At 41.6% G+C, this 62,914-nt stretch overlaps 7 protein-coding genes across 11 annotated transcripts in view; 4 read left to right on the forward strand and 3 right to left on the reverse strand.

The window, feature by feature from the left end:
* LOC129112586 (paired box protein Pax-3-like) overlaps window positions 1–6,234 on the reverse strand; it is a 17,915-nt gene extending 11,681 nt beyond the window's left edge. For 3 of the 4 annotated variants that reach the window (XM_054624749.1, XM_054624765.1, XM_054624757.1), the window contains exons 1-4: window positions 6,150–6,234; window positions 5,122–5,357; window positions 4,529–4,658; window positions 4,160–4,303 (exon numbers count right to left, since the gene is read on the reverse strand). In XM_054624749.1, coding sequence (XP_054480724.1) covers window positions 4,160–4,303; window positions 4,529–4,658; window positions 5,122–5,357; window positions 6,150–6,234 — 595 coding nt within the window. Of the gene's footprint in view, window positions 1–4,153; window positions 4,304–4,528; window positions 4,659–5,121; window positions 5,358–6,149 lie in introns of all 4 variants that reach the window. The other variant, XM_054624774.1, reaches the window with a different exon arrangement.
* A 6,438-nt stretch (window positions 6,235–12,672) lies between these two features.
* LOC129089266 (E3 ubiquitin-protein ligase RNF186-like) lies at window positions 12,673–13,722 on the forward strand. Its single transcript, XM_054596664.1, has one exon. It carries the CDS (start codon window positions 12,849–12,851, stop codon window positions 13,488–13,490), a length of 642 nt encoding a protein of 213 aa, XP_054452639.1. The 5' UTR covers window positions 12,673–12,848; the 3' UTR covers window positions 13,491–13,722.
* Window positions 13,723–18,368: 4,646 nt separating this feature from the next.
* Window positions 18,369–29,800, forward strand: acsl3b (acyl-CoA synthetase long chain family member 3b). Its single transcript, XM_054625259.1, has 15 exons — window positions 18,369–18,557; window positions 21,055–21,527; window positions 22,200–22,377; window positions 22,482–22,591; window positions 22,769–22,907; window positions 23,610–23,760; window positions 23,964–24,087; window positions 24,537–24,608; window positions 24,795–24,934; window positions 25,290–25,462; window positions 25,597–25,671; window positions 25,752–25,943; window positions 26,298–26,412; window positions 26,581–26,738; window positions 26,966–29,800. Exons 2-15 carry the CDS (start codon window positions 21,177–21,179, stop codon window positions 27,121–27,123), a joined length of 2,136 nt encoding a protein of 711 aa, XP_054481234.1. The 5' UTR covers window positions 18,369–18,557; window positions 21,055–21,176; the 3' UTR covers window positions 27,124–29,800.
* A 9,376-nt stretch (window positions 29,801–39,176) lies between these two features.
* On the forward strand, window positions 39,177–40,999 carry LOC129089286 (secretogranin-2b-like). Its single transcript, XM_054596693.1, is given in 2 exon segments — window positions 39,177–39,654; window positions 39,657–40,999. Coding segments are annotated over 2 exon segments (1,821 nt in total).
* Window positions 41,000–42,075: 1,076 nt separating this feature from the next.
* On the reverse strand, window positions 42,076–46,417 carry ap1s3b (adaptor related protein complex 1 subunit sigma 3b). 2 transcript variants are annotated; one of them, XM_054624681.1, is made up of 6 exons: window positions 46,253–46,417; window positions 44,542–44,720; window positions 44,281–44,389; window positions 43,927–44,064; window positions 42,891–42,952; window positions 42,076–42,738 (listed from the first exon to the last, which is right to left on the reverse strand). In XM_054624681.1, exons 1-5 carry the CDS (start codon window positions 46,253–46,255, stop codon window positions 42,911–42,913), a joined length of 471 nt encoding a protein of 156 aa, XP_054480656.1. In that variant the 5' UTR covers window positions 46,256–46,417; the 3' UTR covers window positions 42,076–42,738; window positions 42,891–42,910. The 2 variants fall into 2 exon arrangements, with proteins under 2 accessions (XP_054480656.1, XP_054480664.1); XM_054624689.1 differs by lacking the exon at window positions 42,891–42,952 and having other exon boundaries at window positions 46,253–46,403.
* Window positions 46,418–46,613: 196 nt separating this feature from the next.
* On the forward strand, window positions 46,614–49,679 carry LOC129112523 (dehydrogenase/reductase SDR family member 12-like). The gene is made up of 10 exons (XM_054624669.1): window positions 46,614–46,880; window positions 47,267–47,400; window positions 47,477–47,559; window positions 47,639–47,734; window positions 47,846–47,927; window positions 48,013–48,074; window positions 48,206–48,310; window positions 48,533–48,623; window positions 49,233–49,370; window positions 49,486–49,679. Exons 1-10 carry the CDS (start codon window positions 46,825–46,827, stop codon window positions 49,605–49,607), a joined length of 969 nt encoding a protein of 322 aa, XP_054480644.1. The 5' UTR covers window positions 46,614–46,824; the 3' UTR covers window positions 49,608–49,679.
* Window positions 49,680–50,296: 617 nt separating this feature from the next.
* LOC129112649 (cullin-3-B-like) lies at window positions 50,297–59,338 on the reverse strand. The gene is made up of 16 exons (XM_054624845.1): window positions 59,003–59,338; window positions 56,653–56,850; window positions 56,389–56,502; window positions 54,681–54,841; window positions 54,374–54,488; window positions 54,059–54,287; window positions 53,783–53,928; window positions 53,489–53,665; window positions 53,188–53,358; window positions 52,930–53,037; window positions 52,531–52,655; window positions 52,330–52,426; window positions 52,063–52,197; window positions 51,673–51,859; window positions 51,065–51,210; window positions 50,297–50,869 (listed from the first exon to the last, which is right to left on the reverse strand). The coding sequence occupies exons 1-16, from the start codon at window positions 59,060–59,062 to the stop codon at window positions 50,738–50,740; spliced, it is 2,301 nt and encodes a 766-aa protein (XP_054480820.1). The 5' UTR covers window positions 59,063–59,338; the 3' UTR covers window positions 50,297–50,737.
* Between the last annotated feature and the right edge of the window lie 3,576 nt (window positions 59,339–62,914).

Below are 62,914 nucleotides of genomic sequence, written 5' to 3' on the forward strand. Positions count from 1 at the left end.
TAATCAAAACAGAAACAGGGCTTTGCTGGCGTGTCCATAATGTGCAATGTCCTGGACGAAAAAGGTCCACAAAAACTGAGGCTAAACAAAGTTAAGTGATTGACAACGCTGTCTGGCTTTACTCAATTAACTATCCTATTGTGCTCCTCTTTGCAGAGTCCCCTCGCCCCCGACCCTTTTCTCCTCACACTCCTTTATCCTCCCCATCACAGAGTTTTGCTTGGCTAATACTTCCAAGGAAATAGAGAGCTCTTTTTCTACTGGGGCTCCTCTCCTTGACCTTCTATTGCTCACTGCTTCTCTTTCAGTCACTTCACAGTGTCTCTGGGGTTAGTGGGGAGAATGCGGAGAGTACATCAGCGCAGAGGGGCCGGCTCAGGGCAGGACCCCGGCCCATTACTTCAAAGTTGGCCTGCATTCATTAATTGTCCTTTGAATTAATATTGGAGGATCACAATGCGGGTGCCAACAGAGAAAGAGGCTTTAATGAAGCATAGAGTCTGCATTCAGTTGCAGATCAGCCAGTGTGGATTTTGTCTCTTTTTTTTTTTTTTTTTTTTTTTTTTTTTTTTTTTTTTTTTTAGAAAGAGGGAGCTTGAGAGTAATGCCAACAGAGCATAAAAGTGTTGATATATATATATATATATTTGAGAAGGGTGACAGAGAAAAGGCTGTGAGCTATCTATCTGTCTATCTATCAAGGGAAGAAATATATATTGTGAATTTCTAAACAGTCCACAAGGCTAAACCAGCATTATTTGCACTATTAACACAGGAAAACATAAAGTGAGGCCCACATGTAAAATTCTCCATTATCCAGCCCTGAGAGGGAAATGGAGACGTGGCTATAGAAGACATTCCTCTGGTTACATTGAGGCCTTCTGTCTCCACTAAACCTCCAATCTTCAACTGAATTCACCGTGGAAATGCAAGAACCCCTAACAAAGACCCGAGTTGTAGAAATGCAAGTATCCATCTCTCTGTTTACAGTTGTGGGTTACTGCCTTGCTGCTCGGTTGGTTTTTGCTCCCTGCGTGTGAGAGAAACTTATCGGTTTGTATTCTTAGATGTCTGACGGGAATACAAGTTATGAAACTTTAAAATTGGATTAGATGGCTTGCATGTGGCAGCTGCTCATGGAAATTTGCTGCCGTCATCATTTTCCCCCTTGGAATATATTACCAACAAGTTTGAACTGCTTTAAAATATGGTAAACTCTCAAACACAAATATGATCTTTCTGCTCTCGTATTACTCCCTTAATTTCCCTCTCTCCAAATGCATGCCAAAGTCACGGGGAGCCAGTAACCCAGTTTATTTACACAAACAAAGTCCTACTCAGCTCCTTTGACAAAAGAAGCTAAATCTTTCATGTTTTGTCAGCACTTGATTCCTCCTGTCCCTCTGGCTATTTGCCTGCCCGCGGACAATGGAGGCAGGAGAATGGCAGCAGATTGTTGGAATGCACCTCAATGAAACCAATTATTACATGTTGACTGCGTTCACCATGGCAGATTGAAAGAACTGGCCTCATTCAATTTGGCACCGCAGGATTCCCTTTAAAGAAAAGTTATCCCTTTGACTGTTTGTATTTCTGAGCTTTCTTTTTCTTCTTCTTCTTCTTTCTCCCTTTCACCCCCACTGCCATAAATGGATCCTGCGAGAGTGGCTACTCCTCTTTCACAACTTTGGTTACTTTAATTAGTTAAATGAGGCTAAAGTGCTAGCAATAATAAATAGAGGAAAGGATGCTATTTATTCATTTAGTACCACTCAAGGCAAAAAAAAAAATTTATAAAAAAAATCTTGGTACTGTTGCATCATTCAGTCTTCAGATTAAATTATGTACCAGAGATATGATAAAAATCCTGCTTTATGGGCTAATGGCACAAATAATTCGTCTCAAGCTTGCAGCTCAACCAACCATGCAGTTTTAATTCTCTACACTGGAGTAAATTCAACCTCCATAACTCAACAGTTAAAGGAGTAGTAAACAACTTAGCATCAGATTTATCCCAGCGAGCATCCTTTTCCCACAATGCTCCAGCCTGCTAATGCCATGCAGACCTGGGGCTGCCCATATACTTTATCCCACAAACCTTAGCAGTCCTTTTCCCAGACAAATAAATCTAAATGAGTCAGCTTTGATCTTAGCACTTAAGGAAAGACAACAATAGTGGCCGAGGAGAAAGGGGCAGAGAGCAACAGGCCTCTCTCCACCACAACAATAGCCTCTGCAAACACCTACTTAATCAATATTTGGCCAGAAGACACTCTCTCAGTCCCCAAACCACCCTTTTCACATTCTAATGAAGAGCTATAAAAGAGAAAAACAACAACTACTTCCACAAAGAGACACAAGAATGAAATAGTGCTGCTCTGTATATCAATGGGGGAAAGTGCCTCAGAGCTGTTTGCATGTAGGATGTCACCTATTTGATGTAAAAAAAAAAAAAAAAAAAAAAAAAAAAAAGCTAATGTTTTCTTTCAAAAAATTCATACTAGGCAAAAAGTATTAATTAAAGATATTTCAAAAATTGTGTTTTTACCTCATGGTTTCTGAGGGTTTTATCAAACACACTCAGGATTTGGCTTATTAAACAAACAAAAAACACTTTAAAGAAATTGATCAACAAAGGTGCAAATGAAATGAATCTAAGCAGCTAGAATGCATCCTAACTTATTGATTGCAGTAATCGGATTATTAATTAAAGTTTTTTTTTGTTGTTTTTTTTTGCAGTAATGAGTTTGAAAAGTTAGAGAAGTCAACAGCCTGATCCTGGAGATGTGTCTCCCTGAAAGAAGGAGAGGGAAGTGCCCACAGATACTGCATGAATGTGTGCGCCCTGGGCGGAAAGGAAAGGGGCGGACTCTGTCTGAGATGAAAGTGGAGAGAAATAAAAGGTTTGGATTTAATCTAGTGGAGAGAAGGCTTTCCCTGCGCTCACTGGCTGAGGGCGTCACGCTCACTGCGCAAAGACTGTGACAAAAGCTCCGTGCGCAGAAGTAACGGCACCGGCACCGCGTTTGATTACGCTCATAGGCAAAAAGAGAAGATCACGAGTTTTTGTTTTTTTTTTTTTTTTGCCAGCTGCCAAGTGCGTTGGCTTCATGTGTATTTTTTCTTTTATCCTATCTTGGAATTGAAAAATAAAACTATATTTAAACAAATCACAACAATTGGTAGCATGGAATGAATCAGCACTTCATTCCATGCTATTTGCCAAAAAACACAACCACTGTTTGAGGATGTCTAGTCATCAATTATTAACTACAGACCGCAGTATGTCTCCAACAGCAACCTTTGCTTTTTTTTGCGGCATCCCTCTTCAGTACCCAACAGGTCGTAAAATCAACAGGTGTTTGCTTTAAGTCTGCGCTGTTTCTTCCCGTTTTCTCTCTCTCAATGAAGAACTGTTAGCAGTGGTGGGGAAAAGCCCCCCAAAAATTGGCACTTTTTTTTGAGCAGTCTATAAACCAGGACGCACCGGGCCTATTGGTGTCCCTGAATAATTCATCGCTCATTGCGGGTTCATAATGTCTTCTCCGGGCCTTTTGTCAGCGCAGTTTTTTCTCCCTTTCTTCCCCGTTTTGAAAGGCCCTGGCGTCTTTTTGTACACCACTGAGCCGCTCACTGGAGTTTGGCTTTTGTGCTCGTCAAACTGAGGTGTGAGTCTCAATGGACTCTCCCTGCTTTGTCCCCTGAAGTTCATCCTCAAGTGTCCGATTGTTTGTTAAAAAAAAAAAAAAAAAAAAAAAAAAAAAAAAAAAAAAGTTTCTCAGGCTTGGAAGTTAGACAAATGTTTGATTATCCACTTAGAAAAAACTTTTTTTTTTTTTTTGTTAAATCTCAATGGCCTAAACGCATGCGTAAACACCTGGAACTTTAATGTATTTAACATTTTTTTTTTTGTACAGGTTAACTAAAAACCGTTGGCTATGGTAAATTCCATATTTATAATTACAAATTGAATAAGTAAGTTGCCAGATATTTCTTATTGTTATCTTTATCATTATTATTAAAAGTGTTCCGTCTAAGACGACAATCAGAAAGCAGCCATCCACATTATGCTCTCCTTCATTTAGTTTGCCGCATTTCTTTGGGATTGTAAAGCATACAGCAAGATGTCCCTTTTATAAATGTAGAATGCTGCACTTACATCTGTCTCCCAGGATGCCATCGATGCTGTGTTTTGTCCGTGGTTCGTTTTCCTCCATCTCCCTCTTCACCACATCATCGTCCTCCTCTTCATCATCACCGGCTCCGCCGAATTTAGACCGCATGATGCGACTGATGGCGCTCACTTAAAAAAATAAAAAGATGAAAAAAAAAAAAATGTAGATACACCAGAAAATAAAAGATGTTCTGCATGCAAAGGAATATTAAAACGTTATTTGATTTGGCTATGTCCACAAATGTTTTATAATTAATATGATATTAAAGTTTTTTTTTTGTTGTTTTTGTTTTATAAAAGTTAAGAGGAAAAAGAGTTTTTTTATTTCTTTCAGCTCCAGAAACTATCGCCTACCTGAGGGAACGTTGTTTCTGTCGCAGACTCCATCTTTCAGTAATTTGTCCCTGATTTCCCAGCTGAACATGCCCGGGTTTTCTCTCTTATACTCTTCGATTTTCTTGTCCACTTCTGGAGAGGAGGTTTGCTTTGATGGGAGGAAGCAGAGAGGAAATGTTTGTCATTTTTTTTAGGTTAAAGGTTTCCATTACAGGCGAGACAGAAAGGCTTAATTATTTGCCACATTTTAGAGTTTGAGGCGAGATGTGATACAGTAATTCAGAAATATTGTTTAACTTAGTAGAGGATCTTAAACTTCTTCAAGTTGTAATATATCCCCCAAAAAAAAAATTCACAAAGGTCTCAGTAAACTCTGGGACTTTGTTTTATTTTTTTTATTATAGATCATTTATTCTTTGTTTCACATTGTACGCTTTTAAAATGAGTTTTTTTTTCTACAGAGTGAAAACACTGGAATTGAAATCACACATATCAAATGGCTCTTAATCTAAAATGACCATCTGAATTTCAAAATCACTTTCTTCACATTTCAGCTGCATGTGAATTCACTCAAACAGTCACCAGCCGGGGCCGGGTATCTCTCCTCTCACCTTGGGCTTGCTGCCTCCGATGGCCCCCGGCCTGATGGAGCCTGTCTCCTGGTACCGGCACAGGATTTTGGAGACGCAGCCGTGGGAGACGCGCAGCTGACGGGAGATGACACACGGCCGGACACCGTGATGCGCCATCTCCACAATTTTATGTCGGATGTGGTTGGGGAGAGGTCTGCCGTTTATGAAGACGCCACCGAGCTGGTTGACCCGACCCTGTCCCAACGGAGTGGAGACTGCACAGCCATGCATGGGATTCAGTTAGATGTGTGTTGTTTTTAAGAATTCGTAGTAATCTGCTTCTGCACTATACTTTTGCTCTGGTTTATGCTTTGAGATGCTTGTTTAAGAAAGGAGATGCACTTATGACTTCTGGTGACTAGTAGTTCTCTTGAATACCTATGTTGAATACACTTATTGTAAGTCGCTTTGGATAAAAGCGTCTGCTAAATGACTGTAATGTAATGTAATGTAAGAAACTAGTTATAGTTTAAGTGGTGAGAAACAACTTACAACCTGACCATACCTGTTGGATATCATGCGCGCGTATTTACACTTTTAAAGTGCACTCAAATATAGAAAATCATCTTAGAGGCTTTATATTAAATTATATTTTCCTAAAAATATATATATATATTTTTTTTTTTTTTTGCAAGTGGCGTGAGAAAACAAAATAATTTACTTTTTCAACAATTGTCAGTCATGTCTCTCCCAATTAATGTGATACCTTAAGACATGATAGCACTTTCAAAAAATAAATAATAGCATAATTAAATACAATTTAAATAAAAATAAAAAAAAAAGGCATATCGTGTTGTTATCGACTTAACCCAGGTTAGTTTTTATTTTGTTGTTAAACACACATTTAAGCTAAAACTTTTAAAACAAAATGATTAAATAGGGCTTTAATTATACATATTTTTACAGGTAATAAGTGCTTTAAGAGTCGAGTTTGTCAACTTTGCTGAAGTTATCGAAAAGTTGACTTTTTCTTTGATGGTGAGCAGCAACTGGTGGTGGTCTCTTACCTTCCAGAGAGTATCCTCCCCGGCCATAGTTCTGGTGAGGAGTCGGTCTCATCATTCTCGGTAAACCTCCTGCAAGCGCTGTCATGACTCCTGACTTTCGGTCAGGTAACAGTTTGAACGAAGCTTCCTTTCTTTGTCCTTTTTTTTTAAATCCCACAAAATACCCTTTTGTTTTTGGTGTAATATTTCGTCTCCTCTACAGACGCGATGCAGCCTGCTTCTCCTGGAGTAACAGGTTGCCTCGACAAAGAGAAACACCCCTCAGAGATGTTGTTGACTGGTATCCAGAGGCAGATGTTGGCCGAGGTGAGAGTTTTAAATCAAAGAGCAGGTCGCTAACAGTCCTGCGAGGATTGAGAGGATGGATGCAAGTCAAACATTTTATCTCTACTCGCTGTCCCCTCCGACTCCGCGCTGCGCCTCGCGATTGGTCAAAGACCCGGACGTCCAGGGGCCGGGGGAGCTTTGTGATTGGACAGCAGGAGACCCCCCCCTCTGTCTGGATTGACCTCACGAGGTCAGTTTGTGGTGTCACAAGCTTCTGCTGCTGCGCACGATAGTTTTCACAAAGGGCACAAGTTTGATTAAAACCAATTAAATAACTATTATATTATCATATACGAGTGTATGTCCCCTGCCTGTGCTGAAATATGAATTATTCTCCTCATTACAGACTATAGTGTAGGAAGTACCAGGACATAGTTGGGCGAACAGTGGAGGAAAGTTTAATGCTTGTACGAAGATGGACCAGTAAAGAGAGAACACATGTTTATTGTTATTTGTATTAAAAAAAAAAAAAAAAAAAAGAAAGAACTACCGTATGTTATCTATCAAAATCGATGGCAGACAAATGTTCTTATGGCCTACTGCATGTTTACATTCCCATATGCACACACACAATCTTGCATATTCATGTTTATTTTACTTAAACATATTAAGAAAAAGTATGTATTGTTATCAGCACAATGATAAATAGTAGTAGTAGTAGTACTAGCTTGTTGTTAAAGTTGTAGTTTTTTTATTAGCTTGTGTGGGGGTTTTTTTTGTTATTATTATATTATGTATGTTAAAGATGACAAATGAAATGAAATAGGCTAATTGAAAAATGTTGTTTTTTTTTGTTTGCATGGAGTTAGACTAAACAAAGGCGTTCAGGATGTTTCCCGTGAGGATCTGTTTGTAGAGAGAGGATATGTACATAGCTACTGAGCTCACTATGAAAGGCAGCAGCATCTAACTGTTCATCATCGACTTAAATGTTTCATTACTCCGCAAAAGGGAATATTATAACGATGGCCCTTATTTCTACCGTGTCGTAGATTCAAGTATGACATCCTATAGTACTTCTCCTATATACTTATTATTACTATATGCTATTGTTACTATAGGTATTAATAATCAACATTAGACTCTATAGGTATTAATAATCAACATTAGACTAAATCATCATCATCACGTCTTCAACCTGTTATTATCGAGACAGTACATATTCAGTTCCCAACAGAGTCTGTAAAAAAAAAAAAGCTTTAGTTTGTCACGTTAGTAAATGGCACTACGGATGCCATGACATATATGATGCTAACTAACTATTGTTTTATGATTCGTTGTGTATATTATATACTGAACCCTACATTTGGACAGTAAACACGTTAGAGAGAGGCGGTGTGTCGTTTGTTTGTTTTTTTCTTTAATCACCAAAAGTTTAGATGCAAGAGATTTCCCGTGCACACACACACACACACACACACACACACACACACACACACACACACACACACACACACAACAACTCGTTAGGAGAGAGATATGGAGTGCACGCGGGGGAGAGGTCGATCTATTTTTTTTTTCCACGAGTTCCACCACACCCCACGCAACAGCTCTGCACGGTCATCTAGTAGTTGTATGACTTCAACAATAGGTGCAGCTCGGACCCGTGGCTCAGCCACACGGCAGTGTAACACATCCGTGCAAAATGCTCGATTATAGACACATAGAACCACATGAGGGATCATTTGACTTTTCTGAAGCTTGTGGAGTTGTGATAATTATGATAATTAGGCGTGTTTAATAGACCGATACATTTTTTTTTTTCTTTTCCCCCAGGAATAAGATCATATAGGCGACTGGCTGAATCTGTTCAGAGGCCTCCTCCAGCTGCATACCATGAGTGACTGGTTGGTCATGACCTCTTTAAGACAAACTGATGCATCACCAGTGCTGACATTCTAGCAGCCAATTCATTGATCACCATCAGATTAGTCAATACTTGCTGCAGTATTGTCACAACAATGATCAAGAAACGATATGGTCACAACCTCACGTAAAGGATGAATGGAACTTCATGAATGCACATATAATATAATATTACAACAAAACAAAAAAAGCTAGCTGTTTGGTGCTACTGTTGTGACAGCTTTTTGTTTGCTAAAAAAGTGATAATAAACATCAAATATGTATGGGACAAAAAGGTTGTAAGATGACATTTGTTTATTTATGTTTTACTATAATTTGACCCAACATTATAGCAGCAGAGAGTCATCTTCCCGTTCCTTTCATTGCAGTAACACACAGCATGTGGCCCAATATATTTTTTATTCCTCCTGTAAGACTTCATGTAGGAAAAAAAAAATGGTGCAGTTGAGAACATGTGGAAACATTATATGTCCATAAAAGAAGGAATGGGTAGAGGGGGAGAAAGTTATCATACTAAAGTTTGACTATCATGAAAAGGATATTGGATCTACCATGTCAAATCAATTAGTGGGGTAAGCTGAGTCAGAAATGCGCTGTGGTGGTGGTGGACAAAATGCATCAAAAATAAAGAACAAAATGGCCCCCGAAAAGAAATTCTATGTTGAATTGTGCAAGGTAGACGCACAGAATAAGCCAGGGGCTTTTTAGCGGCTGTATTCCTGAAAACCGCATTTCTTTAAACAAAACCCAGAATAATTAGCTCTGTGTCCACTAAAGATAAAGTTAGTCTAACAGCCTAACAACCCATAGGCAGTTCTAATCTTGGCTATGGCCGTATAGCGATAAGGTCCTGCACCGCATCAGACTAGGGCCTATTTAGAGCACTGGGAAAAATCTCCATTCTCTCCAGAGCGACTTACAATACTGCTCAGTATTCACGATAAACACCACACCACCAGATCAAACACAGATAGACGTTTGTAGGCAATCAGATCATCACAGCGATTATCTGACCGTAAACAAGAGGGAGTAGACTTCTATACTGAGGAGCTTCGATTTCTTCTCAACATTAAAATAGTCAGTCATGCATTCCTAACTGTAAAAGGAACTGTAACTGTAGCAGAAACATTACAGCTCTAGCTTACTGTGACAAGCAGGATGACAGATACCTTTAGATGCTAACCCTAATTTGCATTATTCATTGGGTTTTTATAGAGGTTTTAGTGTGGTAGAATAACAGTCGGTTGTAAAACAGTGTGTGTTTAACCTTTGTTGGTCCTTGGAGAATCATGCCACTGCTGTGAGGGAATTTTGAATAATGTTCCATAATGTCTGTTTCTATACTGCAGTCGCCCACAAAGTTCTAACTATAGTAGAGGCTTTGACGCAGAGTACGATCACTTCTGCCAATTCTCTTTTTTGCAATATTAAACACAGACTTGGAAATAGGGCATCATACTATGTGATGCAGACAAAAAGCTGCAGTCCTTCACTGTATTTACTGAAATAAGGCCTTCATCGTTAACGCCCTTCATTTATTTATGTATTCAATCTTAATGCAACACACTGTGTTTTATGTTAATACTGGAAAGAGGTGACCAAAAAAGTGTAGATATCATGCCCTTCAAATATAATTGGACTTTATCTGATTTGAGTTTGATTGTTTATGATATATATCCTCATTTATGTTTGCTGTTTTGTCTTTATCCCCCTGCAGCAGTTCATTGACTATTTAAAAGAGCTTTGCATCACAAAGACTACAGAGCAGACATTGTGTGAAATAGGAGAAACAGATTAGAAGAATGGCCAGGCCGACATTTAGATAAGCATCTCAGAAAACGTTGCATCTGCAGAATAAGGAAGTCCACTCTGTGATTAGTAGCCTTGGGATGTTACCGCTACCAGGTTCCTCCAAAAGACGCACTGTTTTTCTCATGTGTTTGATCTTATCAAATACATATGACCCAAAACACTTTAGTGGGAACTCAAACTGAGGGCCAGTTATCATAACAAAGAGCCATAAGGTGCACCCAGATGAGAGAGAGAGAAAAGAAGAAGATAAGCGGTGAATTTGTTAACCAGGCAGCCTCAGGGCATGAAGGGTTGATATAATAGTTCGGAGAAGTGAGGAAGTAAATAGTGAGCTAATAGTTTACAGTGACATGATGAACATACAGCGATACGTCCTGAAAGATTCTTATCTGTCCTTCAAATACACTACGCCTTTACTTTAGTGTGTGTGCGTTTGTTTGTGTGTGTGTGCGTGTGTGTGTGTTTGTGTGTAAACGAAGAGAGACAGTATCTGATGTTGAAGTGACTTTTACACTTTCCCAATTAAACTTGATGCATTCCGATAAAACACAATTTAATATTTAAGACTTCAGACATATTGAGCTAAATATTTTGTAAAGAGTAAGTTTGCAACTGTGAAAAATACTGTATGAAGGGTTTTTTGGTCCTTGTTGAAAATGTTTGCAACATGTCGTTAGTCAAGTACATCTTTTCAAGGATCACACAATTGATGTACTTAAGTTCTGTTTATTAATTATGTGTCAGAAAATATAGCATAAAAAACATAATGAAATGTCAACTCTATCCTGACAGATTAAACTCTTTTCATAGCATTAAACATCTAGTACATGAAGAGTTTTGGACCTTATTTGAAAAGATTTCAGTTAAAAATGTGGCATCTTGGCTGTGTTTTTCATACAGATCTCCAGTTCTTATTCGAGACAACATTCCCATTCTACATGGCATCCTGGATTTCCAGTTTATATTTGATTAATCGTTAAAAAAAAAAAAAATATGAAATGTACAGATTTTAAATTAATTCCATGATTAAAATATGATGAAAAGGACTATGTCGGTTTCTCACTGACTCTCTTTTCCCCCTGGCGCCATTCTTTTTGAAGGAGTCCTAATGTAACAAGTGCCTTCAAAAGCATCTCCAATATGATTATTGTTGTTGTTAATAACTGTAACTCATTACAGTTCCTACAATGCTAAAACGAACTGTAATGTAATTGTGACTGTAATCCAGTTAGACACAATATGCTACAAACCCAAGCATAATCACTGTCCAAATGTGAATGCATAAATTCAGCCACAAGAGGGCACAAGACAGCTCAATTTACTGGGACAAATCCTTCAGCTATGGTCCCTCTGACACCATGAAACCCACCGATCTAATTTTTAAAGGGATATTTATCTAATCTGACAAAGTGAAATTCTTTAAAAAAAGAATACTTCTGACATTACGCTATAACAGCTGTTTTTTTCCCCCTTCTAATAGAAACCCACAATTAGTCTGTACACAACGTAATTGCAACAATATTTAGCAGAAAAGGTTTTAAAACTCAAGAGTAAATCAAGAGGAGAGGTTGTCTGACAAAAGATGTCCGATGTCTGGAAAAGGTGTCACACTTCCTGAACACGAGTTGATTTCCCTGCTCCCAATGGATTGTTTTTTTCCAGCATAGGGAATCAATTTTATAAGATCAATTCTGCTCAAACAAGAATAATTCAAAGAGCATTTTTATGGCCCACAAAGCCATATCCGGATGTAATGTGATGGGGCTTTTATTTATGGTCTGGATGCTGCATATGTTGTCAACAGTTGTGTCCAACCGTGTCATACAGGTGTTGCTTGCCTTGGAAAAAGGGGCAAACACTGTTTAGGGTATAAGCTAAGATTTGAACATGAATAAATCTTTGTGTGCTGGTCAGATAGTCTCAGATAGATTCTATTCTGTAGAATCACGTTATTAGTATTGAGGATGAGGAGTAAAGGGACTTTGAACGTGTTTGGAAGATGAGGCCTCATAGTATGAGAGGCAGAGACAAGTTTGCAAATTCCTCTCCTGCATATTTTAAAGTTAACCACTAATCACATCACATAGACTGACATCTGCAATGGTGTTTACATGTAGCTGAGGGTGTCACTGCTGATCGACTGCTCGGCGCTGTCCACTGCTTGTGGTGCTGAAAAGCAGAAGGGACCTAAAAAAAACACGGTGCTCTTTCCTGTCGTTGCAGGCGCTAAATTGTAATTATACGGTTAAATAGGGCTTTTAAATCCACTTTATCGACATGACCCACACTTCAAAAAAAAAAATAAATAAATAAAAAAATCAACCAGGTGACAGACCAGATCAGAAAATCAATTTGACCAATGTCTGTTGCCTGAATGTTTTTTGCGGTTGTCTGGGTTTAGTTACGGTACTATGGTGGTGATGAAGTCACTGTAGTCTGTCCCTGTCCACGGGTGGTGACCCCGGGGCCGGTTACGCAACAAGTCTGTAAACGCACAACCGGATGGAAACCACGACACCTGACGGGACTGACTCAAAACGGGAAATCCAGGGAGATTTTTTTTTTTTTTTTTAACTTTTCAACGTTTTATTGCCATCTGGGCATTTTCGCAATAGTCCACAGTATGCTAATCCATGTCAACAAACAGTGGGTGCAGTGAAATAACGCTGTTTGTGTGTCCCAATTAGACAGAACATGGCGGAGGCGGTCGCTGCAGACGGCGAGCACGGCTCCTCTCCGCCCGACGTGACCGACCCGGCCCCCAACGACGACTACGAGTGCAAAATATGCTTCAACTCCTTCGACCTGGACCGACGCACTCCCAAACTGCTGAGCTGTTCCCACACCTTCTGCCTCGAGTGTCTCGACGCTCTTCACTCCCGCGAGGGTCGAGGGTGGAGGCTCGGCTGCCCCGTGTGTCGCCACCGGACTCCGGTGCCGGAATACCGGGTTCATAACCTACCGGACGACCGCGCATTGACTGAATCTCTCCCGCTCGAAAAGCACGCGGCTGCGGACTCGACAGACGCGGCCGTCCCCTCGGACACTTCCCGAGAGAGCAACGCCAGCTGTCAGACATGCAAACAAGTTGTGTTCATGACCGGCTGCGTGTGCGCCATCTTTTCTTTCCTGTCCATGGTGGTGCTCTTATTTCTGGGCCTCATATTTGTGCATAACTTCAAAAACACCTCGTGGCCCGTCGGTCCTATGTGTTTGTTTGTTGCCAGTGTCCTCGCGCTGGTCTCGCTCATTCTCACTTGGTTAGTGTGCATGTTCACGTACCGACCGGAAACTGAACCGAGCAACTTCAGTTCCCTCACTTCTAATAGAATGTGATTCTCTGTGATACACTAGCTTAGCCTTGTTAGCATAATTAAAGGGAAATCTGTTCATTTGCACAGACACCCTTAGAGATGCCTTGTCGGTGTTTGTGAACATGGACGAATGACTTTAATTTGGAATAGCAGAGGCGTAAATAATAAAAGCATTGATGACTGAATTCCATATAGCTGCTGCCAGACACTTGAATATAAACAGAGCCATCGTTGACGTTATTATCTGTGCTTTTTATGACTTTAATGACCTAAATGGATGGTCGTAGGATCATCATGTCTTGAGCAAAACTTGGCTCTACAATCTACTTTATGTAGTCTATAAAACATTTATAGACTACATATATATATATATATATATATATATATATATATATATAAAATATACAAAACTTGAATGCCTTCCCATATCGTTTGCTTTTCTTTCAGAATGCACCTCTTTAATGTAACTCTATATTGGTTATATTTACTACCTTTAAATGGAATGCACTTCAGTTAAATGCAACTGTAATAATGTGCACAGGCATGTCAAATGGCTTGAAATCATTGAAAGAGCTCATTGACTTGTCTTGCTAATGGAAACATTAGCAGACAGTGACTTGAATAATAGTTTGTTAACGCAGTATCCCACCCTTCTCTCCTCCCAGACTTGTTTCCTGCACTGCAATTACACGACAGGCTTCACAAGGTGCTAAGAACGCTGTGCAAGCAGGTGTTCACGAGTTCTGTATGTACGTGTCAAGATGGGTAGGTGACTGATTTCTTATAATCTTCTTGTGCCACCAACATTACAAACAACAGGATATATTCTGCCAAAGACAGAGCCTGCTTAGACCATAACCACCTTTGTGTGATTACACTGATTCCCCGTGGTTGACCAGGTCAGCAGGGGATCCCAGGCCAATGACCCTGAGGGGACAGGAGCCTTCACAAGATGAGAGAAATAACTTTGGGGTAGGGGGCCAAAATAAGCAGTGTTGTAAAGTAGTGAGACAATGGAAGTGCAGAAGACCCCATGGGGTCTTAAATCATATGATGGGCTTAAGTTTGCTTTCCCAGTCATATAAAAAGTAAGAACATATAAACTCCACTAACGACTTGGTCCACGCCCAGATCACTCTCAAAGAAGTTCTCGGGGTTATAGGAAGGTGTGCAATAAAAGACTGGATAATTTAATTTATGTGGATTTGTTTTACACGAATTAAGCCCCAAACACATTGTCATCATTTCCTGTTTGAAAAAATCATAATGAGACTAACCCTGCTGTAAATGATGTGGGTTAATAGATCAGTTATGATACAAGAAGATGTCTTCATTATTTAACTGAATCACAATAACACAGTGGGTATTCATCTCCACTAAGTGTTGTTTTAAGAGGCGACACTGGTCCCAGGAGTTAAAATCCATCTCTTTCAGGTCTCTCAAAGGGACTCCTTCACTTGGTCATCCAGTCGGTGAGTAATGCCACTTAAATGCCCCCCGTGACAAAAACTTGAGAAAGAAAGAGGGGTGGCAGGCTTCCACTGGGAGCCACAGGCAACACTGTGTCTGGGGCAGGGGGCTTCATTTCACAGGGACTGCAGGGCTTAAAGTTAAAGACGACTTTGAAATCCGCATCCCCTGCCATCAAACTCTCCCGCTATAGCCCTCCCTCCCTCCCTCCTCCCTCCTCCCTCCAGCCGTCACTCCCTCTCCCGAAAAAAAAAATTAAAAGCTGTCGCCACAGAGCAGGAGATGAGTTGGGAGCAGATTCTCTTTGATGACAGAGAAGGATCCTTTTGTTCCCTAATCCCCACACAATCCCCTCTCCCCCCCCCCCCCTTTTCCCTATAAATCCAACTGGACGTCAAGGGGCTTCATAATTAAAAAATAAAGTAGTTGTTTTACTTTAAAAGATTGAAATGTTACAGTGATGTGTTATTGTGACACCTCTGAGTAAAAATATTCCATTTAAGTTTTTTTCAGTGTTTGGAAGTCTCTTTTACAGCCGTTGGAACTTAAAAGAAGCATATCATCAAGTAAATACCCTAACAAGTCACATGACACTGGTCAGTGGTTGTCATAGGTGGATGCTAAGGGAACGGCCATTAGCCACTGTGCATGCTTGTCGAGAAAGACGGGGTCACTCAGAGACAGACAGTTCCAGGATACATTTCCTTTCTTCCTGCGTCTTGCCTTTAAGTGTGAGCAAAGTGTGTCCTTGTGTAATTATCAGATTGGACACAGGAATTTCACAGAGGAGATGAAAGTGTTCCTTTTGCTCATAACATCTGCCCTATGATGGTTTGTGTCCTATCAAGATGACCTCAAACATAGCCCGAGGAGAGCGATTATCACCACTCTGTACAAGCACTCTGGCTCGGTTATGTGATCACATGATGGTGTGAATGGCGTGTGTTTATGAGGATGAAAAGGCATGAACTTGTGTATTTGCATGCATTTTTTTGTCAAACTGTGTATGCACAGACATATGGCCTAACAGGCATGAAAACACTCAAAAGACCAGTGAGAAGGGATCAATGTCCAGGGTCAAAGTGTCAAACATGGCTTACCTAGCCATTTTGCATTTATGGCGTAGCTCTTCAGATGTCAAAGAAGACTTTTCTCTGTCTGGAACTGTTGGATCTTCTCTCTGTCAAGTTGAAACAAAAAGCATTATGACAGAGAGCAGTGCAAAGCCCTCTTGAAAGACATTTGCAATGACCCCCCTCTGGTGTATAAAAGTGGAATTACAGAAAATGAAAAGACATTTCACCTGTTGCAATTTTTAAATAATGAATTCTATATAAAAGTCTATTTTGTTAGCTTATTGTTTTTTACTGGTTCAGTTATAAAGTAGATTTATGGGCACAAAAAAAGGAATAAAGCCAATAACATGTCCGGCGCAGTTCCATACTCACACTGAAACACATTTTATCAGACTGGCAAGAGATCTTTTGAGTTTCAGTCTTGGTCAAATATACTGGGCGACTAATGATAGCTTAGGTAGTTTTAACACCAGTCATCAGCTATTTTTGGTAGCCGCTTCTTTTTGCAGTTGGTAACCATCAAACTATGCAGAGACAAACATCTTTTTCAAATAACCGCCAGTTACTGTTACTCTATTGATCTTTTTCCAGCGGGTTCGAACCCTCTTGCTGTGAAGCGACAGTGCTAACCACTGCACCACCTTGCTGCCCTCATCCTATACTGTCAGGCCCAAATGACAGGATGGATCTGGACTGGGAAGGAAGCAAGGCCAGAAGGGAGAAGCTGAGGGAGAAGTACCAAGAGCTAGAGCCAAGGCTAAAAATAGTGGTGTGACAGACAGCTGGTAGGAAGGGAAACTTTCACCACATTGTAACTTCAACAGAAATTGAGTAACAATGTAAGTGCAAATACTCTTACAGTCCATGAATCAGTTACTGTTGTTCAAGATATATATTATATATAATTATAATATTTGATTATGGTTAATCATGACAAAGCATCTCTATGTCTCTTCAACACAGCTGTTACTGGTGCAAAACTTATTAAAAGCACTTAAAGCTATGGTGTGAGATACATTTGGGTATTACTGAATAAAGAAGAGGAAAACGCACATCACCACCACCACCGAAGTTCATTTTGCATTGGCAACGTACTACTGAGCCGTACATAAAGCTACCATTACTGTAGTTTGGAACCAAAGTGACATTACAGTGAAGTTTTACACATCTGGCACTCCTTTTTAAGACGAATAATTGTAATTGTTTGTAAATAAAAAGTGGTCTTCCAAAGAACTTTGAACACCATCTCAATGAATAGTAAATAAGTGCTATCTGACTGAATTTCTCAGATGAAAATTAAGATTATATTGGATTCTGGGGGACCTCTTATGGCAGGGCGGGATAAAATATATCATGTCAGGTGTGATGTCTGGTGGTTGCAGTAAAAACTAATCGGAGCTGAATTGTTTTATAAATAACATTTTCTGTAGTCCGTTGAAGGCCTACTGGTATTTTAAGTATGTAAATAAAAATGAACTAATTGTATTTGAAACATTTGGTATGGCTTTGATGTATTTTCATTTCTGGTAACGCTTTTTAGTAACTATTGTTATAAAAAAGAACCACATTCATTAATACAAAATAAGTAGTGAGTATTTGAGCTGAACCTATCTGGCCTTTTTCCTATTTCTTTCCCTTTATCTAACGTTTGTTTCTGGGGGGGTTTTTACGCCAACTACTGGACTGCACCTTTCTGCAGCTTCTCACGCCTGGTTTTTATCTATGAATGGTTTACCATTCATAAATAAAACGTAGGCTATAAAGGCAAGGACCATTGAGTCGGTGCGGTACTTCAGGTGTAACGGCTGCAACTTAAGTCACTATGGCTAGCTGGGCTGTAGACTAGTATATCATATAAATAAAGAGAAGTCAGAGTTTAGGTGGTTTTGGTTTTACTCTTGTAGCCAACTAACAAAATAGCTTACACTCTTAAAGCACTTTCATATCATGTGTCATACAGGAGACGCTCGTGGGAGTGTTTTTACATATTAAACTAGGCTACACTTTTCAGTTCTAGTTTTTAGTTTTTCGTCCTTTGAAAAAAAAAACTGAGTTAATACTCAAAAACGTGGAATTAACACTGAGGCAAATTGGAATACACCGCGTTCAAACCTATTCACGCTGGCAGGTCGAACAATGGTCGACACATACACATTTAAATGTACCGGCAAAAGCATCGTCTCACCCGGGGTCATTGTGCCGTAAACTGACGGCCCAGACAGATGTGAACGCTGGTAACCTCACTGACGTCCCCGCTCCCCCAAGCACGCGCCACCTCCAGTGCTCCAATCACGGACAGGGAAATGTCCTGACGTCATTTCGTAGCTTCCGGGCTGGTAGCACTGGCCCGGTGATGTTCAAATTTAGATTTTTTTTTTTACTTAATTTTACATTCATTTATCAACAGACTCGCAGTTGTTATTTACAACCAAACACATCCTGTTAATAGACTGTATCAATATAATGTCAGATGACTGGTTACAAGTGTAAAGAGACCTGATCCAATCCCCGCAACAACGCAGGCGTAGCGGCTGAGAAAAGAGGTAAGAATGTATGGCTGTGTGGACGCGCTGCAGATGTTGATCAGGGACTGCTTGTTACCGGGATGCTAAACACCCCGACACGTCGCCGTGAAGGTGCCATACCTTTGTGAACAGTTAGATGCTTGTTCCCAACTGAATTCTGACAATGTGACTGATTTCACCTCACCCACAGCGGGCCAACAACAGCTGCAGTGGTTAGCCGAAGCCCCCCAAAAATGCTAGCTAATCGCTATGCTAGCTGCTAGCGCGTCTTTTAGCAACCCGTTAGCTGCTAATCTTTATGCTGCGTCGCTGTTAGCATTGTATAGCCACAGAGAAGTATACCACGGGGTGAGGGAAAAACCACTACTGTTAGAAGAACCATCTGTTTGTTGGGGTTTGATAAACATCAGGCATAATGTATGTAATCATGTACAGGTTATCATAACCGTGCTGTGTTGTGATTGTCTCTGAGGTTGATAAGATAACGATGCACAAATCAAAACATTGTCGTATCCCGTGCTCCTCAAAGGAAAGACACAGATAAGATATTGAAAACGTAAATAACAGAGCAAGTTAAAATAGAATATAAATCCTTTTTTTAATAAAAGGCCAAGTTTTATCCGATTCAACAGTTTAATGATAAGATGGGAGAAAATGTGTGAAATGATCATAGAGGGAAAGGTTTGTTATTGAGCATCATCCTGTTGTCCCAGTTCTCATTTAAATACCAGCAATGTAAATCAAATATATTCAGTATCAAATTATAGCTGGATTAAATCATTATGGTCTTAATCTGTGGTGTTTATCTTTATGTGTGCGTGTGTCTGTTTAAAACTACTTTTATAATGATGGTGATATTTTAGTGTTGACTCTTAATCCGAATATGTGCTCGGTTATTATAACTTATGTGTCACATGAATCTTAGTGCATTATCCAATTAGCTTATTGTCGTTTTCATCATGTGGAACATTGCTGTTGGCATAGTTATTAGGAGTAGTTGTGTCTACTTCATTCAAAGTAAATTACAGAATGAATGCACCTGTTTTACAAGTGTTGAAAAGCAACAGAGTGAGTTTTCACCCCCGCAAGTTCTCTGTGCATTTTCCCTGCCCAGATAAGTACAATAGAATTTTGTCAGTTGGTTGTGGTATTTGAGTTGCTGGAAAACGGGTAATACATGTTCAAACCTCACCTGTGGGACTGTGACTGTGACTTATGCAACGTGTATTTAAGTACTTCATAGTAAAGGCAGTTGCTGTCTGCATTGTCATAAAAGACTTTACGAAAGATACAGATAATCTAATTGCTTCTCTTACCTAGAAGCACTATAGTAGTACTACTACTATACTACTACTACTAGAGCCCTTGCATCCACGTGCACACACACCAACAGATAAACATGCTGCTTTGAATAGTGAGAGGCAATTATTGATCTCCTGCTGTGTAATATTATAGTAGTAATAATGCCACAGTCCTTACCAGAGCAGCATAAAAGTGTGGTGCAGTGCAGGTGATCAGTACTGGGAAGCCTAGTTGGACACTCACTGAGGATTAACACTCTAACTGAAGTTAAATTTCTGCAAACACGTCTCTTTTTACTATAGAATCGAAGCATGTTAGAAGGAAACATATTTGTTTATCTCAATAAGAGCTTCTTGAGCGTGCAGCTTAACATGTAGTATTACTAAGTAATATTTGGATTGTGTCTGGTAGCTTGTGTTTGCATAAGGCCAGGAGCGGCCCACCTCGTCGGTCAGTGTTAGATTCTTATCAGTACTGTTACATTAGCTGGCCAGGTTATGCTGACCTCCCATGTGGCCTCTGGACCTCTCATTCTAAGAAGCAGAATGAGTCACCGCCGCTAGCTCTAGCATGCTCAGGCTCGGTGGCTACAGGGGTACACTGCAAATTACACTCCGTCCTTAAGGGGTGCACTAAGAATAGCTGAGCTCCGGGAGACGGTCAGAGTCAATTCAAAGGTTTTAGTAGAACAGCCAAACAAATGAGAGCAGTTACAAGTATGTGACATGATGGAATAGTTCATTTGCAAACATTAGTATACCTTGTGTTACGAGTTTCAAGCTTGTGGTGAGGCATAGAGAGAAGGTGTATAATTCCTGAAAATAAGACAGGCAATGTTTTCTTGGCTATGAAACAAAATGGAAATGAAAAAGCAGTAAATCTTCACATATCGGAGGCAATTCATTTTCTGTCAATCAGCTAGTTAACTAATCATCTCAGCACTATTATTAAAGGTTAATGATGTTAAGTGTCGTAGCATCATGCTTCCTCCTTTAGGGTGGGATCAGCAGGGCCAGTGGATCTGGTAAAATAGAAAGTGCTGACTGAGAGCCAGCCTAAGAATAAACAGATATGGTTTTCAGGCAAGCAGGGATTCATTTACCAGGAGGCAGTAGCATACATTTGATGCCACACAATATTTCCAAATGTGCTGATGCAACTCTTAATTCCAGACTATACTTCTAAAATTTCCTGTTGTGCCTCTCTGTTGCAGGTCTGTTACACCTTCAGCCACAGCAGCAAGTCAGTCGGAATACTCAACGAGCAGTGACGAGTGCAGCGCATCATTGGTTGTCTGGTGTGATCCATCTCCAGCGCTGACTTCATCCTCCGAAGATGAAGTTGAAGGAGGATATGAACCCTCTGCTGCTGCAGGTCTTCCGCTCTGTTGTCTGGGTCTACTCGGTCATCACCTTCATACCCTGGTACTTCTTCTCCGGAGCCAGCACCAACTTGGAACGGGCTCGCCGGATCAAGGCAATCTCGGTTAGTGGAAACCCGGCGGGCCCTTACAGGTCCATCAACAGCCAAGAGAAGCTGTCGTCATGGCTGCAACCCAGGGTGGACACCCTGGACAAAATGTTTGACTACGCCGCGAGTCGGTTCCCAAAGAGAGACTGTCTGGGCACTAGGGAGGTGCTCAGTGAGGAGGATGAGATCCAGCCCAACGGCAAGATCTTCAAGAAGGTAAGAGACACTGACCTGTTCCTGTTACTTTTGCAAACATGCAACAGTTTGTGTACCAGTTCTCGTCCTTTTTTTAATTGTTTGGTCTGTCGTCAGGGTATAAGTCGAGTCAGTGGGTGGTTCTGGTCATCACATGTAGGTGTAGAACTGTATATACAAAGCTTTAGGTGAATCTGTGGGATTACAGGAAGCCTGCTTGTGTCCGTGAGGCTGACGGAGGTGTCTGCCACTGTGCACAGTGTGAGAAATGTGGGTGGAAGAGCAGCAGTGTCACTGGTGCTTTGTCTCACGGCCGAGAGCCCCCTCATTAACACCTGCGTGGCTTCAAAAGCCCTGTAGATGGCGCCAGCTGACTGCATTTAAAGAATGATGTGCTGGTAACAACATCAGACCTCTTTCAGATTCAACAGTCAATATTGCACATTACCTAAATAAATTGTGTCACAGATAAACAGTGCTCATATTTATTCCATCGACGTGAATACCATGGGTGCAAGGTTCCTGAATTCATTTAAGCACTCTTTTCATATTTGTCATATTGACTTGCTCCAGGTTAGATGCTCTGAAGCCATCAGGCCTGTTGAATGTATGCATGTACATCAGTTCTCATGTTGTTTGGTTTAGTATTTGGAATTAATCCTGAATATTGCATGTACCCTTTGCATGTTTTAGGTAATACTAGGAAACTATAACTGGCTGTCATACGAGGAAGCCTACGAGGCAGCAAAGTGTTTCGGCAGCGGTCTGGCAGCGCTCGGCCAGAGGCCTCAGCGTAACATCGCCATCTTCTGTGAGACCAGAGCAGAGTGGGTCGTAGCAGCACAAGCTTGCTTCATGTACAATTTCCCACGTGAGTTGCAGGAAGACAAATATATATGTATATTCATACAATTTCAGACTTAAACTAAAGTACTTGAGACGACTGACCATATTAACTGGCTTTAAATTTTACAGTTGTGACCCTGTATTCCACTCTTGGACCCACGGCCATCGCGCACGGCCTGAACGAGACCGAGATCACGCACATCATCACAAGCAAAGACCTGCTTCAGAGCCGTCTCAAGGTACCTGCTTTGCTGTCATCATCTGTCTCTGTGATTTACTTGAAATTCTCTGAATCACAGTTTGCTTATTGTGTATAACATTAGGGCTTGATTATAATGCTTGGTTCTATTTGCACGATTCATTTTACCTATCGCCCGCCTTTCTCCCTCCCTCCTACACCCAACTCCATGTGCCAGGCCATAGTGTGTGACGTGCCGAGACTGCAGTACATCATCGTAGTTGACAATAAATCCACAAGCTGGCCAAACATTCCCAGAGGCATCATGGTCTACAGCATGGACGCTGTGAAGGAGATGGGATCCAAGCCTGACAATAGTGAGTATTTGAGAATCGTGATTAAAAAGGTTTTCTAATTTTGTCGGGGAAATGGAAGTGCGCTGATGGAGGCTTAATACAAAGCCGACACCCTGATGTGTAATTGGAGTGATGTGCCATGCATGACAGAGCGGTCAAATCACCACTTGCCAAACGCCCAATGTCACTTGACATTGGTTGACTGAAAATTTATGGAAACTGAAATAATGCAGTACAACTATCTCCCTATTTGATGAAGAAAACACTGGAATATTATAAAACCTAGGATACTGAAAATAGAAAAACACAATATACCGTACATGTTTTAGAAAATGAAGTTTTCTTCACAATCACGTACAAAACAAGAATTACATGGAAGTTTGAAATAATTTATGTATGCGTTAAGATTAATTGAAAGAGGTGAAAATCATTTAATGCTCAATCAATAATTTATTATAGGACCGGCAGAAAATTAAGCTTGAATAGAGAAATAGAAATAGAGAAAATAATCAATACATTAAGTGACAATGAAAACAGTCGTTAGTGGCAGCCAAACATTTTGACCGTTTCATAGCAAACAGCTGTTTGAAAAGTATCTTTTTCCATTTCTGTACTGTAGTAAGCAGAGACATCTTCATGTATTATTACAATGTATAATGTTTATATTACTATGTGATCCATTTCCTCTCTAACAATCCCCCCTCTGCTCGTCTGCCTCTGCAGTAGCTGTAGACCGCAGACAGCCAGAGTCTTCAGACCTCGCGGTCATCATGTACACCAGCGGCTCCACAGGCATCCCCAAGGGTGTCATGATCTCCCATGGCAACATCATTGCTGGCATCACTGGCATGGCTGAGCGAATCCCTAACCTCAAGTATGCCGATACCAGATCCACTTCCTCTCCTCTATTTTTCTTGTGTTCTGCAACTCTACAAATCTACAAAAGATGTTTTGCTTCTGAAGCACATACACTCTCACATCTTTCCTCCCTTTCCTCCACTCAATTACCACCACCTCACTATGTTCTCTTCTGTGTCTATTGAGGATATTAACCTGCTATTATTTCTGTGCCGGCAGTGAAACAGACACCTATATTGGCTACCTGCCGTTAGCGCACGTTTTGGAGCTCAGCGCTGAACTCGTGTGCATCTCTCACGGCTGTCGCATTGGCTACTCCTCCCCTCAGACTCTAGCTGACCAGGTTGGTACATAAAAGCACACACACACACACACACACGCCTTGTGGCCAGCATGTGTTGCATGCGGTGCCTGAATTGAACGTTGTTGCGCAGTTACGCTGGGTTCAGGGTTGTGTACCTAGACTCACCAGGAGGTGTCGGCACGGCATAAGAAGTAAAGGTACAAGGGACAAAGAAATCTGAAGTGTTGATGCCGACCCATTTCAGGCACTGTATGTCATTTCTTTTACTGAGACTTAGGTGCTCTGTATATCCAGCTGAGATGATAATTATCAATGATGTATTTTGGCTTAGTGTCCGCTAAAAAAATGTCTAACTTCACTGATTTCCTGTTTTTCTTTTTGTCACTAGTTAAATTCAGATTCCATTCATGTTGATAGGAATCTGCCTGTATTAGTGACAGTCAGAAGGTAACTGAGAGTTGACTGATTGTTTTTTTCAATTTTCACAGTCTACCAAGATAAAGAAGGGCAGTAAAGGGGACACCAGTGTGCTGAAACCTACTCTAATGGCTGCTGTACCAGTAAGTCTTGTTATCACTTCAAATACCCGTCAATCAAATTTTATAAGTACCATGGCCTCTACTTTAATAACATTATCATTAAACAACAGTTGGACCATTATATTAACACTAAATACCAGCCACAGAGCATAGAGACTTAAAATGTCAAAAGTGCTAACTAACGGTTTTCCCACCTGATGCGTTTAGGAGATCATGGATCGAATCTACAAGAATGTGATGACCAAAGTAGAGGAGATGAGCAAATTCCAGAAGACGCTCTTTGTGCTGGCTTACAACTATAAGATGGAGCAGATCTCCAAGGGCTACAGCACGCCTCTCTGTGACAGGTTAAACACATTCCTAATGATATGAGCTGAGACATTAGCAAATATTAACCTCTGTTACTACTTGGTTAAACATAACCTAGTGTGAATTCCTGTCAACACTGAGTCTCGACAAAAGGAGTAGGAAATGATTCTCTAGCATATGTGAATCACTGCATGATATTGATTTTGATGTTGTGTTTGCACAGGAGATTCTTTAGTATAAGTCGACATCTGGAAGTAGATTTGTCAACTTTGTAAAAGTCTGAATGGCTTTATTTCAGTTTTTTTGTTGGAGTTTTTGTCTGAGTCTCCGCCGCCCCTGACTCACCATCTCCTTGCTGTGTATTTTTGTTTTTGTCCACCTCCTCCCCCACAGTCTGGTGTTTAAACGGGTGCGTGCGCTCCTGGGAGGGAACACGCGGGTTCTGCTGTCTGGCGGAGCTCCGCTCTCAGCTGCCACACAACGCTTCATGAACATCTGCCTGTGCTGCCCTGTGGGCCAGGGCTACGGCCTGACGGAGACCTGTGGAGCCGGCAGCATCAGTGAGAGTAAGAGAGAGGATTTCCATGTCAAACAGTGGTTGTTGTTTGGTTTTTTTTACACCATTTCAACAATAAACAACTTGATTTGTAGTCATTACCTTAATTTATCAGGAGTTTCTGCTGGTGTTTTTGTTTTTCAGTTTGGGACTACAGCACAGGGCGGGTTGGCGCTCCACTGGTTTGCTCAGAGATCACACTGAAGGACTGGCAGGAGGGTGAGTCAATTTGCAACAAGCCAACTTTAGAGAAGGCAACAAATGCAATTGATATTCTAATCAGGTTTGCGCTCCTCTAGGTGGTTACTACAGCACAGACAAGCCCAACCCACGGGGGGAAATTTTAATCGGCGGTCCCAATGTAACGATGGGCTACTACAAAAATCAAACCAGGAACCAAGATGATTTTTTTGTGGATGAGCACGGCCAGAGATGGTTCTGTACAGGAGACATCGGAGAGGTCTACCCTGACGGATGCCTTAAGATCATCGGTACGAGATAAACAAACAAACAAGTGCAAGTGTGTGTGTGTGTGTGTGTGTGTGTGTGTGTGTGTGTGTGTGTGTGTGTGTGTGTGTGTGTGTGTGTGTGTGTGTGTGTGTGTGTGTGTGTGTGTGCGTGCGTGCGTGCGTGTGTGCGTGTGTGTGTGTGTGTGTGTGTGCGTGTGTGTGTGTGTGTGTGTGTGTGTGTGTGTGTGTGTGTGTGTGTGTGTGTGTGTGTGTGTGTGTGTGTGTGTGTGTGTGTGTGCGTGCGTGTGTGTGTGTGTGTGTGTGTGTGTGTGTGTGTGTTTCACAAGCATAAAATCGATTGTTTTTTGGATTATAACGTGTGTTCTCCCCCAACAGACCGTAAGAAGGACCTGGTGAAATTGCAGGCAGGCGAGTACGTCTCTCTAGGAAAAGTGGAGGCTGTTTTGAAGAACTGCCCACTCATAGACAACATCTGTGCCTATGCCAACAGGTACAATCCTGCACACACTCCTCTCTGAATCAGTTTCCTCCAGACTTTTAGCATCAATTTCCTATTTTTGAATGCATGCTCACCAAGAACAACAACAACAACATTCCAGCAAGTGTCTTTTCTGATTTTCTGTCTCGTTTTCTTTTCATTTTTTTGCTCATTCTTCAGTGACCAGTCGTATGTGATAAGCTTCGTGGTGCCCAACCACAAGCAGCTAATGGTGCTGGCGGAGCAGATGCAGGTGAGGGGCACATGGGAGGAGATGTGCAACAACTCCCAGATGGAGAAAGAGGTCCTACGCGTCCTTACTGAGGCTGCTTTATCAGGTAGGAACACATAGCCTGTCTGTATTCTTTGCAAATTTTGTTCATTCTGTGTTTGAGCCTTCCTCAACAAAACCAAAGTTGTGGTTCTTTCTGTCATAACTTGACAGTTCAGATTGGGTGTGATGGCGTCTGCCTTGCACCCAGACTTGCACCAGTGTTACACTGTAAATGTCACTCTAACTTGTGATTCTGCTCCCCCCCCCCCCCCCAACCAACCAACCAACCAGCAAAAATGGAGCGATTTGAGATCCCAAAGAAGATCCGTCTGAGTGCTGAACCCTGGACGCCAGAGACCGGGTTGGTCACTGACGCATTCAAACTGAAACGCAAGGAGCTCAAAACACACTACCAAGACGACATTGAGAGGATGTACGGCGGAAAATAACACACTCCAAACAACATGTATATATATGCTCGCACACATACATAAGGAGCTCAGAAGCCACTATACTTGGAGAGGAGTTATACTTTAGATACAGGTAAGACACACACATTATTACAGACACATAAGAGCGTCTCATGCACCTCCTCCTCAGCTTCACTACGACCAGCTTCGATCAAAAGCTCTTGAATCTCAGCTCAATGCTCTCAATCAAGACCAAAAGGCAGAAGGTCCCTCACAGACAAGTGAACCAGCCCGATGTGCTCGATGCGACACACTCATCGTTCCCCTTTGATGGATTTGGCCCTTTTGAGTTGCCATGACAACGGGGATGGCACACAAAGTCGGATGTCCGCATGACTCAAAAGTGAAACAAATGTCAGGCTAGGCGTTTATCTGGATCAATGTCTGCAACTCCCTCTTTATTGCTTCTCTTCCTCCTCCCCCCTTTGCTTTTCTTGGAGCCTTCCACCAGTTCAGCTTGGTTGTGGACTTGTAGTGCAGATACCTGGCAGGAAAATGATGGGGCTATCATGAGCCTGATAGAGGGATCCCTCCTGTGCTTCAAGTAACAGTAAGGCTAGAGTAAATGCAGGGATCTCTAATATCGATTAAGGATTTTTTTTTTTTATGATGTCACTACGGTTTCTTCATGTTTGGTTTGTCAGCTTTGAAACCCATTTGATGAGTATTTTTGTACGTGAGGAAATCGGTTTTGCAAAGCCATGTGAGATTTAGCATCAAGATTTTTTTTTTTTTTAATTACTTTTTCCTAATGTTGGTGGTAATGTGTGGTTGTAAAATTCTGAGGGTTTTTATTTCTTTATCATCCTGTTTTTTTTATTGCCAATTAGTTTAGGCTAATGTACTTTAATTAGCTTTGTTTACAATCTTTTTTTGTTGTTGTCATTACCTCCCCTTGTTCCGCCTGTGCCCTAAAGTTTTTACATGTTAGTGTGTGTTTACTGACTTGACTTGTAGAAGCAATTCCAGTCTTCAGTCCCCTATGACCTCGGCCTTTTGCTGCAGGTTCAAACATCAATTGTAAAAGGCATCTATTGGGACTTTTTCCATCCCTGCTCTCTGGCCCCAGCTCCATTTTTTTCCCCCACCTTCGCAGCTCCTGGATGCCTCCTAACCTGTGTCTTATTGGTTATTTTGTTGGTTCATTGACCTACCGTAGCCCTGCCACGTACTCCTCCAGTCATGACTAATGCACTGTATGGATGTCTCCAAGGGAACATCGCCCAGCTTAGAAAAAATTGTTACATTAGTAAGCCCAGTTACATTTTGGCACAAGTTATCCTTTTCTTTGCCATAGGTCCAGTTATTGTTACTTTTTTTTTTTTTTTTTTTTTTTACTTATGAATATGAACTACAAAATGAATGTGCAATATTTATACACAAATTGTAACTGAAGTATGTAGGAAGGAAACATGCATACAGCAGCCCCTCCGTAGTGTATGAATGTTTTGCTCATATGGGAAGACCTGTAGGAAACCAAGCAAAGAAGAGGGTGGTAGAGAGACACTGATGTAGCCCGGTTGAACATACTGTGCTTAACTGTAAAGTTCTGCAATAATGTAATGCTTTTTAATAAGACTGTAAAGTGGAAACTAAAATACTTGGCATTGTAAAAATTGCACGATGAGAAGTGTGCAACTGTATCAAAAACACTGCACTCCAGTCGAACAACTGAAGAAATTCTTTATAAATACAATCCCTGTTGAATTGTGGGTATATAGCATAAACTCACCAGACCTCATAGAGAGCAGATAACACTTATGTATCTTCAAATTAGTTTTTGCTGTATGACACTATATGTGCAATGTATATTAAAGGGTCAACTGCCATTTGTTACATCTCATGTATAACGTATACATTAATTACTGTATATTTTCAAATCGGTGGTGATATTCTCTTTAGGTTAACGGGCAGAAGATTACAAAGTGTTTGGTCAGTGGTCGTTTGTAAGGGCGACGTCTCTCCCACAGCTGCCCTCTTGGAATTCAAACCTTGCTTTGCTTGTTCTAAAGACATTAAGCATTAATATAAGCTACAGTCAGGTACTCTAACTACTTCTCTTATCAGATGTCTACTAGCTCAAATGTAGTAGGGTTACTTTAGCATGTAAAACAAAAATGGACAGTACTATCATAATGAGATGGGATGCCGTTCCTCCCTTCCTGTTTTTCTTTTTTATGACCGTTCTTTCTCCTGACGTTTCAGTGAAAAGTCAGTAGCTTACTGTGCTGTTTGCTGCTTTTCCTCTGCCTGTCTAGAGGCGGCTAGTTGCCTTCTAACACACATGAGCTGTCTTCAGGGGTCTTAAGAATGTGAAGCACTCCACCATGTTTTGTTGATGGCACACCATGCCGTGTCCTGCTCCACCCATTTAAACTAACGGCAAGGCAAAGACAACGGGTGGTGCAAAGACCACTCCTGTTGATTCCACTTGCGTTGTAAATAGATTGAGATGGGAGGGGATCAACGATTCAAGTTCATTCAAACTACCAATAATTGTACAGGTGTGAACATACAACACAACATCCTGTTAACATATTTAAATATCTTTGTTACTGACCAGTTTTTGGGGTCTCCTCCTTGTTTCGTGTGGTCAAGTGGCCCTGCCAGACGGGCTATTGCAAGTGTCTCCTTCCTTATTTATTTGTGATTTGGCCTTGACGATAATGTAATGAAATAAAAAAAAGTTTGTGTTGTAATTACTGCTGGTATTTGTGTGTTTTTAAAAGTGTGTTCAACACCTGAACGCAATCCGCGAGGCACAACGTGTGACTGATACGATCGGCAGCTTGATTAGAATCTTTCTGAAACCAGAGTTTCTATGGCAACGGAAGGCCAGTGTGTCTGCGCGTGTGTGTGTTTGAGTGACTGTGGTTTGTGAAAGACTTGTGTGGTGCGTGGACGAAAGCGGAACATGCAGTCCTTGGCTTCAACCTTCAATCAGAGCTAGTAGACAAAGGATTCTTTTTTTTTTTTTTATATCCTTTTAGGCCGAGTCACAGACTGTATCTTTCACAACATGTTGACTGTCAGACGTGTGAAATCGTTTCTAATCGATTCATAAGAGGCTTGCGCACCTGCTATCCTGCTGCCATACAGTATGAATCTGAGTAAGCCAGAGTCCAGCATTTGAGCAAACTGTGTGAATTTACCTAGGATGAAGATGATCAATTAAACTTGGATTTTATGCCATGTTCTTACAATAATAATAGGCTACAACTAATTATTATTATTATTATTTCTTTAATACATTTTTTGCTCAATACAATGTAGGAAAATAGTGAAAATTGACAATTGCAGTTTCCAAGAGACCAATTTGACATTTAAAATGCTTGTTTTTTCTGAGCAAGGTCCAAATCACAAAGATATTCAGTTTAATATGATGGTTTGAGGCTATGAATTATTATGAATACAATATATACAAGTTGTATAAGCTAACTGGTGAATATATAAAGCTTACAATACCGTATACATTCTGCACTTGGGCTTGTAATACAAATTACAATGTATATAAAGCTATAATACATTTCCAAATGAAATCAAAGCTCCCTGGACCTTTACGGCATTTGAGATGGAAAACATTATTGAGAACGACCAACCTCTCACATAAAAGCAAACTGAAAAGACATGGTTGTTTAAAGTCCTGCTTGATGATTCTGTTTGATTTGAAATGAAATGCGTAAGCATTGCAAACAGTAGCCGTTAGACCACAGAGAGATGAGCGATTCTTCTAGCCCCTCCTCTCCTCCCCTTTCTATTCCCTCCATCCAACCCTATGGGACTGGAGATGCGTCAGAGGCATAATGCTCCCTTCATTAGCCCACTGATTCTGACGCAGACACATACACACTGAGTGTCTCTGCCACAAAGACAACAACAACAACAACAACAACAACACAACACCAAGCAGCCAGAAACTGTGAAGGACATCTTCTATATTGTTTGAATGTGGTTTGTTGTGTGGGTCTGTCTCTGTGATGGTCTTCTCTTTCCCTCTCTGACACTTTATTCCAACTTTTTCTGTCTTCTACTCTCTCTCTTCCTCTCGCACCTCCCTTTTCTCTCTTCCTGTCTACTTATGACTCAGAAGTGCGCAAAAAACTTTTATCTGTGCTTGTGCTTTAAGCGCACACCCCGGCGTGAGCCAATAGACCATATTGGAGTTTACCAAAGGATGAGCGTGTAGCTGAACCGGAGCTGCCTCATATCTCTGGAGAGGTGGGTGGTAGCTGGAGAATAATAACATCTGAGGCTGAGAGATGGTGATACAGTGGGGACTGGGACTGAGATATGTCACTGGACTGGTTGTTCTATATGTAAGAGACACTAAGGTCCAGTAGGGATAGGGTTTATTGGAGATATAAAGTGTGGTGCATCATAACAAACTCACACTGTGTGGTAAAGCACTGTTCAAGCATACAGAACCAAAGGCATCCGAAGAGCCCAAATATGTTGTGTTGGAATACAGTAAAGGGTAAAACATTTTTTCACTCATTTCGCATTTAACAGTGGTTTAGACGCAATCAAGCACTAGGACAAGCAGATACGGACTTTTGTTATATCTTGGGGGGCGTTTAAGGACACCCCCATCACCTAATTGGAAAATGAATGAATGCGTTGCTCTAATTTTTCTCGATCTAATGTGCCCCCTCCTGCTGATTTTGTTTTTGACAAGCTGACCTTTGGCTGTGCTCGGTATCACTGGCTGCACCACGCCTTGCTTAGCTAAGCAGGGTCATCATGATGTGAGGGCCAAAGTGGGGGTGGGAGAAAGTGTGACGTCTGGCGTTGAGCTTTAGCAGAGAGAGAGAGAGTGGAGGGTAGGGGTTGGGGTGGGGGGGGGGGGATGGAGAGACAGAGGGAGAGGCAACTGATATGTCTGGGCGATGACTCACCGATGCTGGGTATTTATAGCATCAGGAGGGAGGGAGCGAGGGAGGGAGGTACGGAGGTGGAGGAGCGAGGGGGCAAGCGGTTTGGGAGGCAGCCAGGACAGCATCTACGCACCGCTGACAGGGAGTGGTAGAGAGAGAGACAGAGACCGCAGAGATGAAGCACCGGAGAAGAAAAAAAAAGGGGGGGGAGACGAGGAAAGGGGAATGAGAGGGACGGTGGGAGGGAAAAAGCAGAGCAGGAGGTTGGAAAACAGGCAGAGCGGAGGAGAGGAAGGGAGGGGTGAAAGGGTGGATGAATGAGACTGAGCTTAATGGAAAGATGAGAAGTTGAACTACGAAGTAAAGGAGGGGAGACAAAAATAGAACTGCATACACAAGAGAAAGAGCATATTCAAAAATGAATCTCAGATTTAAAAAAAACAATCTTGCTGGAAGTGCAACACTGCAGAGACAAAATCAGAACATGTGGACAAACATAAGAATTGGACATATTGGGTTTTGGATATAGCAACATATATATAAGATATCTCTATCACATTTGCAAAAACACACACTTCCCTGCATCATCACATCCAAACAATGGCTAGATTGAGTCATGCAGAGGAGGACAGGAAATATGGCGGTCTTTAATGAACATAAAAATCCCCAAGGTTGCCTAGACACTGTACATCTCAAGAAAAACATAAAGCTGCTACACGCACAGCCAATTAGGGTGACAAAAAAATACCAAAATCCAGTTAGAGAGGAACCATTTAGAGCTTCACAACACATGAATGTAATTATGACGAATTTGTATAAAGTTCATGCTGCAAATATGTACATTATTACCGGCACATTCAGTTTCTCATTCCGCTTTCTTCATTGACAAGATTCCTTCATTAAAATACACATCCTGCCTCCGCCTCTGAAGTGCGTCATGCTGCGTCCCTCACCATAGACACTAACACAATCTCTGCATGTGTGCTCATATACACATGGGGGTGGGGTGGGGGGTGGTGGGGGGGGGAGCACACACGCACACAAGCACACTGTCGGTTCGTTATAAAGGGATGAGTCAGAGCACCAAGGTGAACACTTGCAGCCATTAATATGTACAGGAGGGGTGGAGGATGATAATAATAATGAGAGGAATGGAGGTTGACAGGTTGGTGGGAGGCGGAGGGTGGAAAAGAAGCTGAAACGGAAGATAAGTTTAGGAAAAAGACAGAAAATAGAGAGAGAACAATCCAGTTTATTATGGTGGTGGCAAAGATATGACGGAAAAAGTGATTGTAATGGAGAGAAGTTGGAAAACCTTAAAATGTCAGGCTTGGTCTATTTGAATGAAAGTTTGACTTTAGTGTCCGAAATTAAACACTAACATGCTTTTTTCAGAATTCTGTGCATACTTTCATTTTTTCTGTGTATACAATTAAGAAAATGTCTTACATTTTTAATGTAGATGAAAATCCTTAAGATGCCACTTTAAGAATGGAAGTTCATGAGGTAGGTGAAACTTACCAGAAGTATTATATGTATTAAAAAAATGAGAAGCATGTGTAAATAAGAGATAAAGGAGTCTGATTTCTTGCCAAGTTAAATGAGAAGATCAATACCATGGTGTCCTGTTATCAATCTTCTCATTGTTCTCGCAGCAGGAGTTGGCCAAGCATGTGTCCCAAATGTCATACTTTTCAAGAATAAATCAAAAGATGCCCATTAGTAGAAGAAAGAGGCTCAGTTGGTTAACTTAGTCTCACTTAAACAGAGATATAAAACACACTCCCACATGTTTTTGTGGACATGTGCCCTTTTCAAAAAGGCTAAGCTTGTTTCAAATCTTCAACTTCATTTCTTTCACACACCTCCTTCAGTTTTCTTGTTGCTCAAGACAGAACACTTCTGTCCCTATTTCTGCTCCATATTGCCACCCTAATCACCCCCATCTCTGCTCCTGGCTGAAACCACCTGCCTCCTGAAGACATGGACTGAGCCTTAACCAAAGTAATTGGCGCAAGGCGCGAGATAAGCGGGACGGGTACAACAGAGGGAAAGAGGTAATGAATGCAAGCCACTAAGAAAATGTCTCGCTTAAGAAAGGAAGCGACTAATAGAGGAGAGGAGGTGGATGCTAACCTGTGGGAAGACACGATGGAAGCAGATGAAAGGCTGTGAGGCAGCGTCACCATGGAGACGTCGGTTGAAAAGAAGGTGAGCCATGACAACAGGCCTGCCATCCACCCCCCACCCCCCATGATGGGGTGATGGGGGGTGAAGCTGTGAGTAGGAGGAGGAGGAAAACAAACAAAGGAGCAGGAGAAGAACGACCACATGTGGCCCTGACGCTTTTCTCTTTCCTTCATCGTCGTATCTTCTCTTTTTTTTTTTTTTTTCCACGTTCCAAGTTGATCATGTTTGAATGTCACTCCATTCAACAAGAAATCCAGGGTTGAAACAAAGGAGCGTTTGCAGTTCTTTAACCTTGGATGGTTGAATCACGAGTCCTTGAGCTGATAAAGTGTAAAATCAAGAGTCTGAATACACTCAAAAGATCAAAGAGATGCAGCTCGTTAAGGCCTTGTTTGTGTGTGTTTGTGTTTGTGTGTTTTTTCATTTTTGCTGTTGCCTGTGAGCGCATGTGAACATATGGGCGTGTGCTTCTGTGCCATTGTGACGCACATAAGCCAGTGTTGATAGAGCTCATATCATTCTCGCCCCGCAGCTTTGATTGACATGTGGATAAACAGCAGCTGGGTCCCTATTGTCTGCTGTGGGTTTAGAGACTGGAGAGGAGGAGGAGGGAGGTACTGTAGATAGTGGCAGATGCATTTTTGTACAATGATCAAAGAGACAAAATGATACAAATGTTTTTTTAGGGAGAGGGAGAAGGAGTACAATTTAAAATGCTAATATGGATCCGGCTGAATATGTTCAAACCATTCACTGAAACTATGGCACTCACAAACACACAAAATACCACACTGTAACCAACGGCAGCAGAGAGGACAAATTCACGTCATCAATGCTGCCAATTAATAATGCAATAAATATAGCAATAAAGCTTGTTTGAAGAGGATGAGAGAGAGAGAGTTAAATAAAGTAATGTAAACCAGGAAATAAAGCCAACAAGAGAGTGAGAGTGGCACTAAGGACTCTAATTACTAGGAGTTTCCCTCTTCCCCGCCGCTGTTCCCATCAATCAATAGAGAGAAAGAGAGAGAGAAGGGGATGTAGCCGTACTAATCACTAAAGATGTTTCTCCGGTTTTATTTATCTGAAATAACTGCGCAGGAATATATGGAACAATGCACAGAGACAGCACATCACAAACCCCGTAGAGGAATCAGCCAGTGGATCTTCCACCAACTGGAACCTGCTGGGATTTGAGTTTAAAAACCTATGATCCATTACTCAGAATCCTCATAATGCCCAGGGAGTTAAACAACAATAGATTAAAAAAAATGAATAGAAATCCCGAAATTCAGATGCCAAGACTCCACACAAAGAAGGATCCATGAAATGCCTTTTAATGGCAACATTCTAATTCTACTTTATTTAGTGAAATGTGAACAATGGTAATTTTTTTAAACTCTCCTCTGACACACACTTTGCCACATGACTCAATGTAGAGTTAGTAACCAAATATATTTACTACCAAGTACACTTCTAGATACATGTACATTTCCATGTCATGCTACTTTATACTTCTAGTCCACACATTTTCAGGGGGTAAATGTTGAACTTTTCACTCCACTACATTTATTGTGAAAGTTGCAGTTACTTTTCAGATATTTTTTTATAAACGAAGCACAAGATGAACTTGATCTTACTGGTGACTTGAGGATCGTTATTAATGATCTTATGATTTAAGCTATAATAATAAACACAGGTCATTCTTCTTCAGAACAAGTACTTTGACCGTGATGCTCTAAGCACATTTGGCTGATAATGCTACATAGGATTCTGAATGAAGGACTTTTACACACAGTTTAGTGTCTTTATATCATTGTGCTGGTGCTTTTTCTTAAACAGAACCTCTGCATACTTCTTCCATCATTGGATTACACATACGCCCATCCAACCACATAGGCTTTTTTCCTGAATGATCCATTGCTTAGACATTGGCAGAGGTAAGTGTGAAGAAATAACATATCCCTCTAAAATGAATCTCTGTTTTGTTGTGGTGCCTAGTCACTTACTCACACACATCGCAACAACCATATGACAGGTTATTTTTAGCAGTGTGTGTCTGACTGACACACACAATAAAAAAAAACCAGTGTGTCTGTGTTTCTCAATTGAGTGTGCTCCTGGCTGTAAATGGGAATAACACAAAGATTAAAGGGCTCTTGAGCTGGACAAATATTATCTTAATCTTTTCAAAAAGTGTGATATTTTCATCAGTCAGTTACCTGGATATAAAATGAGCTAAATAATTAAATTAATCTTTAAATAGCCCTTGCGCGCTTGTTCATTCTCAACTAAATTGATAGCAGATAATGAGCATATTTTATTATCCATCTCTTAATGGGCACGCAGGAGAGTGTACCATTTAAATGATCTATAGTACAGTGTACCTGGCTGTCGTGACCTCTAGATTTGATGCCGTCCCTCTGGGTGGAGGCTGTTCTGAATGGAAAGATGTGATGTCAGAGCAGTGATGCTGTGGATTATAAAACACATCTTACAAACAACACCACGCCTCTCTTTCTATCAGTCTCTCCATCTGTGATTCATATATATTTTTCCCTCCCTCTCTTTGGTGCACACACCGAGGAACTTAAACAGGCCGGCACAAACATCAGCAGCCAGTCAGATGGATGCATCTCTTAACGTCAGAAGGCTCTCTGCAGCTCTTCAACCCTGGAGAGCAGACAGATGACGGCGCTTTCAACTGAAATGCACCTCCAACGGCGTTGTCTTTATTTGATGACACAACGTGTGCTCGGCACTGAGGGGTTGAAATGAAAAGATTAAGTGGCCAATTTTTTTTTTCTTTCACCAGTTTAATGGACGTGATAGGATTACAACCTGGAATAAATAAGAAGCACAATGGATTCAATTAGATGTGCAATGGCAATAAAAATGGGGGCGGGGGAGGCTTAGTAAAAGCAGGACTGAAATGGCAGAGCACTTATGTGTAAGCTACGGGTGTCATAGGGCATTAAGCGCAATAGTTAGAATCACTTGAGAGGGTACAGAGGAGACTTGTGATGATGCTGCATTCCTAATGTCTTTGACTGGCCATTTGTTTGGCCTGAGGGAGATACCAACAGAGACTAAAGCATTAAGAGCATGAAATGTGAATATCAAATTACAATTCTTAAAATATTTATAACCTTTAAGGTAATAATGGCAAAGATTTTTGATTTAAATAAATGTATCTTAAGCCACAGTGTATTGCTGAATGAGGCAACACATCTGGTGCCCTTGCATTTGCAGTATTTGGCGTCGGTGGCGACATTCCCCGGAAAAGGTGACACTGTTTGGATCTCTGGGAAGTGAGATCCAAAAACACACCTGCAACTACCGCTTATTGCCATTGGTAAAATGGAAATCTTCAAGATGGTGATGCCAGCAAAGCACATGGATATACCATTTGTACTGAATCTTTATTGTATATCCTATATAAGCTATTTGACTATGTTCCTCAACAGCAAGTCCAAAATCACAAGTCGTTTTAGAGTTTTTCACCTTTGTTTTGCCTTCCTACAGAGAAAGTGCATTTAGAAAGGGATATGGTATATATATATATATATATATAGTAAGGCTTTTGATCCATCCGTGACCTTTTATCAGCAGGTGCCGTGCTGTGGCCCCTTCACTTGTCGACCTGCGGAATGCCGGAGCTTTGGCCCCACGCCGACAGGAGGGTGTTTATCACAGTCTCTGTCAGAGGTGGGTGGGGGGGCAACTGCGACAGCAACTCCGCGGTGGTTTTAGTCTGTGAGTCATCGCTAGAGGGGTTAACTCTTGGTGTGCCAAGATACTTAAAACTGCATCTTTTTTGGTTTTTACACCAAAAATGAGCAAAAAGTGCTTTTTCTGCGCGTCAGTATGAAAGGTGTTTTTTTTTTTGGTACTTTCTGGTACATGTGGAATTATTTTTTTTAAATTGCGCCTAAATGTTAATGTTTACACAGGATCATTTGCATGTTGTTCAACTGATACAAGATGTCATTTTAATGAAAGCTGGTAATGCAAGATGAACAGTTTACATGAAGGAGGATTCACATCAACATAATGTCTTATTTGTGCGACATGGGCAGCATTCCTGAATGCATCTGCTGCGAGACTTTTAAAGATCTTTCCAGTCAATAGCTTCTAGAGTGGTGCAGCGAGACAACACAGACTGCACGGAGAACTATTTATAATGCAGCGAGCCTTTTTGGTATGCCATATAATAAACCTGAATCATTTATATGGATTTTTTTAGGGACCGGCTCTTACGTGTGTTGTGTGATGACGCGGTGGTCAGGTGTTGCCTCATATAACGACGGGGAGCTGTCCAAGTGCTGAAAACAGAAGAGACCAGCTCCGCTCCTGAGGAGATGCCATACACCTTCACTGCTGTCTGAGCTTTATTACCAAAGGTAAGACAAGGCATATTTTATTTTATTTTATTTTAAATGTTTTCATTATAATTTTTTGTTCAAATTAATATCCAATTGCCTTGGATAGAAAAACAATTGTCTGTCACATTCGTTTTTTCGCAGATGTCGACACTTTATAGACCGCGGGTTATCTATGAGATAACAAACACGCATCCTCATCAATGGATGATTAAAATGCATGGTTGCTATGGTGAAATTAACGAGCAGGAATGGTATTTTTTTTTTTAACGAATGTTTATGCTGCTATGGGGGTGGGTGGGTGGGTCGGATGTTGAGGTTGCCCATAACAACGCGGGGAATGACTCATCCAGTGATGTGAACGCATCTCCTCCAGCACAGCATCGTATCATTCAATTTGCCCAGCGTAACTCCCAGGACTACAGACTCTGGCACGTTCATGCGCGTTGCTTTTAAAATAAAGTTGTTGTCCAAAAACAATCGGTAGCAACATAGAAATCCTCTTTTGCTTTTATTTTGTTCTCCAAAAACCCTTCACTTTAACATGTTAATGCTCTCTTGTTTTGCAGGTAAAACGTTGCCTATAATGCTGCATTTCCACCACAAGTTGCCCGCGGGGGGGTCCGTGATCCTGCTCGCCTTCCTCCTCCGTGGATGCTCCGTGCAGGCTGCGTCTCTCCCCCGCCACTACAGGCTCCGAGGTGGGGAGAGTGATGGGCAGCCGGCCGCCTACCCACCCAGCTCAGACATGATGAAAGCACTGGAGTACATCGAGAACCTGAAGCAGCGGAACGGAGGGCGACCCGAGCCCGCGGATTACGACGAGGTGGACAAGTTCAGGGTCCTGCTTCAGCTCGCCTCGCAGCAGGACGAGAGTCCCGGGGACCGTCAGCCTGCTCCCAGCGCGCAGAGGCAGGACGTCACCGCCGAGCAGCTGATGAAAGCCCTGCTCCAGTCTCTCCAGGACCGGGCCGGGAAAGACGCGAACCCCGGCCCCGTTTCGGCGCCCAGGAACGACCGCCGCACGCACAGGCACCGCACCAAAGACACCGAAGTCCCCGCCAGCCCCCGGTAGAATACGGTAACTTCCCCAGACCCCACAAGAAATACCCGCTGATGTTTGAGGACGAGGAGAACACAGACGCCTCCAAGCGGGCCACGGAGGACCTGGACGAGCAGTACACGCCCCAGAGCCTTGCCAATCTACGGTCCATCTTCGAGGAGCTCGGGAGGATGCCCAGCACCATCGGAGGCCAGAAGAGAGACGTGTTCGGGGATGAAGACGATGAGGGGGAAGAGGACGGCTTCAGCCTGAGGAGTCAGGCCTACGACGACGTGGCCGGAGGAGAGGAGTGGGTCCCCGTGGAGGAGAGGGAGGAGACCGAGGAGATGGTCAACGGGAGCCACGAGGAAATGGACAGGGCGCTCGGTGAGCAGGAGGAGGCGGAGAGGGAGGAGATGCAACGCCGGGCGAGCCAGAACCAAGAGGAGGGTGACGACGACACCAAACTGGTCGATTACTACCTGTTGAAGGTCCTGGAGATGAGCGACCGGACGCAGAAGAGGGATCAGACCGGGGAGCAGAGGAAGAGACTGATCCGCCCCTCCATCCTCGATCCGAGGACAGTGAAGGAGTTGCTGCAGCTCTCCCTGAAGCTCCACGTCCCTCCGCAGGACCTTATCGACATGCTGCTGACAGAGGAGCTCCGGAAGCTCCACCGCGACCCCCAAGCCTCGGCGGCTCGCTTCCCGACCGGCCAGGCCCCAAAGATCAGGTACTACAGCCGCAGACTGCCGCTGAAGAGCAAGCCCGTCCCGGAGGACATGGACAGAGAGGACTTTTTGGACATCATCGGCGTGGAGACTATCAGTAACGAGTATCCTGTGGTGCAGAGACCCGTGAAGACCGCTCCCTCCTCGGAGAGAATCCCGGTGGCGTCCAACCCCGTTGCAAAACCCGTTCCGGTTAAGATCCCTCCTCCGTCCGGGCGCAGGGAAAACCTCTTCTTGTCCGAGCTCAACAAAATGCCGCTGAGACGTCAGGCTGATGTCGCCGATGATGAAGATGAAGGTGGCGACGTGGAAGACGAGGTGACTACCTACCTGGCGGCCAAAATCCTCACAGAGTACCCAAACACCATCACCAAGAGGGACACCCAGGCCCAGCTGAAGGGACAGTTCCCCTACGAGCTGTACGAGCGGGTCATGAAGGACTACCTGGGTCAGGCGGACACTGAGAAGAGGCCAGTGGCCAAGAGGGAGACCGAGGTGGCCACGGAGGAGGAAATAGAGCCCACGGAGATGCAGGGGAAAGAGGAGATGACGATGGCGAAGACCTCGGCTCCACAGACCGTAAATGAAGAGGTGGAGGAGAAGGAGCGCCGTGAGAAAAAGGTGGCCGGGATGTAGCCTGATGTCCTGCAAAGACGCACGAAACAATGATTATAGTATTTATACTGTCTCAAAAAAATAAAATAAAGTTTGGTGGACGTGATCTAGTTTACACATTTATATTATATGAACTATAGCTGGTATTACTAATATCACCCTAACGAAAAATGAACTATAGCAAACTTAAAAGTCCAGAACATTTTTAAAAAATATATACTAGTCCCTACTTGCTGCAAGAACATTATAGAAATATTGTGTTGATATCGTAGGATATTTAAAAAAAAAAAAAAAAAAAAGGTGCAATCCGTGCATATATGAGAAAAACAAGTATCCTCAAAACACTTTTGATTTCAACGTGTTGCCACCCTCAAATCGCCAATTAGGCCTACTAGTACATCAACTAATATCAAACCACAATGAAATCCAAGTTATTAAAGTTTGGTGATGTTGTTAAAAGTTTGTTTAGGTTTAAGGTGTTTGTAAACAGGCCTATATTTTCCAATTATAATCAACTGAGTAATGTAAAAAAAAAAACACGCTTATTTTTCATCCATGTTATACTCTTCAATTACATATGTGAATATATCTGTAAATGATTAAGCATTATGCTGACTGGGCCTCTAAAACACAAGTATACAGTATACTGAGAGGGGTATTTTTCGTTAGGGCAGCTGCTGGCCTGAGAGCGAGTGTTGTTGTGACTCGTGATATATTCAGGGTTAGTGGATTTCATGTTATTATGATGGATAATTATTTCCAAGTCTAAATATCAGACCGTCGCCTGCCTTCCAACCCTTTCATACTGCGTAGCTCTGTATTGTTGGCCTACCAGTGGTTGTGCTATGTATGCTCATTTTTAAACCATTTTGTACATGTTCAATAATGTGTGATGAATCACAGATGAATAAAGCATCAGCTGTATTATTTTTCTTCTTGCTGAGTTGTGTTGCCTTATTAAAACACACCATACACATCACGGCCATGGTTTACAGTCAGAGGAAATCATGCTGATCCTAGGAAACACTGATTTCCACAAGGTTTAGTGTTCAAATGTACAAAAATAGTAACGCAGACTCTTTATCAAAATACACATTTTAATCATTACGTCATAAATTGCACATGATAAATAATGGTGATATTCACACCCACACTAGCAACATCTCCTTTTAAAGACTAACGGCCCCACACATGTTAAAGAATCTATAGAGCCTAAAAACAGTAAGAAATTCATCATAATCAGTCTCACTCCATCTGTCTTTTTTTTTTTAGACTAACATTTTTTTTTCTTTTTTAAATATTAACCGCATTACAAATTAGCGTAGCGTTTTTGGAATAAAAATCATTCAATTCCAACATATTAATTCATGATTTAAATATAAATTCAACAAATTCATGAACCTAAAATACATCCCAGATCCTATTTCTACTTCATTAAATATTGCAATAACGGCAATCATTGTGAACACCCCCTTCCTTCAATAAAGCAAACGACTGAACAAATACTAGACTTACTGTCAAATGCAGCTACACTGCAGCAAAGCTTCAGGCAGAAGGACAAGAAGACATTCAATACGTTTCATCTTTTGAAAAATGTTCAATGGAATCAAATAAAATTCAATGTCCATATCCAGAAACTTCTTTGACTCATATTCAGCTCATTGGGTTCCTGTATTCCTCCCCGCTGTTCCTTTATGTCCTTTATGTCCTTTTTGTCCCATGGGTTAAAATGCAGGTTTGCTCATATACTCCTCCATGGTCTAGAGAAAAGCACAGAGAGTTTAGTTTTAAAATCTCGTTCTACTTTTTGTAAAAATGCATTAGAATACAGTTAATATTCACAGGCACACGTCTACACACCACCTTTTATTAAGTGCTGAGCACACCAACTAACACAAGCAGAACATCTAACCTTTCTGTCCATATTCAAGGTCATCCAAACAGCTCCACCTCATACCACTCACTGCTGTCATCCTGAAGCGATAACGGTAAAAAAAATGAATGGGACGCTACGCTGCACATAGTCCATCTCTTGATTAAATAGTGTTAGTCAGCCCTACTCAGAAGCACAGAACAACACACCCAGTTAACTACGGTACCACACAGAGCCATGAACCTACAGCGAGAGCGGGAAGCAACAGCCAAACACTAAACCTACGCCGCGCTCCAGGGAAATCTGTCTCTCACTTGCAATAACACTGGCAGAGAGAGAGAGAGAGAGAGAGAGAGAGAGAGAGAGAGAGACACACACACACACACACACACACACACACACACACACACACACACACACACACACACACACACACACACACACACACACACACACACACACACACACACACACACACACACACACACACACACACACACACAAAGAGGGGTGAGCAAATCAGCAGCACAAACTCAAATCTATACAAAAAGGAGCCAATATCCACAAGCCTACAAGCTATGAGAAAAAAAACACACACCAGGGTCTCAGCACCAATGTTAATTGAACTCGCTATCCCACTACTTGCGAAGTTTGCTGGTAAACACACACACACACACACACACACACACACACACACACACACACACACACACACACACACACACACACACACACACACACACACACACACACACACACATACACACACACATATATAAAATCAAACAAGTTCATATACTAGAGCTTGATTCATGATAAATGTTATAAAGATTTCAGATGTGGATAAGTCCAAATACCCAACCACTGAGATTCAGATTTTTCTTTTTTAAAAGACACTATCAACACTAAACCACATTCAAAACACCACACAGTTGTTGTTTTTTAAATCATGTGGATCCATGCAACAGATGTTACACGCTCACAGCACAGAGGCAAGCCAAACATTGTATTGTGTTGTGTTGTGTTGTGTTGTGTTGTGTTGTGTTGTGTTGTGTTGTGTGCCGGCGCATCTCACCTCCTGTAACATGTCTGAGGCTTCAATGGAGCGATTCACCATTTGTTTGGAGGTTTCTTGTATTTCCCCTCCAATTAGAAACTCATCCAGGATAAAATAGGCCTTCTCAAAGTTAAAGATTATGTCCAGCTCACACACCTGGGAGGAGGTTATTGCCATTGTTAGGGAACAGTGCAGAATGTACTTAGGTTAGTTACATTTTTACTTTTAAAAGGAACATTTGAAAAATATGATATTTACTGATTAGTTCAACAGTTATAATGCTCTTGACTTAAGCTACCAGCACATTTTAACAATAACACTTCAGCTCACAGTTGCATATATAATCAAAGAGGGCGAAATATAATGAAATACATTGCCAAAGTATTTGTCCAGCAGCTCCACGTAGCGATGGATAACCTCCAGGGCGATCAGCTCATTCTCCTGGTTCTCTATGGCCAAGCAAAAATACAAGCTTGCATACCTGAGGAAAAGTTGACCCAGTAAAGATTTCCAGCTGATATAAAATAATGGAGTTATACATTTTATATACAGCAGGGGGCATTTTAAGTAGAAAAGACTTCTGCTTCAGAAGCAGATAAAGTAATTAACAAACATGCAATGGGCAGCACCCACCTCTTGTAAATAACCTTCAGGTCTTTCCAGTGCAGGAAGTTACAGGAGCGTGGTAGCCGTGACAACACCATTGTGGTCATGTCCCTGATGATTTTCTTCTTCTCGCGTTCTGGTATGGGCGTGAACCACTTCTGCAGACGCAGCTTCCCCTGGCGACTGAAGAGGAGCAAGAAGCGTATCTAACAGCACAGACAGAGGATCGCAGGGTCAGAGGGGGAATCGTGATGCATGCACGAACTGATGGCTCGTATGAACAAACGTGCACACATGTCGGCACAAAGTCTTTTCGCAGAGGACATTATTAACTACCCTCTAACACACCAGGCAGGGGTCAAACGGGTAGTTTTCTGTTGTCGTGGCTCATTAAAGAGTAACTCCACTGAACAAACACATCACCGGGGGGGAGGCTTCACAGGCAGAAATGTGAAGGTCAACAAACGATTTAAGAGTAAGTGTGTTGGAGTTTCCTCTAGAATGTCCAAGAGAGCTAAGGAGTTGGGTTTTGGATGTTTAGAGAATGTGCTTCCTAGCATTGTAAATACATATGGCTACGTATCAAAATGGACATTCTTGTTACCCCTTTTTGGTTACATGAACCACGCTGACATACTGTTTCCTTTGAGTCTTCCTCTGATTGTCGATGTAAGAAAGAGAAAGAAACAGTTTGAGCTTTCATTATTAATGGGCTGAAGATGGTGTTGCACCTCGGAGTGAAATTTGTGATTTGGGCATTAATAAAAAAATAAAAAAAAAATAGAAAAAAAAGGACATGATTTGAAAATCTGTGCAAAGTGAAAAACTTTTTTTAACCCTCACAGACCCACCAGTGCAGAGATCATTTCTCGACTCAGGTTGTGCAACAATTTCATTTCACCCAAAAAAAAAATCCCCAAAAGAGCTAAGAAGTCAGAATTGATTTGAGCAAGTGTGAACATTATAATGCACAATATATTTCCTATTTGTTGTCATGTTGTTCAATGCATTACCCAGCAGAACATATAGTGTAGATTTGACTAACAGTTGAAGAAACACACATTACTTACATTAAGTATGGGACATTGTTGTACATTGTGAACATATTTTAACCATTTTAGTAAAATGTAAAAGTTCACTTGGTTTCAACGTAATGAAGAAGCTGTTTATTCACACAGAAGTGAAGAGAAAAAGAGCCACCCAGCTAAAATGATGTATCACGATTTTAAAACCCACATTGACATAAAAAAAAAAAAACATTTTTCTAGGCCACTAGAAAACAGCAGGCCTTAAACCAGTCCCATACTGGTATTTCCAGGTGTGTTGCAGCCTCTGCGTCAACCCATAGTCAAATCATTATGGAAAGCTTGAAACCGCCGCCCGGGCAGGACTCGACACAAAGTGACGAAACCTGTTTAACCGAGGCGGCCGGGTTTAAGGGAACGTACACCTTACTTCCGGCTGTCGCGTTCAATCATCACAAGCAATAAAAAACCCACAATTAAAGCTCACGCTGGGAACCACATCCAGCTGCTGCACGGCTTCCTGTTACTAACAAACAGGCCTCAGTGTGTGTGTGTGTGTGTGTGTGTGTGTGTGTGTGTGTATAAGGAAGTGGCGCACAGGTGTAGCTCCTCGCTTTAGCAGCCTGTCAGCGACAACAGGTGCAGCAGGTGAAGCAGCCCTGACGCTATCTTACTGCCATGCGTAAGAAAGAAACAAACCACCAAACACTTACCATTTTCACGCTGCGCTCAAGAGCTATAAACGCTATCAAAAGTTTTTACAAAAAAAAATTGAAAAAAAGAAAGCACTTTAACCCCTCACAAAGGGTCAACAGTTCCTGCTGAACACATCACTCCAGGTCGGCGTGAAAGTTTTGGTTCTAACTCCGCCCCCTCCGCCGCTCCGGTGCCAGCTGGACGCGTCACCCACCGCTCCTCACCAGCCGTCCGGATTGGTTGTTGTCCGTTTGTGTTGCAGAGGTGCGGCCCATCACAACCCCTTTTTTTTTTTTTTTTTTTTTTTTTTAAAAAAAAAAAAAAAAAAAAAAAGAATGTGTACCACGTGATGTGTACAGAGCGTTTCAATGAGCGAGAGCTGATAAAACTTTAACTGATATAACTTGACTTTTTAAAAAAAAATTTTTTTAAAGTGTCTAAGTGTTATTCCCATGCAGAGTCGGCAGAGAGCAGCAAGCGCTCCCTTTCTGTAACGCCTCTGCTTCATGGGACTCTGATCTGTCATAGTGGTTTACGAGGACTGCTTTAAAACTGGGAAACTCTTTGGGATTATTATTCACTTGACAACATGTCTCTGTACCGAAATGCCATCTGGTTTATGAATGGAATCCACCAATATACAAGGTCAGTCAACACATTGAGTTATTACTTTAGATTGTTATCTAGATATGTAAGGACATAGCTGGCAGATGATGCTTTGTCACTTATTGTGTTATATTATCTAAATTGTTAGTCCTGCTTGTTGGTTTTCTAAATATAAAAATGCATCGTCTGTGAAATGTTTATTTTGTGTTATTCATTTAAGTCTAAAGACTGCTATACAGAGGAATATCAAGGGTCTGATCGGCGTATGCCACACATCACTGCACAAACTGGCCTTTATGCACAATTACAATAGTTCCTTTGACAGCTGGTGTGTATTGAGGATGACATCCCCTGACTGTACTGAAGATAAAATGTGGGGGGGAAAGAAAAATTTAGCTCTTATTGATTTCCCATGTGCCTTTAAGGAAAGGATATGAGACAGCATCTAAAGACTTTGAGCCCAAAGACGTGGATGTGTCCGTGGTGGGCAGGTCTTTTATGATCACCGGAGCCAACAGTGGAATCGGAATGGCAACAGCCATGGCTATAGCCAAGAAAGGTAAAAAGCTGCCGAGGGATGGTCTCTGGCTTTTCTATCCTGATAGAAAAAATAAACTTTGATGTTTTATTTCCAGGTGGGACAGTCCACATGGTGTGTAGGAACAAAGATAAAGCAGAAGAGGCCAGGTCGGACATTGTCAGTGAATCTGGCAACATGGTGAGTGATGTCCGCCTTGAACATGCCTAACACTCTCTTACGTGATTTGTAAGAGACTGATGCTTATCTGTTATTCTAGGAGGTATACATCCACATTGTGGACATGTCAGAGACACAAAAAGTGTGGGAGTTTGCAGAGGCCTTCAAGAGGCAGCATCTATCCTTGAATGTGTTGGTATGTGTCACCAGTCTCCTTTAATCTTCTTCCTAAATCTGTTTTAATAAACCGATAATGTTGTTGCTGTTTGATCCAACTTCTCTATCATTTTTTTTTTCTCCATGACAGATAAATAACGCAGGGTGTATGGTGCACAAGAGAGAGGTGAATGCTGGGGGCCTGGAGAAGAACTTTGCCACCAACACTATGGGTAAGCCTTAGATTCTGATGGTCATAAAGTTCCACGCTGCTGTACAGAGCACAGTTTTAAGTTTGCCTCTTCTCCGTCTCTTTAGGGGTGTACATCCTCACGCAGACTCTCATACCACTTCTACAGAAGAGCCGGGATCCAAGGGTGGTATGAACAAACACACACACACACACACTCACATCTCATCTGCATCATGTGGACAGCATAATGCCACTTTTGTCCGCGCTGTAATGGCTGTTGTCTAAGCACACTGTGCCTCTTTTCTCCCTGCCTGTTAGATCACTGTGACCTCAGGAGGCATGCTGGTCCAGAAGCTCATAGTCAATGACTTGCAGTCAGAGAAGGGCTTCTTTGACGGCGTCATGGTCTACGCCCAGAACAAGGTGGGGGGAGGAGGATATGTAATCCAGGTTATAAAACAAGTACAGAGCTGCAGTTCTTCTTATTTAGTCACGTCGTCTTTCTCACCGCGGTTGGATTTATCTATGTAATGTGGTCGAACAGAGGAAAATAGATGGAATAGTAATGCATAATACATTGACAGTAGTACTGAAAACTGTAGGCACTCTTCTAAACTGATGCAACCGTGTGTTGTTTCTTCTCAGAGACAGCAGGTGGTGCTCACAGAACAGTGGGCCAAAGCTTACCCAGTCATTCACTTCTCTGCCATGCATCCAGGCTGGGTAGATACACCAGGTACTGACTAGGCAGCTGACCCCAAAAAGCCGAAAGACTGTTGTTGCTGTTGGGAATTTGTCTTTGTTAAAAAAAAAAATGCCGGAAGAATCATATACTTACTGTACTTGCACAGCTGTATTGTCCCTCAAATATAGTGAAGAGGCTCCTGATGGTGGTGCTACAGCAAATATCTACATATAAATAACAATCTGTTCTAAGGCATTGATATACAGTAAATAAAGCCGCCCGAATAAATGAGTAAAATTAGAAATCAGCTGGGCTCATCTTGAATATTAAAAGGGTGTAAATAATAATAATTTTGTAATAATTTAATAGTCTAAATGAATTAGTAACTGTATGCTTTAGACGTATTTCCAAGGCAAAAAAAAATTGAAAGAATAAAAAAAAAAATACTTTGATTTCTATCGTATTTTTTTGTCACTCACAACTTGTGAAAAAAACACCAAATTGTTTTAAATTGGGTCCTGGAGGACCTACTTTGAAAAAAATGCAGTAGTCTAATCTAGTAGTAGAAAGAACAACATTCTGTCACTCTTTGTTAGTAATACAGTATTATCCCAAAATAGACGTACCCACCACTAACCCCTTCCCCCCCCTCGTTTCCAGCTGTTTCCACATCAATGCCTCAGTTCCACCATATGATGGGGGAGAGGCTGCGCAGTGTAGAGCAAGGAGCCGACACTGTTGTGTGGTTGGCCTTGTCTAGAGCTGCTGCTAGAAAACGCAGCGGGCAGTTCTTTCAAGGTGAGCAGCATGAAGTATGAGAAGTTCTTCCATTACATACAGAAGTCTTTCTTTCTTTCTTTCTTTCTTTCTTCAATCTTCTTAGGTGAATTCTGATGGATTGTTTGTGTTGCAGATCGTGCGTCTATTCCAGCCCACCTGCCTCTGGCCTGGACTCAAAGTTCTGCTGAAGAAAATCACTGCTTCATGACTCAGCTGGAGACTTTGGCCAAATCATTCACTCACAACCTGATGTAGAGCTTAACGGTCCTCAACATTTTTCTTATGCAAATGTTACATCACATGTAACTGACCCAATAAAGGATTTCTTGCAATGAGATCAATTTCTGGAAAAAAAAAGTCTCATGTTTAGTCTCTTGAAGGCTGCCTCCTTATTCTACACAGTCACGTGTTTAGGGCAGTGCATAGCTTAGAGTTATCTGTAATGTCAACAGCAACTGGACCGTCTTCATTGAAAATGTCACAAACGTAAAAAGTAATTGATTTGGTTTGAATGTCTCATGAGTAGTAACTGAGCGCATGTACAAAATGTGCTGTCTGATTATCTAGATGATAAAACCAGATCTATTGGTTTGTCTGCTGAATGTGATTTAGATTTTTAAACTTATGGCTAACACATGGAAAAGTGTACCAAACATGATCTGTAACATCTTAGGTGTGCAGTCATACTGATTCCCTAGGTGCCGACACCTTTAAAGCTGTTAGATATTTGCAGCTTTAACTCAAATGGAACGTTCACAGCAAATAACACTGTTGTGGGCCCTTTACCATAACAAAATCCTGAACTTTTTTTTGGGCAGAACATATGTTTTCATCCTGACTGAAATATTTAAATGCACAATGAGGATAAGTATGTAGGAGAGTAAAATGTAGCAGAGCTGATGAGCAGACTATTTCTGTGAAAAACTACAGCAGCAATACTCATTATTTTTTATTTTTTTGTTTTGTAACAATCCACATTTGCTGTTTTTAATAATTTTATTATTTTTATACAGTATTGAAACAAAAAAATAATGTGGTGCATTCACATTTTCCCAAGGGATTCTTTGCAAGTTTGATCTCTACAAGGGTAAAACAGTGAAAAGCTTGAAGCTGGATCCATCCATGTTAAAACTCACAGGGAATAGGAAGACTGGGCCTGATTTAAAAATCATCTACACGTTTGGATGGATTTAATTTCTGCGCCGACATTTTATTCCCATTTATGTTGGTTTACTGTGTTTTTGTAAGGGAGGATGAATCAGGTTTCCCCAGCATTTGTCTTTAAAAGAAACTTCCAGTCCATGCGTAACAACAGTCCAAAGAAAACAAACAAATCCCATTCCCCCCCGTCCAGTCTCTTCCTCCTCTCATCCACAGTTCATCTTCTATGCAACGTATGTGTATACTTTGCGATCTTCTGGCGTCCTTGCCAAGTATTCTCTTTCTATTAGTCCTTCTATACGCTTTTTAATTACGACAGGGCTCGGAAGAAAACGTGCCCGTAGCTGCTGAGTTACCTGAAGACACAAAGTCACAACGTGTAAGAAAATGGCACCTTTTAAACATTAAAAACAGACTTTTAAATTACATTTCTCTGCAGAACACAGTGACAATAAAAATATTTTGAAGATGGGGAATTACTGGTTTAGAATTGCTGGTCATTGTTGTAGAGAAATAGATCAAAATGTGCATGCTCATGAGGAGTTCCTTACCTCAGCCACCAGGACGTTGTGCTGCATCTTCTTCCTTGACTTCATGATACGGACAATGGCTGCCTCAATCTCATGCTTCCTGTCGTCATCCACTTTCTGCCGCGTCTCTTTCCTTTCGGGGTCTGATTCCCCTTGTTTAGCAGCAACTGGGAACGGAGGACACAGGGACAAGATGAGGTTCAAGGACGAAATGATGAAAATCTCTCAAGGTAAAAGGAAGAGTCCGATCCCAGTTTTATGTCAACACTATACTGGGGTACAATTCAATATCTACTGCTCAACACAACGTACTGAATCTGTAGTTCCTGAAAGCTGATAAGAAGGCTACTTATAGTTGTTTAAAAAAAATGACAGGATGATCAACTTTAACAACGGCCCATTTATCATATAGAAAGAACGTATATTGTGTTTGCGCACATTGTTGCCTTACTCTCATCACTCGGGACATCAACTGATTTTAAGTTACCATGGCAATGTCCACCTCATCATCTTTCAGATTTCCATAAATGAAACCCTCTGATCAAAAATACAGTCCACTGTGTTGGACAGCAGTGAAGTGAGACTTGTTGTTGTAGTTACAGTATGTGTAGTACACAAACTTTGCCCACCTGTCTGTATTTTGACTCTGTGCAGTTTGGAAGTAAACTGATCATTAACTGTAAACACGTGGCCGCTCTCAATCTCCTTAGACTTTGGCTCCTTGGTGAGAACCCTCTGCGTTGGCTTCCCACAGGCCAACGACTGCAACGCTCGCACTAACTCCCGCTCAGGGATATCCGTCTCCTGCTGGATCTCCTTTAGACGGGGACACAATGGGGGATGTGGTTGTTGAAAAAGAGGGACAAAGAATATTGTTAAATTCTGTCCTCACATTGAAGAAAAAAATAAATAAAATGCATGCAAGTCATACAGAGAGCAAAAATAACCTCTACAAAGACAAAAAAAGATCTAATGGGAGAGTGAGATTTTGATAGCCAATGGGCTTCATGTGTCCCGACCTCGAAAGTGCACTTGTCTCTGTTGTTGAAGAGCATGAGGATGGTCATCTGGAAAGTGGAGACCTGCAGTATGTGCTTCCGGGTGTTTGAGCCTGTCACCTGCGCACCTCCCACACCCACCTCTGAGCCATCCTCCTTCAGATGAAGTAAAAGGGAAGGTGAAATTAAAACTCCAAACTTAGGTAATATACCGAACAACACCACTGTCTCTTGATTGGTGTGCTTTATAATAAAAAAAAAAAAAGGCAAATGCCATTTTTCGTCTACCTTTTTAATAGTTCCGTAGAATGTTGCGTTTAGGTCCGCCCCGCCCATATGATGCTGCAGTGTTAGCTGCCTACCGCTGTGCTTAGCGAGGTAAAACCTGCAAAAATAAAAAACCAGGAACAAGTTCTTTTAGAAAACATCTGAACAACATGGAGCCTCCCTTTGTTTAGTAAAACATTCGAGTGAATTAAAGGGCATTACCTTCTAAAGACTTCAAAGGCGTGTCTGGGAGAGGGGGGGATGGTGCATTTAGGTGTTGCTGACTGTGTCGGCCAGTAGCCAGTAGTTAGGACTCTTACTGTGAGGTCCACACCACTTAGAGATGCCTGAAAGAGATGCAAGGACCTTTTTTTTGATTTTCTCTCAAAACACATTTTGACATTACATGACTGAACAGGTATTAAACCTCAGTAACAGAAATGCAAATCATTCTGATGTACCACTGATTCAAGACTCACTTTAATCCTGTCATTTTAATGTTCTTTCATGACGATATGGATCATGATTTTTAATAAAAAATTTAAGTTCATGTTTTTACATGCGACTTGTTTAGAATAATTATTGTTTTGTTTCTCTGAAAAAGGGGTCTGACTATCTTACCGACGTGGTTTGTATGTGTTGCCTGAACTCATCCATGGTAGTGTTGGATATGCTCATGTCTCTGAACATCCCTTCCAGTTTCGAGGTGAACTGACAGCCACATTCTGTCTGCAAAGGAGAAAGTGAGGAGAAAGAGTATTTGCTTGAAAGTGCTGATGGTGACTTAAGATGAGGGGCAACAGCAGAGAACAAGAAAGAGCATAACAAGTGATTTGCATAAACAGTGCATCCGTTACCAAAAACGTGTCATGCTTTTACCTTGAGCTTAGAGATCATGTTCTTCTCCGAGTCGTCTGAGACACTTTTGTTGCTGAGGAGCCTGCGGCCCAGATGCTGCTTGTAGTACCTTTCAAACACGTCCTTCTCTTGCATAAACCGGAACAACACCATGGCCTTGTCAAGGATGGACTCCACCTCCTGTTCTGTCAACTGGTCGAACGGGGTGAAAAAAGAATGAGGAAAATGTACAGGACACGCAAAAACTAGGATTTTCTTGCAGGTCATACACACGTAGAAGTAGAAGCTAAGCGTTGAAGGACAATTCAATGAAGATACATACCCCTTTGACACCCTTCTTGAGCTTGTCATCAATAAAGAGTGATAGGTACTCTGGCGAGCGGGAGTTGAGGTTGAGGAAATACTCAAAGTCTCCTGCTATGGTTTGTTTGAAAAGTCTGTCATTGTTGAAGGACTCAAGGAGGAAACGATCAAACCGTGTCTTCAGGTCTAGCAGGCCCTGTTGAGGAGGCAATTACAAAGATGTGATATAATCTATGACGACACAATATCAAATTGGGCTCGCCTACATCTTAAGACGTAAAGTTGTGTGAGACCCACTGTTCAATAAGCATACCTGGATATAGTCGACAGGGTTCTTGCCCTCTCCCTCTTCGGACACTAGAGCTTTGCCTTGCTCCCTCAGGTAAGAGCTCATACACTCGCACATAGTTTTCAGGCCATTTGGCACACGACTGAACAGCTTGTACATGCATGCCAGGTCTGAGAGGGAGACATGATGGGGAAAACGTATGAGGAACAAATAGAAACTGTTGAGGAAAGGCTGAATGCTTTCACCCTTTCAAAATCATTATTCAATTAAAGGGAAACATCAAATTGGCAAAGATTTTACCTTCTGTCTTGCCGTTCTTGAGCATATGGACAAGGCCAGAGTTCTCCATCTCCACAATGGTCTTCATGTGCTTAGAAATGAGCTCCCTTTCCACCACCTTCACAATGGGCTCCTCTGTAGTCTTGTCTAGGCAGTGCATAACTCGCTCAATCTCTTCATTGATTCTGGCCTCTACCTTCTTAATGTAGACACTGGCACTGTTTTCTGCTAGGAACTTTTGGCTCTCCATCTGAAAGAGCGTATAGTATGTGATTATTTATCACAAAGATTTTCACAGGTTAGAGAAAAAATAAAGACACCAACAACCAGACTTACCTGGAAGAACTCCGCTGACATATCTAAGAAAGGACCTTCAAAGTCCTCCTCATATACAGACCTGCCGTCCAGGCCAAGAATCATCAGCATCTGACAGGCGTTTCTGATGGCGCCCCTGCAATGGATAATAAAAAAAGTGAGCTGAAGCATACAATATAAGATCAAGAGAGATTAGGGAACTTGCTGCGTGTTACCCAAGTTTCTAATTTTCACCAAAATATGGAGAATCCTGGAGGACTGTGCAGGCCCACAGCAGTACAATCTTACAATCCTTCAGTTCAAGCAGCGAAGTAGTGCTCCTGCATACCTGTCTACAACCTCTCCCTTCCTCTCACGAGCAATCATGTCCAGTAACGTCTGACGTAGGTGGTCTCTGATGCAACCGTAGCGCACCACCTGGTCTCTGAATATGATGAGGCCGAGGTTGTACACATTCTCCACGTTGTTTTGTTGAACATAGACCCGGTCCTGGGAGATGAGAGAGAATGGGGGTGAAAAAGACACTGAATGCAACATATATGGAAAGCAGTACTAAAGGTCCAAACTGACTCGATCACTGTATATAAACATAAGCGTGTTGAAAGATTCTAAAGAAACTTTCAAAATCAGGAGGTAAAACTATTTATATACAAGAGTATAAAGTTGGTACCAAAAGTATGAATCACACTACCACTTCACAAGTATGTATTTTAAGTATTTTGTATGCTGGCCAGTGCAACAAAAAAAGAATACTGTAGCTGTGATTAAAAGTGGTGCAAAGTACTTTTTATTGGGGCTGGATAAGCCAGCAAACCATTCAATTTCATAAGGTCATTAGAGCGTCAGAAGAAGGGACCGCTAGGTGTCTGAATTATTCCCAGAAAACATGAGGGAACGACATAAGCTTCCAGAAAATGTAAATATTCAAGGGGGATGTGGGTAATACAATATTTACAGTTCCACTCAGTGACAAGAGTCGACATTACAAAAGGTATAAAATGAAAAATATTAACCAGTGCAAAATTAGAGGTGGTTTCCACTTGTCAACCAACTGCCAGGATATTACATGGTATAGTATTGCATGGCAGTTTTTTGTTTGTTTTTTTTGTGTAAAAAGAGATCTTAATCCTGCCAGATTACTATGATAGATTACTATGTTTTAATGTATATACAAAGTACCAGGAGTTCAATTTAAGAAACAAAGAATAAAGAGCATGCTCAGTGTTAACAAATATGAACAGTGGGTGAAAAAGTACAATCGCATTACCTCTCCTAAAAAATTGAATATTGCCCCAGGCCAAAAAGAGAGGCTCATCAGCTTGAATAAAAAAGGCGAATACACCGGGGAAGAACAGTGCAGTCGCACTTGCTGTATCTGTCTGGCTCTCCTCTAGAGGTCAGCAGGCAGGTAAAAACAGAAAGCTGCTCTCACTGCACAGACATGGTGAGTCTGCCAGAGTTAAACAACCAGAAGCCAACTCTCCGGGGTAAGGCCAGGACAGGAAAAATGAGAATACACAACAAAAGAACCCCAGGAGAGCTGTGCAGTCTCTCTACTGCTTGAGCCATTGTATAGCCTACACTCATGCCTATCCTGAGGGCCCATTCACTCTTTCACTCGCAGACCCCACAAACATTTTTGGACTTGCTGCTGAAGTAAATCAACTAGTCGTGCCAATTTTCCAAAGAAATAAATGAACACAGCAACAGAGGCTCATTGTAAGGACCAGAAATAAAACAGCACCTTACTAAATCCAGAATAGGATGTAGGTGAAGGTTGGCCACAGTTGGAAACAAAAGGCCATTTCTTCACTAGCACAACAATTTTCTTTTTCACAATGGAACAAGCCACATAATCCACTTGCAGAGGGGCAAAACCAATAGCACAAACATAGAAATCCTGGTACCATTGACATTAATACAAACTTAACAACAGCCACTGTATTGTGTAATGTTAAAGATGTTTCTACAGTAATTTATCTACAGAAGGATTTAAACAGAATGATTATGACAAGAAAGCACAACAGCCTATTTACCATGTACATGAGGATGTCTCTGATCATAACCATGGCAGTCTGATGGTCATTCCACGCCTGATTCAGTGTTTGCAGAAAGTTATTATTTAGAGAGTTTAAGACATCTTCCCGTACCTGAAAATACAAACAGATTGACAGAATTGATGTCACATCAAGTTATTTCTGGTGTGACTTATAAACATCTGGTCATACTCATAAGGACACTTGTGAAATGATTTAAAAGGGGCTTTTACACCAGCTTTGGAGAGGAAAATGTTTCTTTACTTTGTTGATGAGGTGCTCTGTGACGACCTCCCTCAGGCCTGTGTAGAGCTTCTCCCCATGCTTGTGGAGCACCATGGTGTAGGCGTTCCTGTACAGCTCCTCAAAGCTTAACCCGCTGTTGTTCTTCCTCTGAATCTCTTGGATGGCATTCTTTAAAAGGTCCCAGATGTTGTTCACATACTTCTCATCCATTGTCATCTAGGGGGGGGGAGACAGAAAGACGAAAGTGCGTTTACATAAAAAAATGTCTATTCTTCATTATTTCCACTAGGTAAAAGTAGATGACGACAGTAATGTCAAGGATTATTTCTCTGTAATTCAATTAAATACAAAATACTAGATTACTTGATAAAAGAAAAAGATCCATATGCATAATACAGGTTCAATATATGTTCTATGTTGTTAATTACTAACAGTATTGAAGCTTATTAAAGCTGCCTACATAAACTGTTCGATTTCAAAACATATACATAACCATATAGACACACTTTCAGACTAAACAAGCAATGTCTGCTTGCAACATGGACAGGGAAGATATAACCCAGATGTGTAAGTGTAGCAGGAATGTACACAAGCTTCATTTATGTTACTTGCAATTCCCTCTGCGATACAATGCAGGTGATACCTGGATGATTCTGGCTGCTGTCAGATAACCTTGCAAGCATACAACACCAATTTGATCAATGATTTCAATGTAGCAGCACAGGCGCAATAACTTTGACCAACAGAAAGCCTTGATTAAATCACAATTGTTTACCTGTTGTGTATTCAGCAACAATGAGATTCATCTTTGATGTAATTTTTGTAAACCATGTGGCAAAAATTGATGAATTAAGGAAGTAGCTAGGAGAAAGCTAGATAAAGCCACAAAAAAATGCTTTATTGGCAGTGTGGCGATAGCAGAAAGCAAACACTATGCATTACATATTGTGTTGAACACTTGAGCCCATGGAGACTGTGCCATCGTCTTGACCTCACTACATGAAAGGATTTACAATCCTGAAGATAAAGCAAGTGCTGCTTGACTCCAGCAAACAGGTAACCAAACACCCAGTCTTGAGGACTTTCCATGACATACAACTAAATGAGGTAATTAAAACCAGTAAACCAAGACCCTTGGTGTAAAAAAGTACCGAAAACTGTACCACCAAAGCTGTACTAAGAATGGAGAGATGGTTGAGAAGCAGTCGTCATGCGTGTCAAAAAGCTACCGCCTTTGCTGTGTTCAACTTTCTGACTAAAAATAAGATACTTCAAACCACATTTAACCCTCTTCAATTTTAGTTCAAGGCCAAAAGGTAAGCATGAAATTCTTATTTTTTAACATGCTATATTGTGATTTCTATATTGTGAAATTCTGGTTCAATAGGCTGGTCATGCATTTGCATGTAAGCTCAATATTTAAGAAAGGATTAACTGTGTTCACTCGCTCATCTGCTCACTGACTCATTCTGCCAGACACCCACTCATAACCCTGGGTATCCAACTGAAGAAGAAAAAAAGCATTGGTCTGTGTTTCACACATTTATCTAGGCAAGGAATGGAAGGATGTTCCCAAGGGCTAGGCAACTTAGACAAGACTGCATATCCCAAAACATGACAACAGAGCATAGTTGAGTGTAGGAGAATATGTTGTTCAGCCCAGTGCTCATCAGATGTTGGTGAAATCCGTGTGTGTCCGTAGTGCGTTAGTAGCAGCAGGTTGCTGGGTTGACGTCAACAACATTAACTACCCCCAGTTAACGTTACCATAGCCGTGTTTACTGTAGTCTCACGTTATGGGCTGGAGCTGCGTTAGCTCTCACGATGAAGCACTAACTACATGATAACGTGGTTATTGCCGTCTGTACCAGCCTACACCAAATGTGCAACGACACGCCAACAGCCCAACGAGCTGGCCGTCACCACAGCGTGAGGATACCTGCTGGCTGACCGCAACTTAGCTAGCGTCAAGTTAGCTAACCAGCGGGCCTGCTACGATACTTAGCTAGCGTCCGTTTGCTAGTATGGCAACAGGGAAGTTCCCTCAGCGTTATATACATACATACACATATATATACACATACATATATGTATGTATGTGTATGTGCTAACATTAGCGCACGTCAAACGACGGTAACGGCTTGTAGCCATGGAGCTAGCTCACGTTTAATAAACCGAACTGCTAAAAATGGCCAATGTTCTCCGGGGTTATGTGTTTCGCTAACAGCAGCTCTCACTTGACGATGACATGTTTTTCTGGTGTGAGCGGCTAGCTAGCAGGTAGATGCTAGCACACGGACCTGTCATCCCCGGGACTCGAGTCTCATAGTTGGCGTCTCGGTGCTCACAGCGCAGGGACAATACTTACAGGAAAGGCTCGTATCCTCATCTTGGTGTCCTTCTTGGGGCCGCCTTTGAGGTTGGACATGATTAGTTAGAACGACTTTCGTTTCTAAGTTGACTTAAAGACTACATGAAAGGCAGTTGCTAGTTTGCTTTCTACGCCAGGAAAGCGGCAGGGACACTCTGTGACCTCCCCTTCAGGAATGAGGTCGCTCTGTATGTCTGTTGTGTTGTTGTCACTCGCTCTCCTCTCTGTGGTTCTTGGCTAATGTTAGCTTGTATGCAGTGATGGCGGACGGCTGTACTCCACTGCGCAACGCCGAGATCTCGCGAGAGTAACGTCTCCACTGACAGGTGCGTTCCACAGGTTGATAACGCACGTTGGCGGTTAAATTGGCATAAGCTAGTTAACTGTGACCTTTGTTATTAATATTTAGAAGGAAAGCTGTAAGTATTTAAGAACTTTATTGAGAGAGAGAGAAAATAACTCAATAACTCTGGTTCAAATTAAAAAAGGATTGACAAAAAAAAGCACCGAGGGGGAGACAACTTTAATAGATAGTTAGGCCTGCTTTGCATATATTCCGTTCCATATAACAAAATGGAGTTAACGCTCTGGCTAACGTCAACCCTTCCTTTAGGCCACTTTTTTAACAGAGAGCACAACGACCACTCCGTGTCATCGTCAGATAGGGCCTAACCTGGAGTTTACCATTTGTTCATGCTAACGGTCATCTCTGCTGTTTTCCAGTCCACCGCTTATCATTGTCCAACTGCACATTCCGATGACCGACCAACGGCTGGAAGATGGAATACCTTCTCACTGTCATGACGACGCTCTCTAAAAAAAATAGAAAAAAAAAAAAAAACATTACTACAAAACGGTGAGTCCGAGGAACTCCAGTGAAAAGACACTTACATTTAAAGAGATTTATTTTAAAAGTAAAATTAGAATTAAATATGAGTCTATCAGAATATTAAACCTACCTTGAGTTAACCTACGTCACACAAACTCAAAATTAAATACGACGTAACCAACGCATACTTTACAGTTTACAGTCTACATTGTGCCAGTAGTAGTTGGTCTACCTCTACATTCTGGGGTTATGATGGGGACTGTTGCATTCTTTCTGAGATTAGTTCCAGCGGTCCTCCTCAGACCCATGTTCTCCAGCCTCAGCTGTTTGATTTCCCTCCGCATGGCGCTGATCACCCGTAGAAGCCTCTGTTCACTGTCCATGGTGCTAACTGCATCTCTTTGAGAGGCATGCAGCCCACCAAACGACCCCATCCGACCTGTAAACACACAGTCTACACATATAGCCTAACTTACTTATAGAAGCCCCACCATACATATAACTTAAGTGGAGACGCCTACAGCCCAGTCTACAAGAAGCCTATGTCCTTTTTCTTTTAAAAAGTTTATATTAAAGCTCAATGTTGGTCCAACAAAGAAATAAGCAGCCAATCAAAAGCAGCAATCTAGTCCGTCATCAGACCATTGAAAGTCTAGTCACATGATGGGGTGAGTGTTATTTTCTTCTTAGTGATCTGATGCCTACCACTTTCCTTCCTCCTGTTAAATATTCATCTACTCTGTCAACATAAAGCAACAAAAGGTACTTAGGAGAGCCGTAACCTTTGTCAACGGTGATCTGCTTCTCCTTTACACTCAGACCGCTTCTCAATATGGCTAAAATGGACATAGATTTTGTTTAGTGTGAGGTATATCAGAACAGACATCTCAGTTTCCACACCACTATCTTCATTTTAAGGCTCACGCAGACAGCCTTATTGCATTTACACAAATCTAAATAGTGCAATGACTGACCAGATAACTCCTGTAATGTGTGTTTGTGTTTATGTGTATATAGTAATACATATTTAATGTGTGAGATGTGCTTTATAGGAGGAACACCAATGCATCATATGTGCGGTATTTAGGGGAGAGGGTATGAGTCAGTGCGTGTCTGTTTGGCGCTGCTCTGCTGCTCTCTAGTGTCAAGTAGTACCAGCATCATGCTCAAAGAGGAACCCAATGCCAAGCAGGACAACAATGTCTAACTGACCTATTCTGGTTAAAATTAAAATTGTCAAGTTCCCTTTAGATGGCCTTATGTGTGTCATTAACATTTTAACAACAAGAATAGTTGATTCACTGAGGGTATGTGCTCATGAATGTAGTATTGTTTAGATGCACAATGTCTTTACTTACAAAAAACAAAAGATTATAATATTGCAAGGATGTCAGATATTTTTGATAGTCATCTGGGCAGATGGATAGTATTACGAGGTTTTTCTAGTTCATTATTCTGAATTCAATCAGGCGGCTTTGTAGTTATATATTGCTGAAACTGAAAGTCAATGCACCTTTAATTCAACTAAACATGTAGGTGCTTCTGGTTGTCAGTATTGTTGTTTTCAACTTTGCCGCGGTGATTCTATCTTTTGATTGTGGGAAGTTTCGTGATGCTTATACTTCACACCAAGGGGCCTTCTACAACTACTGTGGGGTTGTGGATGTCTGCAATGGGTGATGTTGCCTTTATTTGAGGTAACATCCTCTTTTATATTCACGATGATTCTGTCATGTGAAATGTGAAACAAAGGTGCTAAGTAGCACCATACAGGGTTCTTCGACTTCCCCTTAGGAGAAGCATTTTTGGTGGCTGGTGGAACTTTTTTTATTAAGGTTCCACCCACAACCCCCCTATAAGAGGTTCTACACAGAAACTCTTAGAATATAATGTTCCACCCAGAACCCTCTCTGGAAGTTCTATCCAGACATTTTTTTCACCCTCTGAAAGGACTAACAAGAGCCCAACCAGGGCTTTATATCGAGATCTCTTTTAGATTTCATGTTAAAGTCCAGTAATCTTAAAAGCTTTGGGCCTCATGCCGTAGCTGGCCACGCTTTGACGTTTTATGCCTTTGCTCGCTCGCAGTGTAAACATAGTGTTAAAGTGCAGATACAACCCCAGTGTGTGTGTTCAGAGGTCATGTTAGTGTTATTGTGGAGGTGAGCAAATTTTATATCACGTGTTAATGACACATTACTTCATCCTACAGAGTAAAGATAATATAGGATAGAACACACCTACAGTATTTTTAATATTTAGTGATAAATCAATCTATAACTTCACTCGGTGACATTGCAAACAGACCTCTGGGACACATATTTGAGCAGCCCGAGTGTAGAATAATACCAAGTTGTCTGTTTGCGTGTGTCGTGCTTTGACAACACATTACATACCCTACGTTCCTCCCATTCCACTGCGTGGTGTGTAAGCTGTTTGTCTGCTGATAACGAGCCCCTCAGCAACTGAGAGATAAACTCTGCACGCTGCTGTAGAGACAGCTAACACAAGAGGCTGAAGCCTACATGACAGAAACGTATTGTTGCTGTGGAAATGAAGACGCTGCTGAGTGAAAGACGTCTACGTAAAGTGATGTTAAGTTGACTGTGATATAATTGTAGTTAGGCACACACAGAGTCATGTCTTGCAACTAAAATTACAACAGCATTAATAAAAAAAACGTGTTTAGCATTTACTTTTGTGGCCACGTATCATACTCAAGATACCCAGCAGGTGGCGTGTGCTGTGGTGTGAGTTTAGCAAATTTGGCCTAATGTAGTGTAGACTCACTCCACCTGCAAGCACATGACATCCCCCAGCAGCAGGGTAAACCCAAAGGACAACAGTATAAAGTGGTGCATTTGAAAGCAGAGGTAATTGATTTTTTTTATTTTTTTTGCAAGTGATTACAGAGGCAGAATTTAATACACTGCTTTTGATTTCAGCTCTTTTCATCGCTGCGTCTTGCTTTGCAAACATGACACCAGAGGCTCAGGACAAATGCGGCTCCCTTCAGAATTCCGCACTCATCATTTTAGCCAAGTTGCTGTTGACCCGGCGCCAACACCACAAAACAGGAC

This window comes from Anoplopoma fimbria, chromosome 3, assembly GCF_027596085.1.
Source record: "Anoplopoma fimbria isolate UVic2021 breed Golden Eagle Sablefish chromosome 3, Afim_UVic_2022, whole genome shotgun sequence".
NCBI lineage: Eukaryota > Metazoa > Chordata > Actinopteri > Perciformes > Anoplopomatidae > Anoplopoma > Anoplopoma fimbria.

What these genes read in the sequence shown, in the direction of transcription:
- LOC129089266 (XM_054596664.1), top strand. Translation starts at nt 12,849, where the DNA reads ATGGCGGAGGCGGTCGCTGCAGACGGCGAGCACGGCTCCTCTCCGCCC.
- acsl3b (XM_054625259.1), top strand. Translation starts at nt 21,177, where the DNA reads ATGAAGTTGAAGGAGGATATGAACCCTCTGCTGCTGCAGGTCTTCCGC. An exon ending in ACGGCAAGATCTTCAAGAAG is followed by an intron (nt 21,528 to 22,199) that starts GTAAGAGACACT and finishes TGCATGTTTTAG; the next exon opens with GTAATACTAGGAAACTATAA. An exon ending in CTCAGACTCTAGCTGACCAG is followed by an intron (nt 24,088 to 24,536) that starts GTTGGTACATAA and finishes CAATTTTCACAG; the next exon opens with TCTACCAAGATAAAGAAGGG.
- ap1s3b (XM_054624681.1), bottom strand. An exon ending in CTGAAGGTTATTTACAAGAG is followed by an intron (nt 44,390 to 44,541) that starts GTGGGTGCTGCC and finishes ACTTTTCCTCAG; the next exon opens with GTATGCAAGCTTGTATTTTT. An exon ending in CCTCAGACATGTTACAGGAG is followed by an intron (nt 42,953 to 43,926) that starts GTGAGATGCGCC and finishes TTATCGCTTCAG; the next exon opens with GATGACAGCAGTGAGTGGTA.
- LOC129112523 (XM_054624669.1), top strand. Translation starts at nt 46,825, where the DNA reads ATGTCTCTGTACCGAAATGCCATCTGGTTTATGAATGGAATCCACCAA. An exon ending in CATGGCTATAGCCAAGAAAG is followed by an intron (nt 47,401 to 47,476) that starts GTAAAAAGCTGC and finishes TTTTATTTCCAG; the next exon opens with GTGGGACAGTCCACATGGTG. An exon ending in AGGCTGGGTAGATACACCAG is followed by an intron (nt 48,624 to 49,232) that starts GTACTGACTAGG and finishes CCTCGTTTCCAG; the next exon opens with CTGTTTCCACATCAATGCCT.
- LOC129112649 (XM_054624845.1), bottom strand. Translation starts at nt 59,062, where the DNA reads ATGTCCAACCTCAAAGGCGGCCCCAAGAAGGACACCAAGATGAGGATA. An exon ending in CAGAGCACCTCATCAACAAA is followed by an intron (nt 56,503 to 56,652) that starts GTAAAGAAACAT and finishes TTGTATTTTCAG; the next exon opens with GTACGGGAAGATGTCTTAAA. An exon ending in GCCTTTGAAGTCTTTAGAAG is followed by an intron (nt 52,427 to 52,530) that starts GTAATGCCCTTT and finishes TTATTTTTGCAG; the next exon opens with GTTTTACCTCGCTAAGCACA.